At 39.2% G+C, this 51,576-nt stretch overlaps 1 protein-coding gene across 1 annotated transcript; it reads left to right on the plus strand.

Moving 5' to 3' along the window:
• Positions 1 to 17,152: 17,152 nt before the first annotated feature.
• Positions 17,153 to 31,593, plus strand: lrrn1 (leucine rich repeat neuronal 1). Its single transcript, XM_088338527.1, has 2 exons — positions 17,153 to 17,418; positions 28,081 to 31,593. Exon 2 carries the CDS (start codon positions 28,228 to 28,230, stop codon positions 30,379 to 30,381), a length of 2,154 nt encoding a protein of 717 aa, XP_088194653.1. The 5' UTR covers positions 17,153 to 17,418; positions 28,081 to 28,227; the 3' UTR covers positions 30,382 to 31,593.
• Positions 31,594 to 51,576: the final 19,983 nt, after the last annotated feature.

Raw genomic sequence — 51,576 nt, forward strand, 5'->3', positions numbered from 1 at the left:
ACATGCCGTGATTCAGTTTTTGAGTAGACCAGTGCTTCTCAAAAGAGCATACTAAAAACCCTTGAAAAGTCCTCAACAACCCCAACACAAAAGCTCTGTGTATTAATCGCTTTACATGAACAAGCCAGTTGATGTTTTGAACAGTTAATAAAACACACGGTGTGTATTTTTCGTCTCAAGGCACAATATTCAAACTATTTTACAAATATATCCAAAGAAGTGTCCTCAATCCAAATTTGCATCACTTACAACAATAGGTCGGTATAAAAAATGCATTATATGTCAAGACCAGAAAGGAGACAGGACCCACTTGCGTTGCGTCTCTCTCAAGTTTTATCGGAAGAAAGAGGAAGGGTTGCGCCCACGATCCGGTGGTTCCTGGACGCAGGAAGAAGGTTGCTCTGAACGCAGAAGTGGATCTTCCATAGCGAGCAATGGCGGTGTCGGGAATGGAAAAACTGGTCAGTAGCCAGGACAGGAGAGTAAAAAACGTGGTCGGGGTCGTAAGCGAGTCGTAAGCCAGGAAAGGAGCGTAGACGTGGTCAGGATCAAAAACGTGTCGAAGCCGGGGGACAAACGGGAGCAAAAACCGGTGGGAGTCAGGGTCGAAAAAAGGCTTGCCTAGTGTGAACAGAGGTTCGCAGACAGACTGACAAAAGGGGATACATAGGAGTGGGTTTAAATAGGGACAGAGAGCCAAACAGAGTCCGAGGCAGTTGGCGCCAAAGGAGCGGGCACAGGTCAAACATATCGGTAATCATGACATTAAATGAATAAACAAGAACAATCCTGTCCGACTATCAAATAGTTCCGCTCTTCATATGGATTTTGTTTTTTTACATTTTATTACATTTTTACCAATTTGCAAAATACTAAAATCCACAATTTTAAGGATGCATTTTATTGTTGTTAAGAATTATTTCTTATTTTAGGAAAAAAAAATGTTCCAATAGAAACATCGTATCTAAGATTTCAATGGAATATACACCTTGAAAAGAACAAAATTATCTTCCATTTTCTTATTTTCCTACACATCATTCAAAAACATGAAAATAGAAAAAAATTGTGATCAATAATTTAGAAATAATACTAACAATAATGATAGAAATAAGCGATTAATATTAATAAATGATAATATAGACAAAAAAGCCGGAAAAATAAGAATATGTAAAAATAAATGAGAAAAAAATCATAACAACATCAATAAAAATAATGACAACAAGAATAATAATATTAACCTTTTCCAGTTTGCAAAGTCAAAGATCCTCAGTGAAAAACAGTTCAGGGGTAGGGTGATATCTCGCTGGAGTAACTGTTTCACTGGGGGCTACGTCACTAAAAAGGTTGAACTAAAAAAATACTACACTGAATTCAAAGGAAAAAAGAAAAGCTGTTTATAAATGGCCGGAAAGCAAAAAACATACTCTATGTCCACTCCTACATTGGCGACACTTAGGTATCATCTTCATCGATTCACCCAAATAAAAAAAATCGAATACAAATAAAGCAATATTCCAGACATCCAGGTTTTGGTTTTGACTCTGGTTGGACATGCTCAACAAGTCAAAATTAATTTTACTAGTGTTTTTTTCTATGGTGTCAAATAACATTTTAATGGACGTTATTGCCATCTACTGTTAAGGAGTACAATTGAACCACATTTCTATTATTTTCTTTGCATTAAATGAATGAATGAATGAATGAATGAATGAATGAATGAATGAATGAATGAAAAGTTTTATTTCGAACATTAAAATAAAAGCAGAACAAAAACAATTAGTCAACAACAAAATAATGTTACACAATATTTTCGAAAAAGGGGTAGTCAGAAGCAGATGGTCAATTTCCCTACCCCTTCATCATTCCTATTAAATACACCAATGATAATAACAACAATAGTAATATCATTAATTATAACAGTTATGATATAACAATAGCAACAATAACAACAAAGTTAACCATAGTTCTATTCCCAATCTCTCATATCACTCACACCCCGTTTTCTTCATCACTGTATTCCGCCAGGAATGTTTTTTTGTATTTAAATTTGAACAAGTGAATAGTTGGACATTGTTTCCTCTGGTCTTCTAAAATGTTCCAAAGTTTGACTTCACACACAGACACACACATCCTTTTCCTGGTGGTTCTCACCTTTGGGACTATGAATTTACTACTAATTTTGGGATGTTTTCTGGCACTATGTTTTTGTTGACCTCAAAAAGCAGTTGTGCAGTAAAAAAAAAAAAAAATCATGCAATTTTAACAATTTGGACTGCAGGAATAAAATATTAGTATGATCTCGATATCCTACCCTGTGTATACTGTAGTTGTAATTGCACATTTTTGGAGGATAAAAAGGGGCAGTAGTAATCTTTTGTAATTATTGCCCCAGACTTCTGCACAATATGTTAAGTATGGCAGAACTAGAGAACAATTTAATAAATACAATGCATTATAGTTTAAAATGAATTTGGCTTTATTAATTATTGGAATGTTTTTAGATACTTTAGTTTGTATATGTCTGATGTGTGTTTTCCAGCTTAATCCAGCATTATTCTCCCGAAACAAAACCCCGCAAAACGGAAAAGCTGTTCAGTGATCCAATTTTTGATCGCCACCCACAAGTTGATATACACTGCACTAGACTACATGCATTTTGAAAAATTCTCAACATTCCATCAGTCCGACCCTGGGCTTGTACTCAAATCTTTGATTCGGCCCTCCATCCATTTGACTTTGACATCCCTGATCGACAACATACCTTTTAGTTGTGTTGAGCACGGAGCTCCTGACCCCATGTTGAATCGCTTGGCAGGAGCCCAGCTGGCTATCAATTGTGCTGACAGTTTGACCTCCAAGAAATCTCGTCTCGTCAAGCTCTCATAGAAACCTCCATCGCTTTCACACCTCGAATCACCTCCGGCACTTTCCTCCTCGACTTGTACATCAGCTGCAAATGAATCCGCACCTTGTAAAGGTGTCATCAAGCAGATCTGCTAACAAGCTGTTTTTGTACCATGTTTATTTTAATTTTCCAATGTGCATATTCTCACTTTGCGTGATCTGACAACCCACACAATTAAGTTTTTAAAAAAAAAGAAAACACAGGAAATCAATAGCGACACTCGATAGCCTAAAAAAAAGCAGCTGTTAATTCAAGCAGGGCATTATCAGCACCTTCAGCTGTTCTAACTGACAAAGACTCTAAAAATAAAACCACAGCCAGCAAAATTCTGTTTTGTTCTTTAGCTACACACTGGCCTAGAAACATCTGAATGTTGGTTGCTTGGAACTGATCAAAACAACACCCAAAAAAGAAATTGTTGTTACCTTGTGCTAACCGCAGAGACGATACTCACCACGGCAATTCAAACAGAAAGTTCCTGAAGAAGGAACAGAGTTTGGATTTGTTCTCTTTGCAAATGGAACAAACCCTCGCTATGATTGTCAAATGAGTTCATGTCATGGTGAGGTTAGAATAGAATAGAATAGAATAGAATAGAATAGAATAGAATAGAATAGAATAGAATAGAATATACCTTTATTGTCATTGTTACAAAATGGGTTAACATATTGTGACAACGAAATTGGGCATGACACTCCAGTTTCACACATTCACAGTGAGGTAAAAAAGCCAAGAAGATAATGGAACAGAGAAGATAAGGTTATAAAACAAGGAGGATAAGGTTATAGTTATAATCTACACAATATTTACACAAGAAATGTCGGCATGTAGGATGTTACATACAGTTTGGTATAGTAATACAGTTTAAGCCTACTCGGTGAAAATCTTCATTGCACTCAATAAATGTAACTTGTATTCAAACGTATAAAATCCTTTAAAGGTTTGATGCCGAGGTAAGATCAATTCTAAAAAAAATTCCTGCCCGCCCCAAATCAGGCCCACAGGTAACTTGATTTGCAGGATCAAACCCGAAGCAGCCAGAAAGGAGAGGTGATTTATGATAAAGAATTAAAGCCTCTCTTTTGTAATTAAATCTAAGCTTAACAAGACTGTAAAAACACATTGAAGAACATTAAAAATACAGAGATTTATGACAATTTAGGACAAAAATAAAACTTATTGTCTTTATTTGGATGACAACGAAGAACTATTCTTTGAAATGTATGGGGTGGTGGTTGCTGTGTCAAGCCTCGACTGTTCAGCCCATCAGAAACATTGCAAGGAAAGGACTAAACAAATGGTGCATTTAAAAATCAAATGAACACAAGAAATAATCCTCTACTTTATCTAAAGTTTGTTGGGAATTAAATATTAAAATGTGTCATTTACCAAATTGTTCGAATTAGTTATCTGACTCCATTAACCAAACACAACCTACATTCACCCAACAATGCGCGCTCGTTTCTTGATGGAAAAAATGAAATGAAATGATCTGCATTTATATAACGCTTTTCAAGTCAAGACTTCCCAAAGCGCTTTACATTGTGCTTCACATTTCCCAATAGCGGCCGTGCAGCCATGTAAGGCGCTAACCAGCTTAATGGGGGTATTAGGGGTTCAGTGTCTTACCCAAGCATACTTCGACATGTAACACGGAGGAGCCGGGATTCAAACTGCGACCTCTTGATCCTAAGACGAGCGCTCTACCTCCCGAGCCACTGCCGGAGGTGGAACAAGAAAAGCCGACATTTTCACACTGGGGCAGATTTAATTTCTTTAACAATAGAACTAAGTGAACTCCATCGTAAATGGCCGAATTAGTCGAATTACTGTCTCTGGAGTCTCTGGGGAACCCCTCTCTCCAGTCCTCCAGCCTTTTCTTCTCGGCCCACGTCTTTCCGCAAGTTGGTGGGCCGGTTCCTCCCATGGGCGTGCCAATGAAGCCCAACGTGAGCTCCACCACTTAACTCAAGCAGCGGAGAGCGTTTCTCATAACAATGCCTGCCGTCCCCCGTCATCAGGGCCTTTCTGCGTCGTCGGATGTGGTGACTGTCTTATCAGCCTCACGTCCCGTTCCCGCCCTTCCTGTAAACAATATTTTCTACCAGGGTGCCCTGAACATTCACTGCTCATTGAACTTAAGCCTACTCAGTGAAAATCTTCATTGCACTCAATAAATGTAACTTGTATTCAATTGTATAAAATCTTTTAAAGTCAAATGTATAAAATCCTTCACGTTGGAAATTCAACATGCATATCAGACAAAAGGGATATGTTGCAGCGCTGAATTGCTCCTGAAGAAAGCCTACGGGTATGCTTGTCTAGGCAACCGCAAAATGTATTCATTAGTTACGTATTGTGGAAATGTTCGCTATTAAAAGATTATGCAAAGTGTTAAGGCCAAAAGCAAAACGTGCCAGGAACTATTCCCCTAAACTGCAGAATTTACCTTCACCGGAGACACTTATGTATTGTACTGATGGTAAATATTGAGGTTGGCTAAACTATATAGCATTTACAAAACTTTACTGATGCTAAGGCCTTTTAAACGAGTTTTGTACATCTAATTCGTGACAATAAATTGATAAATAGACTCACCTAAAATATAAGAGTTCAAATGTTCCTTTTTGGACATTCTTGGCGTCGACAATCTGTGTCTCGCTGCGTGCTCAACCTCCGGTATTTAGACCAAGTATTTGGACAAAGGAAAAGGAGCTGAAGAGAGCAGGTCAGTTGAAGACTTTCATTAAAAGTTACAAAATATAAATTAAACAGCGTATATTCTGAGTAAGTTTAGGATAGAGTCATCCCTCAAAATGCATTGAAAACTATGTTGCTACCGTCTTATAGGAAAGGAAAAAATCTGAAAATGAAATTTAATAAAGCTGGTATCTTCCGGGCAACGTTCTATCTATCTATCTATCTATCTATCTATCTATCTATCTATCTATCTATCTATCTATCTATCTATCTATCTATCTATCTATCTATCTATCTATCTATCTATCTATCTATCTATCTATCTATCTATCTATCTATCTATCTACCTTGGTCATATCCCTCAAGAGACAGCAGGACAAACATACAAAAAACAAGGAAAATAAAAGGGAAGAAAATAGCAAAAGAACAAAAAACAAACAAACAAAAAAACACACAAACATTTTTGGACCATGGCCAACCCAAATGCCCAAACACCCAAACAAGTTAGGCACCTCGGCACCTAAGTTGGTCATGCTTTCGTCCCTCCAGATGAAACGGGACACAAGAAAGCGGCCGTGTCACTCGGGTCAGGGTGACACAACACACTCTTCTGTTCAACAGCAGGGCCCGACAGCTATCACTGGTTTACCCCTGCCGCATCATATGGGTGCCCAGCCCATCCTTTAGAAGGCATCCACAATCCCACTATCCTTTCACAACACCTCTCCACTCCTTCCTATCACCAACAAGAGCTCTAGCTTCCATTATATTTAGACCCCTTTCCTGCAGTGCACTCATAACACTATCCATCTACGTCAATCGCGGCCTTCCTCTTGGTGTCCTTCCATTTACTTCTGCTCTGTGGATCTTCTTCAACATTCTCTCTTCATCCATCCTCTCCATGTGTCCAAACCAACCGAGTAATCTCCTATCCACACGCTCGCTCAGTTCCACCTCTACTCCAGGTCTGTCTCTCACAATTTAATTTCTCAATCTATCCAATCTTGTCACTCCTAACGTACTCCTCAAATACTTCATCTCAAAAACATTCAATTCAATTTCTTTCTTAAATCTGCGTTCAGGCTCCAAGTTTCTGCACCATACAACACAGTCGGCACAATCACACTCTCATACAGTCCCCTCTTATCATCCATACTCATACTAATATTGGTTGTAATTCTTGATGTTGTATTTGCATATGGTTTAATGCATTGGGCTATAGTTCTAATTCAGTTAGGTGGTTTTTGGCTCTCCATGGTGCAATTTTCCTTATTGTCCAGCTCAGTGTCCTTCTGGTAGTATCCACACCAAAAGGTAGGTCAGAGGTTCAATCCCTGGCTGAATTTACTTTACAAAAATGGTACCCAATGCCTGTCAGTTTGGCACTCAACATTAAGGGTTGGAATCAGGGCTTGGTCAGAAAATGAGTCATGTAAAAAAGAAAAAAAAAAGAACCCTCTTTAAAAAGTGATGCTGTGTCTTAAAGGACTATACTTGAAAGCAATAAGCAATAACAACTAATGTCTTGACAATGTTGTCCCTTAACAGCACGGGTCGTCGGGGCACCATTGAGGACGTAACTCAGAACAGTTTTCTCCCTTCCTGACAGTTCCTGTCCTGAGTTTGGGTCATGGCAAAGTTGGCACCAAACCTTTCCTTGATCTTGTAAGCCAGTTATTTTTCTGTCCTCCACTCCTTCTGCCTTGAACTGTGCCCTGGAGGTCGATCTTGGACAGTCCCGATGATCTTGTGGCGTAATCATATTACTGCAGTTTTTGTCTGTGAACAGTTGACAACAATTCTTTGTAAGTTTCAGTGTGCCCTTCGATGGTGTTGCGACTGTTTTGTTTTTTACATGGGCTATGTAGCTGATGTCTACAAGTTTCCTGTAGCATCGCATCCTCGTGGGCTGGATTTCACTTTCCAGCTCTGCAGTGAGAGTCTGTGTCTCGCAAGTTTAGAGAATGATGGAAGTAACCAGGGTGTGCACAAGTCTGATCTTCGATTTCACTGCAACGTCGTTTCTCTCCGGATGAGTTTGAGTCTGACAAGTGCGGCTGTGGTTTTAGCAATCGTGGCCATGATTTCTGGTTCTGACCCCTCTTTCTCATAAGACAGCTTCACAATATTTACATTTGGTGACAGGTTTAAGCTCATTGTGGTTGATGGTGAAAATTGTGGTGATACCTTGGGGGTTGTTGGCCATTACTTTTGGATTTTTTTCTGTGCTAATTTAACTATCCCATACAGGGTTGATGTATTGTCCAGGCGATTGACCAGACCCCTGAGTTCCTGTTGTTCCAGCAATGTTGTCCATGCAGATGGCCACTGTCCTATTATCCAATCATTTTAAAAATATTTGTTAAAATGTCCATAATTAGATTATATCATTTACGGGGCGGCAGTAGCTCAGGAGGTAGAGCGATCGTTTTAGGATTAAGGGATCCCAGTTCGAATCCCGGCTTGTCCGTGTTACATGCCGAAGTGTCCTTGGGTAAGACACTGAAACCCCAATACCCCCAATAAGCAGGTTAGCGCCTTACATGGCTGCACAGATCACGGCCGCTATTGGGAAATGTGAAGCACAATGTAAAGCGCTTTGGGAAGTCATTGACTTGAAAAGCGCTATAGAAATGCAGATCATTTCATTTCATTACAGGCTCGCATAGGTTAAAGGGGCGAAACAAAGCCTGCAATTGGCCGAAAAAGATGAATGTGAATCACACGTTGGGTTGCACTACGGCACAGGTGTCAAAGAGGCGGCCCGCGGGCCAAATCAGGCCCGCTAAGGGATTGAATCCGGCCCGCGAGACAACACTCAGAGAAGCGCAAGAGAAAAACAAGCGGCAGGTTGAAATATGGCAACTTGATGTTGCCAAAGAAAGGTGCCTCGAACAAAGACACTGTACTTGTATTTATTTCTCTCTCTCTCTCTCTCTCTCTCTCTCTCTCTCTCTCTCTCTTTCTCTCTTTTCCACCCTTTTCCTCCCACTCTCTGTCTCTGTCTCTTTCACTTTCTCTTCCTTTGTTGCTCTTTGTCTCTTTCTCTCGTCCTACCCTTCGCCTTTCCTTTTCTCTTTTCTCTCCTTCTGTCTTTCTATTTCTCTTTGGATTTCTTTCTTCCTCTCCCTTTCCTTTCTCCCTCTCTCACGACTTTTTATCTTTTGTTTCTCCCCCTTTTCTCTCTCGCTTTTTTTTTCTTTGTCCCGCCCTCTCTCCTTTTCACTCCCTCTTTATCTTGTTTCTTTATCTCTCTCTTTCTTTTCCACCCATTTACTCCCACTCTCTGTCTCTGTCTCTTTCACTTTCTGTGTCTCTTTTTCTCTTCCTTTGTTGCTCTTTGTCTCTTTCTCTCTGTGTCTTTTAACCTCTTTTGCTCTAACTTCCTTTTTTCCTTTTCTCTCTTTTCTTTTTCTCTCTTCCAACCCTTCGCCCTTCCTTTTCTCTTTTCTCTTCTTCTGTCTTTCTATTTGTTTTTGGATATCTTTCTTCCTCTCCCTTTCTTTTCCCCCTCTCTCACGACTTTTTATCTTTTGTTTCTCACGCTCTCTCTCTCTTTTTCTTCATTTGTCCTGCCCTCTCTCCCTTTCCCTCCCTCTTTCTCTTATTTCTTTTTCTCTCTTTTTCTTTCTCTTTAATCTACTAGTCCGGCCCCCGACAGAATGTTTTTTCTATGGTGTGGCCCCCGAGTTCAAATGAGTTTGACACCCCTGCACTACGGCATAGAGAAAACATTTTTTACTATTCTGTATTTGTAAATATTTTACTCTCTTGGATTTACTATACTCACGGTTGCAAGAAGACCATGGTTACGTATCATAATTGAATGTGATGGCTGCAAGAGAACTTAGGTGAGCTATGCGGCTTTATATTTTCCCGGTATGTTGTTTTAGAACGATCTTGATGTTTCTGTGATGAGTCTATTTTTAAACTAAATTCAATTCAAAGTGTTTATTGTCATATGCACAGTAAAGAACCCCGTTTCCCTGCACAATACAATTCTTACTTTGCTGTCCACACAGTTGCCAGCAAAAAATAAAATGGAAACTAGGAAATGTTTGGCATTTCTTGAATCCCAAGACTTTAACCTTCCGAATGATATTTGGAACGATGCATTTGAGTGATTGGTTACATTGTACAGACACTGTTTCCGTACATGTCTGAGACACGTATTTGCTTCTTTGCAAGCTTTCGGAATGTTAAGGGAGTAATAAGTTTGACTGAACTATCTGACTGTTTTGTTGATGTTCCCATTGAAGTGCCTTATAATCCGGTGCGCCTTATGTATGGAAAATATAGGACCAAAAACTATTTTTTTGGGGGTGCGCCCTATAATCCGGTGCCCCTTATAGTGTGGAAAATACGGTACATAGAGTGAAAAAAAACTAAGAATAAAGAAAATAATAAAAATACTTCTTTAACTTTTTGCCTCACCTTTCTTGAAAAACGGATACAAAGAGGTCTGCTTTTGCCGGCTTTTGACGATCCGTCAGAAACGCGCAAGGCAGATTTAGCAATAGCCCGACATGTTAGCACATTTTCCGGTTGACTCGTTTCCACAAATTCAGAAACCTTATGGTATTTTTGCTAAAATATGTTTAATTTGGGGAGATTAAATGATGACTGCCTCCTTCTGCCAACTATCTTGCCGGAATCCCTCCTCCTCCTTGTCTCTGAACTCTGAACTGTGATAGTGACACGAAGAGCATGCATGGAGTGAGCAGGCGCACTGGGTTTCCAGACAGATTTGAAGCCATTTGTTTACTCTGGGAGCGGCTAGCAGCAGCGCAAACTATATTGTATTTTTGACTTGGTATCTTCAGATGCCTTTGTAAGTACAGGCAATATTTTCCCGTTCAGGTACTTAGTAACCTGAAACTTTTGCATGTAGAGGTATTGCTGTGTGTCAGATGGGCAGGATGTAGTGGCTGGGGATGGGGAGGTCTGGGCTTCCCTGCTGAGGCTGCTGCCCCCGCAACCCTATCCCAGATAAGCGAAAGATAATGGATGGATGGATATTACTTTTACATTATACCATACCTGTCAACTTGTACGTTTTTGCCGTACAAAGTATGTTTAATATGCATTTTAAGACGTGTACGACGTAAAAGAAAATCTGTACGGAAAAACACAAATTTGTCAATTATGGGTACCGTCCGGAATACACCGACTATCACGAAACGGCAAGTCAAACGGGTTTGCCGTTATCTCTGTATCAGTTTTTTTTCCGTTGCAAACGAAGCGAGCTGTTTGATGCTACTGTGCGCATGCTTCTGCAGCCTCGGATTTCATGTGGTAGTTATGTAGTGAAAGGCGGCAGTAGCTCAGGAGGTAGAGCGCTCGTCTTGGGATCAAGGGATCCCAATTCGAATCCCGGCTCGTCCGTGTTACATGTCGAAGTGTCCTTGGGTAAGACACTGAACCCCTAATACCCCCAATAAGCACATTGGGAAGTCATTGACTTGAAAAGAGCTATATAAATGCAGATCATTTCATTTCAAAGAAAGTCCGTCGCTTTTTAGAGAACCGGCTTTTTCGGCTCAACTCATTAAAGCGAGCCGGCTCTCAAACGCCTCACTTGCTTTGATGCATTATATTACGAATTATTATGTGGTATAATGAAGTTAAGAAAAAAAGGAAGTATAAAATGAGAAAATGAAAAAAGACAGGTTTGTGGTTATCCCTTTAATCATTATATTACCAAAAATAATTTAATGCAGAAAATTAATTCTTAATTGTAATAAGAAAATGTATTATTCTACTTAATTATATTTGCATGTATTTTTTCCTTCTACGGTGAACGTCCAAGCTACTTCATTTTTACAATAAACCTCATTCATGTCGAGCAACTCAGTATCTCACAACAAAACGTTAATTAACGATACATACGATATAACGAAACACATGTACAATATAACATGTTAAACTACATAAATAAACACGTTTGAAAAAAAATATGGTGAAAGATTATTTTGTATTTTGCAAGGGAAAATACGACAGTTTGTAAGGGCATGGAGCCCTGGAACTTGACAGGTATGTTATACACATTATAACCAATTTAAAAAAAATAGAAGATTGAAAATGAGACTGGAGCTAAGAAATTAATATTTCTAGAGATATAGTCCATTGTGTCGTTTATTCTTATAAAAAAGGAAAAACGAATTGGTGTTTTTGCACTTCCGCCACCGATATGTTTACATGACCACATAGACTCTAGGGGGGCAGGGGGAGAGGGGGAGGGGCCGCCTAACCCCGCCCTAGCCCAGCCACCCTCCGCCGCCTTTGTTCTCCCCTCAAACCCCCATCCCACCCACCGCCCCCCTGCAAGGCTGAACAGATGGCGCACGCTTGGCTTGGCCTCCACTTGACGGACACACGCGCTCAGCCAATCGGATGCCAGGAAATCAGCTGACTGGTGTGGCCAGCGCCAGGTGTTTTTATCATTTGTTTTCCTTCTTCCCCCCTCGCCCCAACGACCCTCCCTCACCCCTCCGCTTCCATCTGTTGGCAGGAGTGATGGGATTTCCTGCTCTTTTTTAGAGAAACGGCTCTTTCAGCCTGAAACACTGAAAAGAGCCGTCACTTTCTGAACCACACTAATTCATTTTGAAAATGTTCTACGCTACTATATTACATACCTGTCAACCTCCACGGCTCCATGCCCTTACAAACCGTTGTATTTTCCCTTACAAAATACAAAATAATCTTACACCATATTTTTTTTCAAACGTGTTTATTTATGTAGTTTAACATGTTATATTGTGTTTCGTTGTATCATATATATTGTTAATTAACATTTTGTTGTGAGATCCTGAGTTGCTCGACATGAATGAGATTTATTATAAAAAAGTTCAAAAATGAAGTAGCTTGGACGTTCACTGTAGAAGGAAAAAATACATGCAAAAATAACTGTAGAATAATACATTTTCTTATTCAAACTATTAATTCATTTTCTGCATTAAATTATTGTTGGTAATATACTGATTAAAAGGATAACCACAAACCTGTCTTTTTTCATTTTCTCTTTTTATACTTCGTTTTTTTCTTAACTTCTTCATACAACATACGAATTCGTAATATAATGCATCAAAGCAAGTGAGCCGTTTGTGAGCCGTCACTCTTAAATGAGTTGAGCCGAAAAAGCCGGTTCTCTAAAAAGAGACGGACTTCCTTTCACTACATAACTACCACATGAAATCCGAGGCTGCAGACGCATGCGCACAGTAGCATCAAACCGCTCGCTTCGTTTGCAACGAAAAAAACGATACCGAGATAGCGGCGAACTCGTTTGACTTGATTGATTTGCCGTTTCGTCATAGCGGCGCTGCTGCCACGAGCGGCTGCCTTTTCCAGCAGCTGCCCTATTGTTTTATTGTCTGCTCCTGTCTTCTGTGTTTTTTCTTCCCGTTTTGACAACTACACTATGGATTACTTCTATCCTATGGGACATGGTCTTTAGCGCACAAAAATGCGTGTATTCAAGGAATTTCAACTCCTTGCCCTGAAGAATTCTCGTGCCGGCGTGATGAAGGGGCCTATCGTGGAAGAAGAGCCGGAGCTAGCGAAGCGGCTAGCTGCGTTATAAGTCTTCGGTACCATCCGCAATCATGGTAAATGCAAACTCACTACCAAATGAGATCAACGAGTGCTGGTGGAAAACATCGAAGCGCACAGGGAGCGCAGTTGCTGTGTTTTGCGGAAACGTGGCTCACGTTTAGCATTCCGGACACTAACGTGTAGCCACCCGGAGCTACCCGGAGCCATCCGGCTTCAACGCCGCTATACAGAGACAAGAAAGCCGGTGGGAATCGGAGAGGAGGCGGACTTGCTAACACGAGGTGGTGTATCCCTGGATTTTCACAAAGAAAAGATTTTCATCTGCCGCAGGGATGTCGAACTTTTGGACTGGCGTGACGTCATCCACTCCGCTACAAGCACCCCTAGGGCATCATGTCAATCTGTTAATAAACAACAGGGTAGACTGCTGGAAGTGTGAATTTCCCTACGGGGAAATGGTACCCATAATTGAAATTAAATGAAATGATCTGCATTTATAGAGCGCTTTTCAAGTCAAGACTTCCCAAAGCGCTTTACATTGTGCTTCACATTTCCCAATAGCGGCCGTGCAGCCATGTAAGGTGCTAACCTGCTTATTGGGGGTATTAGGGGTTCAGTGTCTTACCCAAGGACACTTCGACATGTAACACGGAGGAGGCGGGATTCGAACTGTGATCTCTTGATCCCAAGACAAGAGCTCTACCTCCTGAGCCACTAATTGACAAATTTGCGTTTTTCCGTAAAAAATTTCTTGTACGTCTTGTACACGTCTTAAATGCATAATAAACGTACTTTGTTCGGCAAAAACGTACAGGTTGACAGGTATGAATATTATAATATATTTTATTGTTTCGATAGACAGTTAACTTTAACACATTTAAACTTTAAAATTGTTAATACCAGGAGTCAGAAACCAACAGCTCTGGAGCTAAATAAATGTGGCTCTTTGACATTCCCTAGCGGCTCCCAAGCGCTTTTTCAAAAATGTTTGATAATGGAAAATGATATGATTTATGTAGGAGAAGAAACATGACACAAACATATCAAACGTTTTCAAATGAAAGTATTAATAAACAGTACAGCTTGTTTTGCCTTCCTTATAAGGTTATATATAACTTCTTTTTTGTGTTCCAAACATGTTTTTTTTTGGTCCAATATAGCTTATTTTGTATAAAACCCCTGGTTTGTACTTAGCAAACAACAGAGAGGTGACCCTACTCATATTAACCAGTCATGAGCGTCTTCAAGATAGAGAGGGATGGAGAGAGAAAAAGAATGAGGAAAAGAAAGAGAGAAAGAGAGAGACAGAGAGAGAGAATATGAGAGAAAGATAACAGGAAATAGAACAATAGATATATGTACAGTAAAAATAGATTGAGGTTTCTGAATTATCTTTTGCATGTTTGTTGAATTTTGGCTGAGGAGAATGTTTGTAAAATCAAAGGCTGGAGATGAAATGCTTCTCAAGAACGTTTTTCATAGGCAAAATATATTCTGGAGACCGTTGCAATACAATTCTTTAATTGGACAATCCTAGGAATAGTTTGACTTTGACATCCTGAAGCAAGATTCTTATAACTGTTTCTGGGGCGTTGTATAGGTCCACAGGGTACTGCAATTTTAGTCTACTGCTTGCCATTGATCACACATTTTGCGTGTTATCACCCAATTCTCAGATTTTGAGTTTAGTGTCACATCCCGTTTTAAGTGTTTCTCAAAAATTCGCCTAACATCTATTTCTACCATCATCTCGCGGTTTCTTGATAATGAGCTTGAACTTCTAGTTCTTTGCCTAGTTCTGTTTCAACCACGGTCTTGCGGTTTCTCATGGACGTCAACTTGAACTTTGTTCTTAAAACAAGAAGTTCAATCTAATGTCAGGAACGTTAATCTAAGTTTAAAGATGCTGATATAGTTTGAACATGTAGTTTGCATTTAAAATACAGCGGTACCTCTACTTACGAATTGAATTTGTTCCGGGAGTATCTTCGTAACCTCAAAACTTAGTAAGTAGTGAAGGATTTTTTATTTTATTTACTTGGCTATAAGGGATTTAATATAATTTTATACAAATTACATTTGTTGAATGCAGTGGGGATTTTTCACAGGGAATGTTTGGGGTCAGTGTGGCCTAGACAAGAATGATGTTTACAGAAAACAGCAAGAGCTGGGACAAGGGCGGACGCCGGAGGAGCATCTGTGACGCGGGAAAGCAGACATTGTTTGAAGAAGTTGTTCTGATAAGCTTTGTTGGTGTGAGTCTTTTAGACATGGCGGCGCCTTTCGGTGAGGAGGTGGTGAAGCTGGCACCTGACCCGCCCCATGGGAGGGGCCTTCGTGATGCACTGGTCAGACGAGGTGGCGACCAGGTGGGGGCCACGTAGGGAGTTCCTGGCCCGCTCATGGGCGGTGGCCGACGCCCCGACGTCTGAAAAGACTGATGACGGAAGAGGAAACGAGAGCAGAGATAGGAGAGCAGATCGGAGATCGTGAGAGGAAGGCTCGACGAAGAAGAATTATACTAATTCGACAATAATTCGGCTAAATTCGATGGAATTCACTCAGTTAAATACTTTAAGAAAATAAATCTGCCCCCGTGTGGAAATGCCTGTCTCTTGTCAATATTTTTCCCTAAATTAAGAAACGAGCATGCATTGTTAGGAAAATGAAGTTTGTGTTTGGTTAATAGAGTCAGATAACTAATTCGAGCAATTTGGTAAACGCTACATTTGTAATATAGTTTTTTCCCTAACAGTAGAGACGTATTTTGAATGTTATTGCAATAATCTGTTCTAGCACCGCAAAGGTACAGTACGATATTATTCTAATAAATAAGGAGAGCATCAGGACATGAAAACAAATACATGTTAAAATTAGATTACCACACAATAAACATCAAACAAGAGGCACTATTGAAAAAAACAAAAAAAAACAAAGAGGAATAAAGCATCCTCTCCGCCATTTTGCTAGAACCCCTCCTCCTCCTCGTTTCTGAACTCTGAACTGTGACGGTGACATGAAGATCATGCTGGGATACATGCAGCCAGTTTGTTTACGTACAGGAAACTCTGGGAGTGGCAAATAACAGTGCGTACTGTGCTGTATTTTTGACTTCCTATCCTGAAACGCCTTTCTAACAAGAAGTTTTATTTTCCCTTTCAGATACTTCGTAACGTGAAACTTTCGTATGTAGAGACATTCGCAAGTAGAGGTACCACTGAATCCATTTATAATAAAAACTGATATATTTCATGTACAATAGGTTTACAAGATTCTTTCATTATATATAAATATATATAGGAGAAAGACAGAGACAGAGAGGGGGGAGAGGAAAAGTGAGAAGAGGGAAAGCTAAAGAAAGAGCAAAATATACATAATGATCGAGAGAGAAAGAGAAAGAGAGAGTGAAAGAAAGAAATAGAGAGAAAGAGAGAGGAAAAGTGAGAAGAGGGTAGAGAAAGATAGCAAGATACAGAATGATAGAGAAAGAGAGAGTGAAAGAGAAACTGATAGAGAGAAAGAGAGATGATAGAAGGAGAGAAAGAGAGAAAGAGAAAGCAAGAGGGAAAGTGAGAAGAGGGAAAAATAGAGAAAAATAGCAAAAGATACAGAATGATAGAGAAAAGGAGAGAGAAACAGTGAAAGAAGAGAAAAAGATAGAGAAAAAGAGATGTGAAAGAGAGGGATAGAGAGAAAGAGAAAGAGAAAGGAAAATTGAGAAGAGGGAAAGAGAGAAAGGCAGACAGTGAGAGATAGAGAAACAGAGTTCGGGGAAGAAGGAAACAAAACAGGATAACGAGAGAGATTGAAACCGAGAAAAGGAGATAGAAAGAGTAATCAAAGGATAAAAAGAGAAAAAGAAAGAAAATATTTCTTAAATGGCCGGCTCCCAATCAATAAGCAGCCGTCTCTCGTCGTTCACCGCCAAGAGTCGGCAAGTAGAGTCCTATCGTTCGCGAACGACCCATCGCTAGTTGGTGGAGACAAGTGTATCGCGGGGCGACCGTTGTTGTGTGGAGGATAGCAGGCAGCGGGCTTGGTCATCTCTCCGAAGAGCAAAATGCAGCCCCGGGACTGATTGGGTTGGACCACCATCATCAGCAACAGCCCCACCACGGAATAAACGTCTTTTTCGGGTTTTATTCTGACCAAGCAACCAGTGACGTTATTTTTTGGGGACGGGGGTTCTTTCTGCGGCTACGCGTTGCCCTTTTCGATCGGCACGTTAAATGTCATTGAACTCTAATGACAACAAGGTGAGATCATCGCGCTTTGAGAATATTTTGTTTCTTTATCATTATTATTATTTCATTGCAAAATTTCCTTCAATGCCAAAGCGACAATGAGCTCAGCTTTTATTCAGAATGCACTCAAGGGCATGGCCACTAAACAGCTCACCGTTTAAGACGCATTACTTAACAAAGTCAGACTTTTTTATTATTTAAAGTAGCAAGTTTTCAACGGGATGGGTCGATTGAACTAAATATGCCGACTCGGCAATGCGTCAAAAGCAAAACTTTGATGTCTTTTGCAGCGCTTGCAACGCCCGCTGGAATTACAGACGGTCTCCGCGTGTGATTTGCATGTTAATGACAACGTGGACGCGGGCAGATGTCTGCAGCATTTTAAAAGCATAAGAAGTTGGTCTGTCAAGAGGCTTTCTAGATGATGCTCTTGATGCTAAATGGGGGGGATTGTTGGTAGGGGGTCCATTATGGCTTAGGATGCTTGCTTGCTTGCTGCAGCTGTTGCACTATTGTGATCCCTGATGGCTTCACCCTCGTTTAATTGTTCCAATGGGACAGTTTCCACTTTACCTTTTTAATGTAGTTTCTATTTTGCGATATATTTCCCTCGACATGCTCGCATTAATTAGGTGAGTTCTGTGAGCAAGCAGGCGTGAGCTTCAATCAGGATGATAAAAAGAAGTATTACATTTATAAAAAAATGCTAAATCAAATGCATCTGCCATTAATAAAAAAATAACAGGAATGAAAATAGGTTGCAAACTCCATATTTGTCTCCATTGTATTAGTTGATGAGAATTCACGCTATTGACATTTTGGTTCATGGATTAATTAATTTTGTCTAAATAAAAAAACTGCCTTTAATAAACAAAATCAAGGACTGAGATTAGTGTGATTCCCCCTCAACTAATAAATAACAAAACAAAAATGGAGTTCACGAAATGATAACTGAACTTAAACCTATTTAAATCTAGGCTTAAAACACACTTATACTCTATATTTTCCATGTTGACAATATCTATTATTTATTATTGCAACATCCGTTGCAGCCTGGTCATCCTGCAAGGGGGATCACCTCATGTGCAGTCCCTTCTCAAGGTTTCTTCATTTACCTCATGTTGAGGTTTTTCCTTGCCCTCATGTAGGTTTTAGATCAGGGGATGGTGTACTAATAGTCTGTAGTTTTCAATAATCTGTAGTCTGTGCAGCCCATTTGAGACTCCTTGTGATTAAGGGCTATACAAATAAACTTGACTTGACTATTGACATTTTGCTTCATTGATAAATGTATTTTTTTTAAAGTAAAAGAAAAAATATCCACATGTGGATTTGTCTATTTGTTCATTGTTTTCACTGACCAATTGTCACGAGGCGTGGTGGCGTGGAAGGTGACCGGACCAGAACGGAGGCAGGAGGCATGAAGGGAGAACTCAAATGCGTTGACGATCCATAAGTTTTATTTAATAAAATAAAAGTCGCCCAATACTCCGGGGCAAAACAGAACAATACAGAGTTCCTCCGGCACGAACTCACAGGACATGGCATAACAGACTAAAACATGACAAGCATAACAGACCGGGATTGTGTATAAGAGTAATGAACCAGCCACCGCAGAGCCCACAATGCAGCCTTAAATAGCAGACCCACAATTAGTGGAACTGCTTCAGCTGTTGCCCAGAGGGCGGGGCAGACTGGTCACCAAGGCGACCGTGACACCAATATGAAAATGTCATGAGGACTAAATTTAGATTAGATGAAATATAAAAATGATGTGGTGACAATATATTGTCATGACTTAAAAGAAATATTGAGTTTTTAATAAGGTTTTCTGTTAGACAAATGAAATGAAGTTGCATAAATGTAACCATTACAGAACATATAGAAATGTTAAATATTTTCTTTTCAAAATATTTCAAAATGGGAAAAGGCTGATACATGTTGTAAAAATCTAACAAGAGTGACTAAATCTAGACTAAACCGAGACAAAATTTAACCCATTTCAGATTAAATGGAAGGCTTCAATATTAAGGGCCGACAAATAATAGAAAAAGTCAAAATCAGTGTCCCGAATACAACTAACCTAAACCTGTTTTTTAAACCGCAACTAGACAAAAAAGCCTGTGGCAACTTAAATAAAAGCAAGTTGAGACTGACACAAAAACATGGGGACTGACATTAGACTAAATACAACTAATTTCAAATCAGACAGAAAGGTATTACCAGATGATTTTCCTTTAATAAAACACCACAAAGAAGGTGTTTTTTTTAATGTTCCAACTAGACGGACCAAAATATAATTATAATGTATTATAGTCAACCAAAACTTAAAACAACAAAATCTGGATTTGGTAAATGCTAAATAAAAAGTTAAGGGTCCTGCTGGAATTGGACTTAGGTGATGTATTGTTTGGTGATTATTCTGAATAAAACTTCATTCAAAATTTAAAATTTCAAAAGTTGTCAATAAAAATGATGTCACTTTGGACTAAATAAAAATGAAACAACGCTGACAAAAAAAACCCTCACAAATAAACTAAAATTGGACTAAAACTCACACTAAATTTAGACTTTTTCAGATCAGATGGAAAAAAACACTTTTATGATTGTCCCGACTGAAACTCCACTAAAATGTTTAATTTTATGTTTTATTCTATCATAACTAGACAAACAAATTGTGTCAACTTGGACTACAACAAAGACTTAAAATGCTTGACTTATGGTCAGTTAAAACTTGACAGACTAAAATCAGGATCAGGTAAATGTTTCAAAAACCAAAATTAGACTAAAACATTGGCAAAATTTCAATGAAATCATGTAAGGAGATAGCAGAGCTGACGGGGACCCAGAACCACAACTCCCCTCCCTGGCCCAAGCAGTATTTAGGTCTCAAGGGGGTGTAAGGCGGCGAGAGATAAGAGAACGGTGGGGGAAGCCTGGTTATGGGACTAAAGCCTCTAGCCATTATTCATATAAGAAGGACTAAGGTATTAGCGGCCTTTGTGTGCTGGGGTTCTCAGAAACAACAGATGTAGTTACAGACCAGCTCAGATTGTCTCCAATGAGCTTCACTGCAGACATTGGAAAAATGAATACAGGATTGTTTCTATACGCTCGGTTAGACGCGTTTGTGTGCCATCTGGCTCACGCAGTTTCACCTTTGCTGATGTATGGTTTCGGTTAACAGGTGTTTGGGAGACTCAAAACTAGCAGGGCTATATGCTGTATTTTCTAATGGTAGCACCAAGCGGAACAAAGTTTTTTTCGGTGCTCGCACAGCACAGGATGTGGTAGAATACGCTTTTTGTTAGACAATGCTGCAATTTTGGAGTTTTGTGCTTTAAAACAAATTGCAGAGAGGGTTTTTTTTTTAACAAATGCATGCATAGTAAATTTGGTCTCATTTGTCGGTAAATTGGTCGCACAGTCAATCCCTTGATGTCATGTCCTGCACGGTCGTCATGGCACCCAGCTGGCCCCGCCCCTTGACACCAGCTGAGACGCATTGAATCGATTGCTTGATTTTGTTTTACTAATAGGGATGTCTTCAGAATACTGGAAAATAAATTGCATTAAAAAAAAATCATACATTATACAAATGTATCAAGTAAAACTAATGATTTGAAGCATTTTCTACCAATTTTGATTTTCAAAACCATGTTGATTTTTAATGTATTATTCAAATGTCTTGCTGGTTTGTATCCATCCACTTATTGTTACTACACTTGTGTGTGAGCGGCATCATGAATAAAATGGACATTTAGCAAAAAAACACTAATTTAAATTAGGTGAACAGTGATATTTTACTCTGAAAAACACATTCAATCTCATATTTGCAATCAAAACAATATTTCAAAATGTTTTTTTCTTACAGTGAAATCACAACCCCTTGAGTTTTGAAAGACGGATAACTTTTATCGATTTCCTTGACCCGATTTGAATATTCCCTGTCTATTTTAGTTCCGAGAAATCTCGATCTTGAAACTTTTTTACCCGATGTGTTATTCACCCAAAGGCTCATAAATAGATAAACATGAGCAAAAGGAGATGGCAGGCCAGCCGCAAAACATTGCTCCATCATCAAACATTAAATCATCCTTTGTGTGTTTCCGTCGACCTCGTTACGTAATGCCAGCCAAGCTTTTTGAGCTTTGTTCTGAGATTTATTTTTCTTATACGGCTGGCATATATGAATATAAAAAGTACTGCATATAACTCGACACATCTCACTTCTCCACATTAGTCCACCGAAGCTGTACACTTTATAGTGAGCAAAGCAATTAAGTTGTGTAAAATCAATAGCACGAGTGGTGCTGATGGTTATCGAGTACTTGTTGTCTTCCTGCACTAAGATTTATTTACAGTCACGTGAGAGGGTGGGGACTTTGTTGATGTAATGAAGTTTGTTTGAGCAGCAGTTTATGCTGTTCGGATTTTTTTTCATATAGATCTACAGCAGGGGTCTGCAACCCTAACCCTAACCCAAGCAGGGTGCCCCCTGAGGACTGCTGAGGTCCGCGGACCTGTCCTGAAAATAGCTCACCAGGGTTTGGTCATTGTGATTTGCTAGTATTAATGTTTTTTTTGTGGTTGCCTGAGTCTATTTAACCCTTATTCCAACAATTTACCTGATAATAAAATAGTTACAACAAATTAATGACATGATAAGTTCTTATTTTAGAAATGCATATCAAACTGGGTGCCCTTTGCTCTAATTAGTAACCAAAACCTGAAAAAGGTTGGAGACCCCTGATCTACAGTATGGGTGCTCAATGCAAAAACTCTTATTATTTTCAAATGTTTCAGGATTCTTTGTACATGGAATGAAAATTCAAGGTCAGCCTAGTATTCAGAATAAACTTCCTAATCCATGTCATTGAATGCCGACAATATTTTTCGATGCACACCTAAATAAATCAAATATCAGTCCATTATCTGCACCGCTTATCCTCAGTGGGGTCGCGGGGGTGCTGGAGCCCTTCCCAGCTATTTTCAGGCAGTGGGTAGGGGACAGTCGCAGGGCACACAGGGACAATTTGGAACGGCCAATTAACCTGAAATGCATGTTTTTGGAATATAGTTTATCAAAATAAAACACAATAGTAAAATTCTAGTAACTGTCCAAAGAGTTACTCAGTACAAGTCAAGTCTTAAGTTCATGGCCAATGTTCCTTTCAAATGAGCAAAGAAATAATAGGTAACACTGCACTGCTGAGATTCTGCATTTGACTGCTACATGGTAGCATGTCCCTCCAAACACAAATCCCTGAATATACATTCTTGTGATCAACCAGTACTACAACTCTGTGATCTACCGGTAGAGCACAATAGATGAAATGAGCAGCCCTGACCGAATAAAATGTTTTTAATTTTGTATTTGTTTGCACCCATGTTTGATTAATTTCTGTGTAAAATTTAGTTTCAAATTTTTCTCAAATCAAATTTTGTGGTTTGATACAATTGGTATCAAACCCAGGTTGTGGCGCCCCGCAGTATCTTAACCACCGAACCAACGTATATATGATTTGCAAAAAGGCACTCGATTTGATCACACCATATCACAATTTTTATTCTTGGTACCAGAGACGAATGTTAATTTAATAGAAGATAGCTCAGAGCGCTCTGAAGGCAATCCCTTGACTTCTGTTCCAAATCCAACTCCATGGGGAAAAGCTCTACCCCAATTTTTGTACGGGAAAAGTGAAAAAATAACTTTATTTTGGTTAGACTGATTTCTGATCTACTACGTATAAGAAAAATCAATACATTTACTGCAAGTGTGGAAGATGCTGAAATAATTGTTTGTGTTGTCTATTGGAGAAATAAAACAAACTACATTACGCAAATTGTATTTGTTTTTATTCTACATAGTCTATCTTGCTGTGAATAAATAAATGCTGCATTGTGTTTGTAAGGTCTATTATCGCTTAATAATGGGAATTGCAATCATTAATAAGAGGAGCAATTAGCTGAGGTTGACAGGTATTAGGGATGCACGATAACGTTTTTTTACTACTGATTTCATATATATTATTTTATATTGCATGTTGTATTATGTCTTTATTTTTGTCTACAATAAAGATAACATTATACTGCTCTGGTAAATGTCTGCAAAAAGTCATGTTGGAGGTACCACAGCTTGACTTATATCCATATATATATATATATATATATATATATATATATATATATATATATATCCATTATCTGCACCGCTTATCCTCAGTAGGGTCGCGGGGATATATATATTTACTATCTAAAAAAACATAATTTTGAAACATTATACATGTGCTCCAATACTGACGGGTATACATGCCTAGGCTAAGAAATAAAGATAAAAATAAAATATTTCCCTTATTTTTAGATTATATTAAAAAAAAACATTATTTATAATTAGTTTCAAAAAGGCTATCATTGTCTACCCAATTAAAATAAACGAGAGTAACTTCAAAATTTAATTTCTTTCATACACGATAATGCAAAACTGAATGGACCTGACACACTTAAAAATTTAGCATTTTTATCTTCAAAAGAGCTTGACAGAATTCAAAACGTTTGAACTCAGTGCCTTTTGTCATCATTGCAGCCTTTATCAGCTTGTTCATGATGCGTGTGCAAGTACATGTATTTCTTAAATACATACGAATACATTTATGAATACATATTCATTTTTCTTGGGGTTTGGGTTGGCGTTTGGACTGTAGTTGAAGAAGGTATCTTCTTACTTTCACCATTTTCATGCTACCCTAGCAAATAGAAACATCATGCAGGAACAAGCATTATGTCAATCAGCACTGACCCATTCCTCCTACCTAATATGTTCCACCTCGCATAGCTTTGTAATAAAAGCAGATAGGTGTGGCGAAAAATAAGGCAGATCTCTTTGAACTCAGTTGGGCATTTTAACACATACTTAATAGAGAAAATATTGAATTTCCACCTTTTTAGGACACTTCGAACAATGCACCACACTTTTAAGTTTGCACTTGCCTTATGCTGTCCGAGTAGCCACCACAACAAACTATGAAGCCCTATTGCTTGAAGATTAAGCGCATCACTTGCTGCTATCGTTAATGCAGCTTCAGGTACCGTCGGGAATTCCGAGTGTGCAAGGTGACTGCTTCAGTCTTCCGGCCTTGGTTGCTAGGCAGAATCCAAATAGAAGAATTAGTCAGCTCTCTTGCCGTAAAGCCTCTTAAAGTTGAGCTACTAAGCTTTATGTCAAGGAAGTGGGGAAGGATGACACACCGCAAAGATACAGTCAGAGGGGGGGTAGAATAGCCAAAAGTTTTACTCAAGTATAAGTACTGTTACTTCAGAATAATAATACTCAAGCAGAAGTAAAAAGTAGTCATCCAAATTATTACTTGAGTAAAAGGTAAAAAAAGTACATGGTGAAAAAAACTATTCAACTATTTAGTAACTGTAGCAACGTCTTAATTTTTCACAAACAACTATTCAATCAGATTATCAAAATCCATCAAATCAACAAAAAAAATTATGTTTTAATTTAACAATGAATTAACCATGATTATTTTAATCTAAGTAATTTAATAGACAATGACATTTTGAAAGTTTAAATGACGGAAATAAATTAACACAAGTAGCACATTTAAAGCCTGAGTGCTTTTTTTCAACAGGCTCTGTGGGCAGAAAAAAGTTGAAAGCGCCATATTAGATAAAAAAAATAAAAAAAATTGTCAGGAGCCGGAAAAAAAATTAAAAGCCTTATATAAGCCTTATAATAAACGCAACGCATGCTGTATGTATTTAGATCAGCCTATTGTCCAAATGACTAAGTTGGATGCTGCACACCCTGTGTAGAATACCGTGACTACTCTGGTGTATGATACCGCTCCAAGTTTATTATTGAATTACGTCAAAATGTTTTGATAAAATTAAATAAATACAGTTAAAAAATCAAATTTTTGAGGTATGAAAAAAAACAATAACAAAGGTGCATAATGGGCCCCTTACATGGCCAACAAAAACAATTCAATAAAACTTAGCATGCAATTGAAAGAATAATAAAGCAACCGTTTTAAACGGTAAAGTAAATAAAAAATCACATTAGTAATGTTTAAGTTGAAATTCTGTGGAGTTATTTTACTCTTTTTACTTTTGGGATCCATGGCCAATCACACACTTGCCGGTTTGCTTTAAAACAGCCACCTGCTTGGTATGTGAAGCTGCCCCTTTAAAAGGGGCGGGGCTTAGGACGCACAGTGGCTCTCACCAGAGAGAAAATAAGCAAGCAAAGGTCTTAAAGAAATGCCGTACATACGTGAAAGTGTTTTAAGTTACTAAGCAACGGCTTCAATGCAGTATAATGTATATAATGTATAATATATAATACATAATACAACAGAGTAAGAGTATTCTTTCTTCTTCAAAAATCATTTCAAATACAAGCAAAAAGTATAGTGAAATAAAAATACCACCAGAGATACAAAATATGCCAAAACGTACCCAAATAGATTTAACAGAGTAAATGCAACAATAATAAAAAACAAGGGAGACTGCTGGAAGTGTGAATTTCCCTACGGGGATGAATAAAGTATCTATCTATCTATCTATCTATCTATCTATCTATCTATCTATCTATCTATCTATCTATCTATCTATCTATCTATCTATCTATCTATCTATCTATCTATCTATCTATCTATCTATCTATCTATATATCTATCTATCTATCTATCTATCTATCTATCTATCTATCTATCTATCTATCTATCTATCTATCTATCTATCTATCTATCTATCTATCTATCTATCTATTGACCGACCGACCTACCTACCTACCTACCTACCTACCTACCTACCTACCTACCTACCTACCTACCTACCTACCTACCTACCTACCTACCTACCTACCTATCTATCTATCTATCTATCTATCTATCTATCTATCTATCTATCTATCTATCTATCTATCTATCTATCTATCTATCTATCTATCTATCTATCTATCTATTGACCGACCGACCGACCTACCTACCTACCTACCTACCTACCTACCTACCTACCTACCTACCTACCTATCTATCTATCTATCTATCTATCTATCTATCTATCTATCTATCTATCTATCTATCTATCTATCTATCTATCTATCTATCTATCTATCTATCTATCTATCTATCTATCTATCTATCTATCTATCTATCTATCTATCTATCTTTACCAACCACTTCTGGACACAGTGAAGCTCATCTTTGTGCCCAGTTGAAGTTTATTTTTAACAGACATATTACGTTTTTTACAGTAAATCAAATGGGTTTTTCAAAAAAAAAGTTATATTTATTTAACTAATAGAAAATCACACCAACCAGATGCATCTACCACCAATGAGCGTTTTCATCACGACTTACTATAGACTTTTGGCCGGTCTAAAATCCAATCCATCGCTTGACTTACCCATACACGGAAAATGATTGGAACAGATTGAGTTTTTTAAACTGATGATTTATACACATAAGGTCTTGGTCTAAGTGACAAAGTAGTATTTCTAGTATTTCACCATTGAAAAACCAATGGGACTCCCCTTTATCTTGAACTTTTCAGTCGAATTTCAAATCAGGGACATCTATTGAAGAAGTTAACACTTATACAAGGAACACATATTTTTTCTCATTCCGTCCTATTTTTTTCACTGATGTTGCTGCATTAAAATTTTAGTACGCATTTTGGTTCACATGAATGTCCTCTGCGTTTAATGATGTTCGTTGTAATGCGGAAACCTAATGATCGAGCCCTTGTGGGTCCGCTGGATAGACCTAAGCTCTTCGAGGATTTTGAGTCTTTTCCAAGTAGTTCACAGCGCTGTTTTGTGCTTGCATCATAATGAGCTGACTTGCAGTCTCAAACTGTTGATGCTGCGCATAATTTATTGCCTTACAAGGAAAATGGGTTAGCGGTTGTTTATGTTATACAAAATTGGGAGATAGTGTCAAAAAAATTCTCAATTTTACCATTACAATTTTAATGCGTTTAAAACGGATAAGTCAAAAAGTTCAAACAATAATGAAGAATTTTGAACAAGTTTAAACAGAACATTAAAATTCAAAGTGTAAAAAAACACGTGCAAAAAACATACCCGTAGCTGAGTTGCTCAAACAGCAAAGTCAACTTCTTACTAATGTTTGATGAACAGAACCAGCTTTGAATAGGTGAATTTAAACTTTAATATTTTTATGTTCAATCTCACAACAAAGCATATTTTAAAATTGACAATTTTTAAAATGACAAATGAATCTAATTTGGGCGGCATGGCGACTGAGTGCTTAACCGTCCGTGGGACAGTTCTGAGGTCATGGGATCAAATCCAGGTACCAGCCTTCCAGTGCGGAATTTGCATGTTCACTCCGGTCACCTCTCACCTTCCAAAAACATGCATGTCAGGTTTATTATCCCTAGGTGTGAATGAGCGAGTGAGTTGTCCATCTCTCTGTCCCCTGCCCACTGCCCTAGGATAGACCCTACTGAGGAAAAACAGTGCAGATAATGGATGAATCATATTGATTTTATCAAATGCCCAGCCATATTTTTACAAGGCAAAAGAAGTTCACTCACACCTCTGAGAATGTTTGATTATTCCGTGGATTCTTAATTGAATGTAAAATGTCTGAAACTTAGATTGTGGTTAATTTATCTTCTTTTGCTTTTTTACAGGTTATTCTTCAGCATCATCCAGTTGAGCAAGACATTATTTTTGCCTGCTAGTGCTTCCTCTTGACACCAAAGCATTTTCAGTCTGGTTGATGATTGTTAGGTACTCCCTTCAAAAGTCATCTGCCCCACTTGCAGCCCTCCTATAGCATGGCTAGATGGGGGTTGGGGCGCTTTGGTCAAGGCCAGATGTTTGCTGTCCTGATTACGTTATCAACAAGTATATCCCTTGCACAAAGTAATGACTGCCCCCAGCTTTGTGTGTGCGAGGTCCGACCTTGGTTCACCCCTCAGTCCACTTACAGATATGCCACCACTGTGGACTGCAATGACCTGCACCTGACGCGCATCCCTGGAAACCTATCGAGTGAAACTCAGGTTCTCTTGCTTCAAAGCAACTCTATAGCAAGAACCAGTGAAGAGCTGGAGCAGCTTTTCAACTTGACGGAGTTGGATCTGTCCCAGAACAACTTCAGTAACATTCAAGATATCGGGCTGACGAATATGTCACAGCTCACAACGCTTCATCTCGAAGAGAACCGGATCACGGAAATGGCCGATTACGGTCTGCAAGACCTCAGCAATCTCCAGGAGCTGTATATTAACCACAATCAGATCAACACTATTTCTGCTAAGGCTTTCTATGGACTCCATAATTTGTTAAGGCTTCACCTCAATTCTAATAAATTGGAGAGCATCAGCAGCAAATGGTTTGAATCCACGCCGAATCTTGAGATCCTAATGATTGGGGAAAATCCTGTTCGTGGAATTACGGATTTTAACTTCAAGCCTCTGGGCAACCTGATAAGCTTAGTCTTGGCGGGGATGGACTTGAGGGACATCCCTGGAAATGCCTTTGTGGGCCTTGACAAGCTAGGAAGTCTTTCATTATATGATAACAAGCTACAGAGGATTCCTCAAAGGGCCCTTCAAAAATTGCCTAGCCTCAAGTTCTTGGATCTGAACAAAAATCCAGTACGCAAGATTCAGGAGGGAGACTTCAAGAACATGCTAAAGCTAAACGAGCTGGGCATAAACAACATGGATGAGTTAGTATACATAGAGCGCTATGCTCTGGATCATCTTCCTGAGCTCACTAAACTGGAGGCAACAAACAATCACAAGTTCTCTTACATCGACAGTCACGCCTTCCGTGACGTCCCAGCTTTGGAGAGTCTAATGCTAAACAACAATGCATTGAACTCCTTGTATAAGACCACCATAGAATCTCTTCCCAACCTGCGTGAAATCAGCATCCATGGCAACCCCTTTCGCTGTGACTGCGTTATCCAATGGATGGGCCCTAACAAGACCGCAATCCGTTTTATGGAACCTCAATCCATGTTTTGCGCAGCCCCGACGGAAGTTAGGGGTAAGCATGTACAGGATGTCATGCAGAAGAACCTTGCCAGCCAATGCCTGCCAGGAATTAGCCATGATACATTTCCCACTCACCTCAATGTGGACATTGGTGCAAGCATAGTCTTGGACTGCAGAGCTGTGTCCATACCTTTACCAGAGATCTATTGGGTAACACCAACAGGGACCAAAGTTATGACAGATAGCCTATCTGATAAGTACAACCTCAGCCCCGAAGGGACATTGAGAATTTCCAACATTCAGGTTATAGATTCCGGGCGGTATACCTGCGTGGCTCAGAATTCACAAGGAGCCGACACGCGCGTGACAGCCGTCCGAGTCAACGGCACTCTGCTGGACAGCACTCAGCTTATGAAAATTTATGTCAAGCAGACAGACTCCCACTCCATTTTGGTCTCCTGGCAGGTGAACTCCAACATGATGACCTCCAACCTCAAGTGGGCATCTGCCACCGTGAAAATAGACAACCCGCATATTACATACACAGCTAAAGTCCCCGTGGATGTACACGAGTACAACCTCACTCATCTGCTACCAGCGACTGAGTACGAGGTTTGCCTCACCGTCTCCAACATCCAGCAACAAACGCAGAAGTCGTGTGTGAACGTCACCACGGAGCAGACCGCCTTCGCCGTGGAAGTGTCTGACCAAGCCACCAATGTGGCATTAGCAGCCGTGATGGGGACCATGTTCGCAATGGTTAGCTTAGCATCCTTGAGCGTGTGCGTCGCCAAGCGCTGGAAAAGGAAAAACTATCATCATTCCCTGAAAAAGTACATGCAGAAAACCTCTTCCATCCCATTGAATGAGCTTTACCCCCCTCTGATCAACCTGTGGGAGGCCGATAGTGAAAAAGAGAAAGAAGGCTCGTCTGAGAGCAAACCGAGCCAGGTGGACACAACACGCAGCTACTACATGTGGTGAAAGTGCCAATAATATTTGAGAAGACACATGTCACAAGCACATAGTGTAATATGTGCATGTACTGTAAAAGTGAACTACCTTATCTTTTTCACACTTTGTTTTCTTTGGATCTCAGATTGAGCGTTTTTGGCTCCTAAGTTTCACGTACTGTCTTTTGAGGTCGTGTCAGTTTTGACACTGCTTTGTCCTACTGAATAAAGTAGATGCTTTGTTTTATTTATACCAATTTTTGAGAACACGAGCATGAGTATTGTCACTGATTCTTAGCCACACTTTGTTGGGCTCGTTTCCCTGACAGGAAGTAAAACAGAAGGTAAACCCAAAGTATTCCCTAAAAATAGTATGTTGTAGTTTAAATAGGGCATTAGGGTCAGAAAAATATCTCGGATGAAGGAAACAGTACCGGTACTTGAATATCTGTACATGCACGAGCTACCGGGAAAATGGAAGTATAGCCCAGCCATTGCAATAACAAACCTTGCAGTCGGACTAAAATTTTCTTTGTGTTATTGTCCGCGTTCACATGCCTTCATATAATGGGAATACAGGCAATATTCTGATTCCAATTTGATTATTGCTTACATGTTAACATAACCATTGATGTCGCTCAGATACTCATGATTAATCGGGGCTATGCTTCAGAGAACAGTTGTGCCGTAATTGGTTGTTCGTTGAGCCCCCGGGCCACATTGATCCTGTAACAGCAACATTCAAAATTGCCTCCCCCAGAGAACGCTAAAAACAGGATCGCAACTCAAATTCTACAAATACAATATTATTGAAAATGCCCTATTTACACTAGCGGTACATGTGTTTTATGAAATCCTTTGGGTCGACATGAAATCACTCCCATGTAAATCTGCCTCTTGACTGTGGTGCACTGAAAATATATCTATGAATTTAAAAGTAAACGGACAAAAGCAATTTATAGGCCGTCTATCGGCTGATGTTAGCGATTTCTAAGTCATGTTGTATCAACTGTTACGTTTACGATGTGTACATTGATAATCACGTTTGAGCTAGACTTTGTTTACGGAGCGAATACCGTGAACCAGCAATAGAAACCTGAATGTCTGAAAGTAGCTGAAGTGATGTAAAGCTTTCTACCTTTCTTGAATACTTTTTATCTTGCTAGAATGTCTGCAATCACTTGCTTATAATTGTTTGCACAGTTATTGATGAACTACTGAAATAAAATGTTCTCTCATCTTATTTTTCAAATCGTGATTTTAACATTATTTCTCTCCCACTGTCAGTTACTGTGTATAAGTAAAGTGTAACATATGGTATTGTATTGAGGTTTAAATGCTGCTGAAACGAAATATCTTGTTTAACATTATGATAATGAGATGAAAACAACTACCGTAAATTCCGGACTATAGAGCGCACCTGATTATAAGCCGCACCCACCACATTTTAAGAGGAAAACCGTTTTTTGTACTTACACAAGCCGCACCTGTATATAAGCCGCATGCGCCCACGTTAAAAATGTAACACAAACATAAAATTAACCCAAACCCGACTTTAAGTCCCGCGATTGAAACTGAATGTCCTTCATTAAAGTACACAGTCCAAGATTCACAGCTGGCAAAATGAACGGAATATGATACCGGTACTTAAGGTTTGATGCAGGCCTGCAGAGTCTGGGTCCCGTTGAAAGTAATCCAAGAAAAAAAGTGTATTTCTCCAAAGGTAAGGGTGGGAAAAATATATATCCACTATTGTCCGCCGCGTCCACAAACACTTCTCATGTTTACTCCACTTCCTGTCAGCCCCCGTGGTTTTCGCCCCTTTTTTTATTCGCCCGTACAAAACATATCAGAATAAGTCTCTAAAATAAATACATTACAAAAATATGCAGTTGCAAATACATATTATACATGGTTACACATATTTACAAAGAAAGACAGTACACCGAGAGAGTTTTCAAAGCTTTAATAATAATAATATAACTTTCATTACAAACTGTGCCTGTGACAGGTAGCAAAACGCTAGCAACACGCTCGCAACACAGTAAACGGGTCTGTTAAAAAACATACCGTACTTGTAAAAATTACCGTAAACCGTCCTCATCTTTCTCCTTAGAACTGAAGCCATCAAAGTCTTCCTCAGTGTCGGAAAGAAACGTTGTCATATAGACGCCATCCCACGCTCCCATTCACTCCTGATTCTGTGCCCTCCTCTCCGGCCGGCTTTTCAGAATCTGTTGGTGATGGTGGATTTTTCGATGCTGCCCCACACTGTCAGGATCCACTGGCAGACATGCGAAAAAGTTGCCTTTCGCATGCGGACAGTTTTAGTGAAATAATTCTCGCCGCTAGTCAAGCCAAGAATTTGCAGTCTTCCTCGGCGCATATATTCCAGCGGTCTAAATCTTACCTTTTGTACTCGAGCGCCGCTGGCGGCCGTTAGAAAAATTCCATAAATTGGCCGCATCACTCGTCCCAAAAATAACTTTAATACAAGTGAAAAGTCATCAAAAAAAAAAAAGTTTCAAGTAGTGGATCTGTTTGAACAAAAACTGTGATTTGTTTTTTTGCAATTAAACAGAAAATTGTGAAAAAAATAATTGTTAAAAACCCCAGATAATTCTGTTTAAAGGTTTACAGGGAGGTAAAATGTTAAATGAACTTTGTTTGATAAAGATTTGTAATTATTTCATGGAATAAATCGGAATGTGAATATAATCGCTAAACCCAACCAAAATAATTTTTTGAGACACTGGTGGGTGGGCTGTCTTGAAGGCTCGAGGGCATGGCCCACTGAAGGAAACTTTTGTATATTTCAAATTCAAACGCATCGATCTGGTGAATTTCTAGAGCAAAATCCAGAAGCTATATGTATGATCAATGTGTGACCTACTATTCCTTCTATTCTAAGCATTGTAAGTGACAAATTTATTGTCGTTGTAACATGTGAAACGCTCAACAAAATTAACTTTTGTCCCTGTGACCAAAAATAGTGTAATAATGACATAAGATTGACTCCTTCTTAGCACTTAATACCACTGGTGTTCCAGTGGTTAGAATTCGGTGCCCTCATACTGCTGCTAACAGCGTTCGATTCCTGTTGCATCCAACAGCAGAGTTTGAGCTGAGAGATGCAAGACAAGATTTTATTCCGATTTCTAATAAAAAATGCATATACAAAAGCAATAAAATCCTGGTGGCTCGTTTTTTCCCTAATGGGGAACACTGGGAACACCCCTTTTAGTCTGAACCAGAACAGAAACTGAAACCTCTTTTTTTATCTGATTCATCAATTAACAAAACCATCAAATGAATATTTTTTTTTTTTTTGCAACTTGTTTTGCTTCAAATATTTCTCAATTATTTTATGACCAAGTACATGTTACAATTTCATCAATAATGCTTTAAAATATTTCTTATGCTATTGTTTAATGACAACAAAGGCCATTCATTCATAACACTTTATCAAGTTATTACTATGTTGTTACTAGATTATTATTATTATTATGTTATTACCTTGTTGTAATTATTAGATGTAAGATAAAAAAAGAGGCTCAGTTAACCACTAAAACATCGGCCTTGTACTCAGTAATTTACATAAAGGCTATTTTAAAGAATTTAGCAAGAAATGATCAGACATTGATCATGTCAAATAGTTCTCAACAAATTAGAAATCAAATTTCCTAAAAAATCGAAACGATCCATCATTGGTGAGCCGTTCTCTGAACCGGTGGGTGGGCAACTCAGATGTTCATAGGGGGCCACGAGTACCATGTTGGTGACCCATGCTTTAAATTCTCTATAAATGGAGGTAATCGCACAACATTATTGTGTGGCCTCAAAAGTCAAAGGACATCTTTCTTCAAAGGTTTACCTGAGGGTCTTCGCACAGACATGGACTGACTCTGCTAAACAGTTATAAACTCTCTTTAATGGGATAATTTAGTGTGCAGACTTGAAATAGACCATAAAGATCATCTCCATAGAGATGCGGTAGGGACGAACCCGACAAATCAAAGCGAGTAAAAGTGGAACGGACGCACATTAGTGACGCTTAATTGGTTATAGCAATGGCAGCTGCTCTCTGGTGTCTCCGAACACATTCATTTTTATTTTATTTTTCATCCTAAAGGTGAATTGCGAACAAAGCAAAGAATCCAAAAGGCACTTGTTTTTTGCAGAGGAAAATGTGAACACGCACGATTACATGCTTTCACTGTTTGCGCTGAATGGACCTTAAACTTGTGAACATCACCTTGCAAGAATTATTTTGACACGGCTTTTATGGTTATGTTTGATGTTGCAGGACATTTATAGGCATGAAAATGGGGCAGGGCTTTAAAAAGGTGAGCTAGGCTGGGGAGGAAATACCTTATTTGAGTATAAAACCCACCTCTAATTTTCAAATCGACATAACATTGTGTTTGACTTAAACGAAGAGTTGAAAGTGACAATCGTTTAATGTATGCGGCGAAAATTTAAATCATTTATTGACAACTATGAACAAAAAACAACAGAAAATTTACAATGTCTTTATTTCATGTCCTTCAAAGGTCCATTCATCATCAGATACACCAAAGAGTTGTTCCCCTCATCATGCTTTTTACTTTTATTTAGATAGATAGATAGATAGATAGATAGATAGATAGATAGATAGATAGATAGATAGATAGATAGATAGACAGATAGACAGATAGATAGATAGATAGATAGATAGATAGATAGATAGATAGATAGATAGATAGATAGATAGATAGATAGATAGATAGATAGATAGATAGATAGATACTTTATTCATCCCCGCAGGAAAATTCACATTTCCAGCAGCATCCCTGTGCTGAGAAACAATACAATAATAAAGCAAAAAGAATACAATATACAAATACCCAATGTGACGTGCTTATACCCACTGTAGCGTGTTCTATAGAGTATCTACACAGAATACTTATTGCAATAAAATTTGGTAATATGCAATGTAGGGGGTGTGGTTTAATGTGGGCCTTTACTCTGCCGGGTGGAGTTAAAGAGCCTCATGACACGTGGAAGAAAAGATCTCTTCATTCTGTCCGTGGTACAAGACAGTGTTTTCTCTGTTCTCTTAACATTCGTCTCTGGTACTGTGAATATGAATAGTGCGATAATGAGAAATCTCATTCAGGTTACACACAAATAAATCGAGTACTCCTGCCCGAGTGAACTACAGACGCTGCCCAACCCATGATCGAGTTAGGTTCCGGACAATCGTTCGTAAGTTGAATAGCATTAAAGTGATAGACAATAAATACCAACAAAAATTGGGACTTTGGTTTGAAACCCCAAATTTTGAGACGCTTGTTTAAAGCAAATACAAAAAAATGATCACTTTGTTCAAAACGTCATCAAAAATTTTGTTTAAAACGACCCCAAAAAAATGGGAACGTTTTATTTCAAACCCCTGTACAACTAAGAAAAAAAAAGATCATTTTTGTGTACAAAAAACCCCAACAAAAGTACGATCAGCTTTCTAGGTTAATATTTTATCTGTTATTCTAAAAACATCTCTCTTTTGACATTATTTTCTGCATGAATGGGACAATTGCAATGAAAAAAAGGCCAAAAATAAATATAAAACATATAATAAATAACAGCAACAATGTGTTTTCTTTAAATCTAGTTCAATGGCCAGCAAACCAATTCTGAAAATAGCTCACTAGTGATAAGTAGTTGAGCCGTTCGATGATATTTGATTTCTAAATGAAATAATAAATTATGCACATGGTCAGTGTCTTTATCCCTCGTTGCATGTTTTTTTGCTTTTTTGTTTGTGACACAAAACTTGTCAGAGTACATTATTTGGGCGTGAACTAAAAGTAATTCAGCCAATTAAGAATATTTCGGACTTGATCCGGTCTGCAACCTCAGTGGAAATGTTTAAATCTAAGCTTAAAACTCACTTCTACTCTATAGCATATGAATAACCTAAACTTTTCGTGGACAATATCTCTGTATTATTTGCGATTGCAACATCTTCTGCTGTCTGGTAATCCTGGAAGGGGGACACCTCATGTGCGGTCCCTTCTCAAGGTTTCTTCATTTTCCTCATGTTGAGGTTTTTTGAGTTTTTCCTTGCCCTCATGTTGGTTCCAGATCAGGGGATGTTGTAATAATAGTCTGAAAAAAATAGTCTGCGTAATCCTTTGAGACTCTTTAAGATTAATGTCTATACAAAAAAAATTGACTTGACTTGACTTCCAACCACTCAGAATGTTCAGTGGAATCAGACCTATCCGTACAATATATAGTTCTTCATTTATTTATATTGTTGTGTTGTATATCTGGATTTTTTTTATAAATAGCCAACAACTCTGTGAATTTTGTAGTTTCTTTTTAACTATGAATAAATGAATTGATGTTCCAGACATCGCTCTTTTTTAATAACAATAACTATTCTGAATCTGCATCCGTTTTATAAATGTTAAATCACCCTAAGCAGATGTTGTCGTCGTCGTTGAGTCACTCAAGGCGCCTAAGGTAATCCATAGTAGCGCCAGACTCGCTCATGGGAGGCTCCGTAGTTCTCCGAAGGAGAGGGGGCTGCGACTGTCCTGTGCCGCCAGGCCTGACGGGGTGCGACCCAAGCAAACCAAGCAGACGAAACCTCTAAAGTCCTTAGTACGTTCGGACAGGCCGGTGCATGATTTATGGAAGCCCCGTGGGCAGGTAGTACAGGGGATTGGGGTGTGGTCGCAGCGAATGGTTCGAAAGCACCACTGGCATTTGAACTGGGGGCCAGGGTTGCCCGCCCTAAGAAGAACAGAGAGAAGAGAGTAGAAGAGAGAGAAAGAGAGGGACAGATAGAAAGAGAGAAAGACAGACGGAGTAAAATGCAAAAAGGGGGAAAAGAGAGTGAGAGAGGTGGGGAGAGAGTAGGAAAGAGAGGGATAGAGAAAATGAGAGACAAGAGTGTAAAGGGGGAAGGGAGAAAAGGAGAGACAAAGAAGGAGAGAGGACCAAGAAAGAAAGAGGGAGCGAGTCTGAGTGGACTGAGTTGGATTTGTAAGGCTCCCCCGGGAGAGAGCCCTTCGCAGGACACCACGGGAAGGTTCCTAGTCTTTGTCCTGCAGCAGATGTTGTAGTGGTTGACTGAGCCTATTGCAACCCCCATGTTTTTTATTTTTATTGTACCGGGCCATTTTTTGTAAAGCATGCCTAAACAATATGTTGGTCAGAAGAGGCTGAAAAAAATATTTTGGAGGCTCATCGCTAAGGTCAGTAACCACTACTTGTAAGCAGTGGTTCTCAACTAGTGGATCAGGACCCAAAAGTGGGTCGCGGACACGTTTTCAGTGGGTTGCTGCCCTTTGCCTTGCCAAAATAATGGTAATGAAAGAAAAAACAAAAACTTGTATCAATTACATTTTTTAACAGTAGATGGCGATAATGCCAAGCAGATGCGTGTTGCGTTCGTCATTTCACACCAAAGAAAAAGACCGGTAAAGATGGTTTACACACGTTAAATGGTAAATGGTCTACATTTATATAGCGCTTTTCAAGTCAATGAAGACCTCCCGAAGCACTTTACAATGTGCTTCACACTTCCCCATTCACACACACACACACACACTCACACACCAATAGCGGCCATGCAGCCATGCAAGGCGCCGGGCTGCTTATTGGGGGCATTAGGGATTCAGTGTCTCGCCCATGGATACTTCGACATATAACATGGAGGAACCGGGAATCGAACCTGCGATGTTTCGCAAGGCCGAACACAGATCAAGCAAAGAATACATGAGATATGGATTTGATCATATTGAAAAGAAAACTACTGAATTGAGGGGTTTTGAATTTCATAAAAAATGGTTGTGTGTATTATTCTACCACTAGATGTTGCTGCATTGCAAAGTGTAACCAAAATCGAGTTCTAAAAAGCACAGGGAAGAATACAAAACACGGAGACTCAAGTGACCAAAAAGCAAAATTGTTCTTCTTTTTTTGGAAATACAAAAAGAGAGAAAACTAGAAAGAAAAAGAAAAAAGGGAAGACATGAGTGAAAAAGGAGCAGCACGGCGGCGCAGTGGTTAGCGCGTGTGCGGCACAGTTCTAAGGTCGTGGGAACATCCTGCGTGGGTTCAAATCCAGCTCTCGGCCTTACTGTGTGGAGTTTGTATGTTCTCCCCGTGCTTGCGTGGGTTTCCTCCGGGCACTCTGGTTTCCTCCCACATTCCAAAGACATGCATTTCAGGTGAATTGGCCGGTCCAAATTGTCCCTAGGTGTGACTGAGCGAGTGAGTTGTCTGTCCCCGTGTGCCCTGCGATTGGCTGGCAACCAGTTCAGGGTGTCCCCTGCCCACTGCCCGATGATTGCTGGGATGGGCTCCAGCACCCCCGCGACCCTACTGAGGATAAGCGGTGCAGCTGATGAGATGCGATAAGTAAAAAAGAAAAAAAAAAGAAAAGTAAAAGACCCAAAAGGAAAATGGAGAAAGAGAAAAAAGTACAGAAAAATGAAAGAAAAAAAGAGAAAAATAAAAACATTTTTAGAAAAACAGGGGAAAAAAAGGAAAGCAAATTGACAAAAAAATAGAAAGAAAAAAAAGAGAGCCAAGAGGCAGAAAAATATATTTAAAAAAAAAGAAAAGGGGGAAAAGAGAAATAGAGATGAAAAAAGCAAGAAAAAAAGAACAACAAGAGGGATAAAAAGACAGGTTATTGTGTACCCGACAAAGACGTCATACGCTTAAAAAAGTGGAACAATTTTTTTCTCGATTAGGGTCGAGGCTTGTCATTAGGGCGAGGTAAGTAAGAGCAATTGGGAACCACTGCTTTAAAGCACTCGCTCCGAACTATTGACGATAGCATTTACAAAAGAACTCATATCAATACAATTGTAACATATGAGGTTATTGTTTCTCAAGATAGAGAACAGCTGGCTTGAACTAAATAGATTTTGCAAAACAGGCACATCTTTGGCTTAATGCCAATCAGGAAGAGGAAGCGGCATCCAAGAGGCATCTCTTTCCTGATGATGCATTCGGAAGGCGCCTCTCGTCAGAAGGGACTTGAATCTGCTGATCCAAGCAAGATGTTCTGCAGGGTCTTTGAAATCCAAACGACGTCTTGCACTTTTCGCCTCACTAACGTCTTTGAAAGCGGAAAAGCGGCCGAGATGCGAACAAACAGGCTTGATTTCCTAATAGATGACAGAGTGACAAAAGACAGAACCCTGTGTCGTTGAAGTTTTAGTGTTACTAAAATAGATGAGTGGAACTATTTTTGCTCGAATTCTGTTACATTTGATATCCTATTTTTAGACTCCTTTTGTATTTTTGAAGAGTCCAAATAAAGATGTCACTATGAAATAAAAATAGCTCACACAAAGACAAACCTTATATTGTATGCACAGGTATGTTTTTGAAATGTTTCATTTACTCTGTTACATTTCCTTGAATAGGTTTTGGGATATTTTGTATTTTTAAATCACTATATTTTTTACTTGAGTAGATTTGTGAAGAAAAAAACGGACTCCTACCCCGCTGCATTAGGCTACATTGAACCCGTTATGTAAATCTCTCCATGTAAGTACACGTCTGTCGGTCTCTGTTAAGTCAATTTATTTTGTCAGAGACCTTGTTTCTTTTATCTAGATTTGAGCAATGACCCAGACAACCACCAGGTAGCTCAAGAGGTAGAGTGCACCTCTTGGAAGAGGTCGCACGTTCGATTCCCGGCTCATCCGAGTTAAATATTGAAGTGCCCTTGGGCAAGACACAGAATAAGCAGGTAAGCTGCCTCTTGCTATCAGTGTGTGAGTGAACAGTGACAGCGGATTAAAAAGGGAACCAAACCCTTTTTTTTAAAAGTCACAATCATCGATTGATTAAGGCCATGCGGCTTAACGAGGGAAGTGATACATGTGCCATCTTGTAATTTTGACAATAGCTCCGATTCCACGGTTATCATGTTTTTGCTTTTCCCTTTGCCTTCACAACACCCAAAGTGAATAGTTACAGTACAAAAAATACAGCATTATATCACAGACACGCTAAGTCTCTACAAAGAACAAGAGTTTGTGAACTGAATGAAGGGAAACACATTGTGGGAGGTAGTTAGGTCGATAGCATGATGAAGTGACGCAAACCAATAGCAGAACAGTATTTTAAAGACCAATAGTAGTTAGGAATCATACACAATGTAGAGGACCTAAGCTGCCACAAATCCATTTTACCCTAACCTTCTCCAAACCCACAATTGGTTCACAAGACTTCCCTTTTCCTAAAAATGCAAAAAAAGAGCATGCACACCTGGGCCCACGGATACACATTGCAATTACTCACAGGAAGTGACCATACTCTCCAGTTGTATGATAATGATTTGCACCTCCAAAGTGTTCATTGTAATCAAAAGATTAATCATTTGCATATGTGTGTCATGTTTCATGCTAGAGAGTTTTTTCATTGAGTGTATGGATAAAATTTCGCCTATTATCAATCACTCGATCGCCGCGCTTTTTTCCCTGGACGACTGCTCGAGGGGGGGACCCTTGTGAGCTTTGCCCCCTGGAAAAATGGAGACGAAGGAGACCGGGATCCACAGCCCTGTCTCCTCAGCCAAAAGGCCTGGTGCAAATTAGTCATGTGTTTGTCTATGTTCCTTTTTTTTCCTCTCCATCGGTTTAAGGGCCCGGTCACACAGAATTTGCGTCTGTATCGCGGGTAAAATTTTGCGATTTTTTTTTGCCCGTGGTTGCCCGCGATGGAAAATGCGCAAAATTGGCCAACCCGCTATTCATCCGTGGTATGCCCGCAAAACTGACGCCGGCGACTGTTCCGCTTCCTCATCGCGTCAGTTCCACGTCCTTTCCGCGTGTGGACCACGGGTATAAAATCTGCCGAGCCGGGCTGTAGAAATCATAACCGCTCAAGACACAGTCCCGTGAAGATCAAGATTTCAAGCTATGGCACCGAAGAAGAAGCCAATATGTTATTATTGTAATAGTTTTTCATTTTCATTTTATTATCTTGTTATGAAATGAAAAGAAATGTCAAGAAATAAAAATGGATTAAGACGAGGTCACTACGGTGACGGGGATCCATGTTCACCCCTTGACGTCTCGAGCACAACTGACGTGTGCTCGGCATATCGCGCTGAATATACGCGGAGAAAGGCGTTTGACTGTCACACGCGTTACACACGCTAATTCACGTGATAACGCCGCGATACAGGCGCAGAACAAACGTGCTATGACCGTGCTCCACCCGCGATTACCCGCTAAAATTCCGCGTCCTACCCGCGTGTAACCACGCCCTGGCCGCGGCCGTAGCACGTCGTTCCGCGTCTGTACCGCGTCATTACCTCGTGTGTACCACGTGTGCCGCCCGCGGTTACCCGTGGTCTAAAGTTTTGAGCAGCGCAAAACTTTTTCGCGCGGCCAACCGCGTGTGAATTTCTTGCCGCGTGTAAAGCACGGCTGTATCTTGTCTGTATGGCGATCTCTAAGCGTCCAACAGCGTCTGCTTCACGGGCAGAAATTTCTGGTCGTGATTCAGCCGCGATTCAGACGCAAACGGCTGTGTGACCGGGCCCTTAAAAGCATGATAAAGTCAACCATTTGGATGGAAAGTATTTTCTGCAGAGAGAGAAAGAGAGAGAGAGAGAGAGAGTGCCATTCAATTTTCCTTGCCATGTAAACAAATCGTCGTTTGTTGGAATCAAAACCTGTGCCTTTTTTTGTGTTTCTCTATATTTTCTTTTTGGACTGATCGTTATCAATATCAAGGGACCGTTCATTTAAAACTAAAATACAATACGTTGTGAGGATTTCTTCCTTCTTGATACAAGACAAAAATAGGCTATTTTGAGGACTAATCGTGAGCACCATTTGCTGGCCGAATCGATAACCACCGAATAAGATTCTGAGCCAAATAAATATGATTTAAAGCAATTTTCTCTACAGCACAAACACCGTAAAGTTTGAATTTTAGTGTTTTGGATATGCTAAAAAAATGTTGTTGTTGATGTCGTATAGTGGGGAAAATGCCGTAAAATAGGGGCCCAAAAACAGCTTACTCCATCCATCCATTATTTGCACCACTCATCCTAAGTAGGGTTGCGGGGGTGCTGGAGCCCATCCCTGGTTGCCGGCCAGTCGCAGGGCACACAGGGACAGACAATTCGCTCCCTCATTCACATCTATGGACAATTTGGACCGGCCAATTAACCTGAAATTCATGTTTTTGGGATGTGGGAGGAAACCGGTGGGCCCTGAGGAAACCCACGCAAGCACGGGGAGAACATGCAAACTCCGCACAGGAAGGCTGGTAGCTGGTTTTGATCCCATGACCTCAGAACTGTGCTGCAGACGCGCTAACCACTCTTCCACCGTGCTGCCTACATCTTATTCCACACGGTGAAATGAAAACGCCATAAGGCGGAGCACATTATCCTGGGGGTCTACAGTAAAAGAGCAATACCCCAAAATCTATATTTAGCAGTCTCTTTTGAAGTAGAAGGAACAATTGTACTGTCATGGATAACTAAAGTGTAAAGTTTTTCCTTGCCCGCATGTTGGTTTAAGATCAGGTAATGGTGTAATTGTAATCCTGTGCAGTCCTTTGAGACATTTTTGTGATTATATAATATAAATAAATGTGACTTGACTTGACTAAAGGGTTATTTGAGATGAATTATAGCATTGACTAAAAGCAAAATTGCACCAAATAGTGTATGCAACAAAAATGTGGTGGGCAATGACAAGTGCTGGAGGCAAAAAACAAACGAGCGGTACTCTCCCGGAAAAAGCCAACAACAATATCTTCTTCAATTATTTATTTTTTAAGAAAAGTGATCAATTATTGACATGGCCGTTTTTTGCCGAGCGCACAATGAAAAATGTATTGCTACATTGTTTCCCTTTGTTTACTCAGCATGAAACAGCAAAAAATGGATCGACTTTGCACGAATCCGTTTTGATTCAAAGACGGCGTCGCATCGAAATGGAATGCTTTTGATTTTGCACTCGATGGTACTCTCAGTGCCGTTGACAGCAATACGCATAATATAATGCTGTGAAAAAGTATTTGCCCACTTCCTGAATTCAGTGTTTTTTGCATACCGTAAATTCCGGACTATAAAGCGCACGTGATTATAAGCCGCACCCACCACATTTTAAGAGGATAACCGCTTTTGTACTTACACAAGCCACACCTGTATATAAGCCGCATGCGCCCACATTAAAACATGTAACACAATCACAAAAGTAACCCAAACCCGACTTTAAGTCCCGCGATTGTGACTGAGGTTCACTGATGGACTGACAAGGAATGAATGGAGTACTGAGTTTAAATAGGAGGGGAACCAATCAGGCAACGAGCAACAGCTGGCGCCAATGAGTTAACTCGACTCCTCAAACCGCAGCGTGCATGAGCAGGTGTCGCTTTGGGCTTAAGATGTGATTTTAAGGTTCTGTTGGTAGTATACAAAATCATGCATGGACTTGCTCCCTCATATCTTTCAGATTTAATTTCCCCCTATGTTCCGGTCCGGAGCCTTTGCTCTGAAAATGCTGGTCTACTAGTGATCCCAAGAGCCAAGAAGAGATCCGCAGGTCCGAGAGCGTTCTCCATTCGGGCCCCGGTGCTGTGGAATGCTCTTCCCCCTGAGATTCGATCTGCAACATCAGTGGAAATGGTTAAATCCAAACTTAAAACACACATCTGTTCTACTGCATGTGAATATCCTATATGTGTATGTGTATTATTTGCCCTCATGTAGGTTTTAGATCAGGGGATGGTGTCATAATAGTCTGTGGTTTGCAATAATCTCTGGTCTGTGCAGTTCTTTGAGACTCTTTGTGATTAAGAGCTGTACAAATAAACATGACTACTTCCATTATTAGGAATTCTGAGCTCTGTTGACATGCATTAGGAGGTAAAACAATAGTTTGCATAAGACCGGCCTCACTGTGCCAAATTGTTTGTCAGATTTGAGTCCAACTAATAAATATCTTTCACGCGTGTCATTGAGATGACAGCAATGGATAGGGACGGCGTCTCTTCAAGTTAGCTGTGCTCACTGCACACCTTTTCTCAACATTGTTCGTCAATTGTTTGCAGATTAGGCCTGCAAAATGTTTTGGAACCCGTATCGGACAAAATTAGGTAGCGCGTAAAAAAACTTTTTTTTTACAACCTTTCTACTTTTCAAAAACTTTTTTCTCGCAGTTTTTTTTCTACCAGTCTGATATGCAATTCTAAAATAACACCATATCATTTTTATTACTGTGTTGTTTCTATGGCATTAGTATATTACCAGGGTGAATTATTAGAAATAGTTTTAAAATAGGCTCAATCAACCACAACAACACCTGACCTGTAGAAAGTTACTGGGTGAATTACATACATTTACTATAACAGGGGTGGGCAAACTACGGCCCGGGTGCCACGTACAGCTCATCAGGGTTTTTTGTCTGGCCAAATAATAATGTTCAAAATACTATATAACAACAAAATATACAATTTTAACTGGTCTGCATTTATGTGGCGCTTTTCCAGACCTCCAAAAGCGCTTTATGATGTGCTTCACACTTACCCATTCACACACGCACTCATTCACCGATAGCGGAGTCTGCCATGCAAAGCTCCTATCTGCTTATCGGGGGCAACAACAGTAGATAAAATAAAGGACTGCTAATAAAACATGATTTTGGTTTCAAATTGTGTCTTCTTTGTCCGTTTGTATAAAATACTACTACAGAAATACTACCAAGTACTATAACATTGCTACGAAACAAAATATTAAACTAAGTGTTTTAAAACAGGAACCAAATATTATTTTGCTTTTATTCTGAAAATAAAAATATTATAGAAATACATCAACAATACCACTACAGTCATACTAGAAGAGAAATACTACAAAAATACAACTAAAGCATATTACAAAAATTCTAAAGAAACTCAATAAAAATACCATTATGGAAATCCCAAAAAATATTAGAGAATTTCTTGATAAATACTACAGATATATTAAAACAATTCTACTATGTAAATACAACAAAAACACAACATAAATACCAGAAAAATACTAAAACAATATACTATGGAAATACTATAAAAATACTACAAACAAAAAAATCCAACTAAAGATACACTATAAAAATACAAAAAATACAACTACAGTAATACTGCAGTAAGACAAAAGAAACTAAATATGAATAAAATTATGACTCACAACACGTGGTAAGCTTTCTCTCCTGGCTTTGATCTATTTGATATCTTTAGTTTCTTTTGTCTTTTATCAGCATATTTGGTATTGGAGTAATCCAAAAGTAATTGAAAGTAATCCAGTTAAAGTAACCCTACGCAACCAAGTTGTGCCGTTTTGAAATCAAATTTCCTAGTAAATCACTATTTTCCAAATCCATTCAACAGGCTCTTCAGCTGTTGTAAGGGGCTACGTTGTGCCCGTGGGCACCATGCTGGTGGTCTGTTTGAAGTGTATGCGAATAATTGATTAAAAGCAATACAAATAAACATGACTTGACTTGGTGCAATCATCAAAACTTTCTTTCTACCATTTGGGTTGAAATAAGATCAGTCAGCACAAAAACGAAACATTGATAAATCATAAGAAAAAAATGACCATTTATCGCAAATAATTCATGAATATTGTCCATTTCGACAATAAAAATGAAACACTAAATTGCAATGTAAAGGAAATTTACAAAAATGTGTTTCGATAAATATAGATAGATAGATAGATAGATAGATAGATAGATAGATAGATAGATAGATAGATAGATAGATAGATAGATAGATAGATAGATAGATAGATAGATAGATAGATAGATAGATAGATAGATAGATAGATAGATAGATAGATAGATAGATAGATAGATAGATAGATAGATAGATAGATAGATAGATAGATAGATAGATAGATAGATAGATAGATAGATAGATAGATAGATAGATAGATAGATAGATAGATAGATAGATAGAAAAGCACAACTCTGACACTTTGTGGCTAGTTTAGTGAAATGCAGCAGCAGGACAACACTGACACCTTGTGGCTCCTTTAGTGAAGTATTATATTTCGCGGAGCCTCTGTGTGAGGTAGTTAAAATCGTCCTGCACTCATGTTTGAAAGAGAAACGATGTTTTTCAGGTCAAATTGGAGTCCTCTGTTTATGCAAGTCGGGGCTTTCTGTCGATTATACATATAATTGAAAATGTGGGGAAATAAATATTTTTAATTTACATTTTGATGAGCTGTGTGTTGCTTGAATTTAGAGTTGCTCTGAATAATAAAGTTACACATTTAGATTAGTTATACGTTTACCGTTGAGTGAAAAAATAGTTTAGTATTTGGTAGAATCCTACTTTTATTAAATTACTAATAACAGTTCATTTGTAAACTTTTGACCAAGACAAAAAGAGCTTGAACTTAACACTTCAATATTAGCTAACATGCATTGACTCCTAGTCCGCCTAAGATGTGGTTTTAGGGTACTCTTACTAGCATACAAAGGTTTGCATGGACTTGCCCTCTCTTATCTCTCTGATTTGATTTCCCCCTCTGTTCCTGCTCGGAGCCTCCACTCAAAAAATGCTTGCCTACTTGTGACTCTGAGACCCAAGAAGAAATCTGCAGGTCAGGGAATTGTGTCATTGTGGTCTGTGCTATCCTTTGAGACATTTTGTGATTAAGGGCTATACAAATAAATATAACTAATCTTTATTTGGTAAATTTTCAATGATGCAACAAAAACATATGAATAGCCCTTTGGAAGCCGGCTCTTTTTAGTGAGCCGAGGCGAAAAACACGGTTCTAGCAAATAAGACGGAATTCCCATCACTAATTCCAAGCCGCAGTCGGAAATCTCACATACACAGGAGAAAATATTTGGCGGCGAATTAATATATTTCTTTTTTTTTGTTTTGTTCAAAAATTCTGGAATTTAAATAATTACATATAATAAAATGTTACAAAAAATATCAACTTTTGAGGCAGAAAAATGTATAAAGTTGTTAAAAAATTATTTTGAGGGTAATTATTTGTAACAACGGGAGTTCGTCTTTTTTCCGCTATTGCTAACGTTTAGGTCAAATTTATTGTTTTAGCGAACCCAAATTGTAATTTTATATAAAATACATAATACATAATACAGTGGTTCCTCGCTTTTTGCAGTAAATACGTTCCAAAACAACCCACTGTATTCAAAACCCATAAAGAAGAAACCTTAGTTTTTAAATTCGATTTTTTTTTATTATTATTTTTTTTTTTTTTACAAATAACTTTTTCACTGTTATAATAATAAGTTATAATTTCAAAAATAATCTTGCTGCTATACCGTATAGCACTTAGTGGCGGATATGACTTCACACTACATTTTTATTTGATAATATTTTGTCGCCATCATGTGGATATTATTGAAAACTGCTTTTACCTTCATGCAGAGAAGTTCAACTTTGTTGTCTAGTGTTTTGTTAAAGCTTGAATTTGAAAAAAATTGACTCTTGCTGACTTTAAAAAAATAAATATCGGTTTAAAAAATACCTTATCACAACATGTACTGTACTAAACTCTTGCTATGTCAATTTAACAAAGTCCTTTGTGTCTCTGTCTGTTATCCACCCATCATTGTTCTTCTTTGTCTCTCTGCCTTTCCCTCTCTCTCGTACAGCGCTAGATCCTTTAGCAAGTACTGCAGTTATGGTTTGTGGCCCAATTTTCAACCCGTCAAAATAACAGACAGCCTTAAAATTCCTGTGTTGACTCTTTAAAAAAAATACTTCAATGATGGAAAATTGCTGGTTAATGTAAGCTCTGCAGACGCTGAAAGACAAAAAATGTTGAGACAGTCTTGTTTTAAGGTGGTGTCCGCAACTTGAAGCTTTTCTACTCTCTGCCGCCATATCCTGGCTTAAAATCTTGATCGCAGCCTCATTCAGCTCATTCCTCAATACTAACTAACTCTTATTTTTTTTATCTTTTGGGGGTTTGAGTTTTGACAGTGTTTGAAACAGACCCTTTTTCTACTTTTACAAGTTTCAGGCTACACTAACAAAAACACCCAGGAACAAGCATAAATCACTCTCTATCCCTCCTCCCACTCCCCCTTTCCTGCTTACTAATGTTCTATTAGTTACAGAACATCAGGGCTAAAATAAAATAAAAGCAGATAGGCACAGTGGATTTTTTTTAAAATAAAGGCTCTTTGAACTCAGTCTTTTCAAGGACACCTCAAACATTGCACGCGACTTTTATCTAATTACTTACAAATATGTTTTACTCAAATATTTCACTTTTTGGCCAGTGAAAGCTGTTGCAACAGTGGTGGTCACAAAGTATTTTGTTTGTCAGTTTGTCTTTTTTGCTAATGCTAGCAATTAGCTAGAACAAACTGTTTTTGTAGAAGGAGGCCCAGAAAATATCACTTTCCATTTAACCCAAGTTGTAATAATCTATTTAAAAACATAATCACAGTTCACGGTTCGGTTTACAGATCCCTTAACCGCGTGGGTCGACAGGGCACCAATGAGGACCCGACTCTGGACAGCCCTCTCCACTGTTGAAGGTCCCTGGCCTGTTCTTGTGTCATGGCACCAGTCAATTCCTTGATGTTGTCTACCCAGTTCTTTTTTGGTCTTCCTCTCCTCCTGCCCTTTGGTCTGTGCCCTGGAGAATTATGTTGGCCAGTCCCGATGGTGCACTGAAGTTTCCGTCTGCGCACAGTTGACAACAGTTCTTAGTAGGGTCCAATCTCCCCTTTGACGGTGTTATGCACCGTTTCGTTCGTCTCAGGGGCTAAGTAGCTGATGCTTAGAAGTTTCCTGTAGCATCGCAACTCCATGGCCTGGATTTTCTATTCCAGTTTTGCTTAGTCCATGTCTCGCAAGCGTTGAGTAAGATGGAAGTGACCAGCGCCTGCATGAGTCTTTTTGATTTCACTGCTATGTTTTTGCCCCTTCAGGTGGGATTAGGTCTGGTAATTGCGGATGTGGTTTGAGCTATCCTGTCCATGATTTCTGGTTCTGACCACTCTCAAAGATATTTAAATTTGGTGAGAGGTTGTAGCTCTCTGTTGTTGATGGTGATGTTTGTGTTGATACCTTGGGGATTGTTGGTCATTACTTTTGACTTTTCTGTGCTGATTTCATCTCATATCTGGTCGATGCTTTGTCCAGGCGATTGAACAGATCTCTGAGTTCCTGTTTGTCTCCTTCCAAACCGGCGTTCAAATCGGAAAAACTGAGGTTAGTGATTTTGTGTCCCTCAATACTGACTGTACCTTCATGTTGCCCCAGAACATCGGACATGATCCTCTCCAGGAAGATGTTGGATAAAGTTGGAGAGAGAATGCAGCCTTGTCCCACACCTGCTGGGGTTTGAAACCACACTCCAATGGTACCATTGTTAAGTACCATACTGTTGGCATTGGCATACAGTTGTACAATGGTCTGAACTAGTAAAAACTAAAATTAAAACACAAAATAAATATTTTTAATTGCGATGGGGGACTGGGTTTCAGTTACGAGGTGGTGGAGCACACTCCACTATTGACTTCTAGAACTTATATCCTGTCTTAATTTAATAAACGAGCAGGAAGTGGCATACAAATAGATGCAAGTGTGGTTGTCTTTTGTTCTATATCAAGAGATAACATGCTTTGCCAGTCCAGTGTAACCATTTGCATTTCACTGGGTCCACTTGAAGTCTCTCAGAATAGAAATCCATTAAGCAAAGGACCGGTCCCAGATAAGTGGTTGTCATCAGTTTCCATGGTACCTAAGCCACCCATACATTGGACTTGTTAAATGACATTTTTCCATAGGTTCTCTGAACAAAATAACACAGCATGGCGACCGTCATTGGAGGGATTCAATTTTTCCTCTTAACCAAGAGGTCGTAGGATAGGTGAATCTGATTATCGAGCCATTCTTCTCATCTTCAAAAGTCATTATGTGTTTCTTTCATCCCACCTTCTTACTATCAGGTTATTTTCATTGAATTAGACTTGTTTCGCCCACATACTATACATACACGTTTGCGGGGGAATGTTTATGAAATTTTAAAAATAATAAAATCATGCATTGATTGATTCAACCACGACCGAGGGCTCCAGGTTGTTACTCTTAGCCGTCATCAGTTTATTTTTGCCCTTAAATGAATTCTTCGGTCCTTGACAAAATGGATTCTGCATAAAACAGGGGAATATGCAGATGCCGTGAGTCCACCACAATAATATAATCAGTGTGCAATCCTAGAGTGAAGCGTATAGCTCGGTGTCTGCACAACATCTGTAAAACCCACCACACATCACAAACAGAAACATGCATAACTTAGCATATAAAATGTGATTCGGAATCACGGATGTTTTTTTGGAAAATAAAAAAAGGGTGATTGAACAATGAACATATGTCAGTGAGCTCCATATAATTCTTATAAAATATATTTCCTTATCAGTCCAAGAAAAAAGAAACAATTTGGGATGTCATTAGCAGTCTATGGCAGTGAATGGAATATAATTTAAAGTTCAACATTTATTAGCTCTGGATTAGTAGGGAGAAGTTTAGCTGGAGACCAGGAGAAGATGAGCAGTTACAGCCATCACTGCCGGCCCGCCAACTTGAGGGCGATGTGGTTCAGGGTCGAAACACCCAGTGACATTTGGGCACCGCCTGATGACATTTTCTCCAGTTTGAAAGCTATAGTCCCTTTTTGAGTGACTGGGAAAGGTAGCACTAATTTATGTGTTATAACTTGGACAAGTCTGGGTCACCAGTGACTTCCAAGAAAAGCTGGATGGCAACCAAGGAAGATTGGTGACGCTGGAAAGACAGTTGACCTCCAGGAAAGTCTGGCACAGGTGTGTGAGGCTAGCAACCCCACCCACAGCACTCGCAAGAGGGCACCAACTATTGCCACAGTAGGGACAAACAGCAATACCCCTAGAGTATCCCGGGAGTGGGGGGGGCGCAAATACAGACAACTTACCGTAACCATACTAGCGGGGGATGTGTTAGAAGCGAAGTGCCACACTAGGAAAATCTGCAAAAACGCAAGGGGCCTCAAAATACATCAACCCAGGACCATCTGTGGTAAACAGATGCAGCGCATGATAGAAAAACTCAGTGACACAAAGGAGGACAGCGGTCAGGAAGCACCCCACAGTACAGGAGACCTTTCCGCATCTGCTGTAGCCTTTGACCACAGAGACCCCTGTCACACAACCCTGGTGGGGAA

The sequence above is a fragment of the Urocampus carinirostris genome, chromosome 6, assembly GCF_059441175.1.
Source record: "Urocampus carinirostris isolate Australia breed hairy pipefish chromosome 6, RoL_Ucar_1.0, whole genome shotgun sequence".
NCBI lineage: Eukaryota > Metazoa > Chordata > Actinopteri > Syngnathiformes > Syngnathidae > Urocampus > Urocampus carinirostris.

What these genes read in the sequence shown, in the direction of transcription:
- lrrn1 (XM_088338527.1), top strand. Translation starts at nt 28,228, where the DNA reads ATGGCTAGATGGGGGTTGGGGCGCTTTGGTCAAGGCCAGATGTTTGCT.